This window comes from Ovis aries, chromosome 2, assembly GCF_016772045.2.
Source record: "Ovis aries strain OAR_USU_Benz2616 breed Rambouillet chromosome 2, ARS-UI_Ramb_v3.0, whole genome shotgun sequence".
In the NCBI taxonomy this organism is placed as follows: domain Eukaryota; kingdom Metazoa; phylum Chordata; class Mammalia; order Artiodactyla; family Bovidae; genus Ovis; species Ovis aries.
In genome coordinates, this window is record NC_056055.1 from 42093955 (window position 1) to 42166043 (window position 72089).

At 44.2% G+C, this 72089-nt stretch overlaps 1 protein-coding gene across 1 annotated transcript; it reads left to right on the forward strand.

The window, feature by feature from the left end:
* Positions 1 to 26903: 26903 nt before the first annotated feature.
* NKX3-1 (NK3 homeobox 1) lies at positions 26904 to 32811 on the forward strand. Its single transcript, XM_004004183.6, has 2 exons — positions 26904 to 27303; positions 29872 to 32811. Exons 1-2 carry the CDS (start codon positions 26982 to 26984, stop codon positions 30288 to 30290), a joined length of 741 nt encoding a protein of 246 aa, XP_004004232.3. The 5' UTR covers positions 26904 to 26981; the 3' UTR covers positions 30291 to 32811.
* Positions 32812 to 72089: the final 39278 nt, after the last annotated feature.

Consider the following 72089-nt stretch of genomic DNA (forward strand, 5'->3'; position numbering starts at 1 on the left):
ATTGTAGGTTAGATCATATGTCCAGAAGACTACATATAACATATACACACAACGTAATTACTGCAAAACAAACACAAATGTAAACCCTCCCTAGTCAAGAAATAGGGGATGCCAGCTCCCAGAAGCCCTTCTCGCCAAAGCCCTCCAAGAATTCAGACCTCTTCCCTCCTTCCTTCCCCAAAGGAGATACCAGCTATTCTGACTTCTGTGATAATAATTCATAGGCTTCTCTTTACGGATTTACTCATATGGAAACATCCCTCAACAATATGGTTTAATTTGCCTGGTTATAGATGTTGCATATAGATTCATAGCACATGCATTATTTTGTTTGACTGGGGCAGAGCTGTTTTACAGTGTTGTGTTGGCTTTTATATTCACTATAAAATATATTGGCTTATATATTTTGCATTCTTTGTCTATTCACTATACAAGGAAGTGAATCAGCTCTATGTATATATACATCCCAGCCCTCTAGGACCTCCACCCCACACCGCTAGGTCATCACAGAGAATGGAGCTGAGCTCCCTGCACTGTACGGCAGAGTCCCACTAGCTAGCTATTTTGCACACGGCAGTGTATACGCATCAATCCCAGTCTCTCAGTTCATCCTGCCCCCCTCCACCCTCCCATTCACACATCCATTCTCTATGTCTGCATCTCTGTTTCTGCCCTGCAAATAGGTTCATCTGTACCATTTTTCTAAGAGCTACCTAGACTTCCCAGGTGGCGCTAGTGGTAAGAACCCACCTGCCAATGCAGGAGGCGAAAGAGACAGAGGGTCGGGAAGATCCCCTGGAGGAGGGCATTGCAATCCACTCTGGTATTCTTGCCTCGAGAATCCCACGGACAAAGGAGCCCGGCGGGCTATGGTCCATAGGGTTGCACAGAGTTGGACATGACTGAAGAGAATTAGCACACACGTACCATTTTTCTAGATTTCACCTGAATGCGTTGATATATATTTATTTTCTCTTTCTGACTTACTTCACTCTGTGGGACAGACTCTAGGTCCATCCATTTCTTTTTATAGCCTAGTAACATTCCATTGTATATACATATCACATATTCTTTATCCATTCCTCTGTCGGAGGACATTCAGGTTGCTTCCATGTTCTGGCTATTGCAAATAGTGCTGCAATGAAACACTGGGGGTGCATGTGTCTTTTTGAATTATGGTTTTCTCAGAGTATATGCCCAGTAATGGAATTACTGGGTCATATAGTAGTTCCATTTTTAGTTAGCATGCGTTCTTTAGTTACTTGATCCTTTTTTTCAACTTGATGTTTGTGAGATTTATCTGTGAGGTTGGGTGGAATTTAAGTGTGCTCTTTCTCATTGCTACATTATATCCCCATTGAATGTACGTGCCTCAATATATTATTTACTGAAAATGCAACCAGCTGGTTGCTATAAACACAGGATACTGCTAGCAGTCTTTACTCACAGGTATGGCTGCTGTATTCTCCAGCTGGAATTGGTCCTGGCTTCTAAGAACTGTTATGCTTTACAAAGCAAGGATCCATCTGCATACAGATTTCTGTGTGTGTGTGTGTGTGTGTGTGTGTGTGTGTGTGTGTGTGTGTTCAGTTGTTCAGTAGTGTCTGGCTCTTTGCAGCCCCATGGGCAGCAGCCCGCCAGTCCCTTCTGTTCATGGTATTTTCCAAGCAAGAACACTGGAGTGAGTTGCCATTTCTTTCTCCAGGGGATCTTCCCAACCCAGGGATTGAAGTGGCATCTCTTGAGTCTTTTCCACTGCCAGGTGGATTCTTTACCACTGTGCCACCTGGGAAGCCCTTCTACCTATATAACAACAACATTTAACCTTTTGTATGAGTTCACTGTGTACGCGCCACCTCCATCCAAGGCAGAGCATTTTACTGTTCCCATTTGCAGAGAAAGAGTCCGAGGGTCAGAAAGATGACAGCCACCCTTGAAGTTAGTGACAGAACTGGGACTAGACCCCAGACTCCTCCCCCGGTCCTAGGTTACTTCCACTGAATGCTCAACAAGGAGTTCACGTCCTCACACAAATCAGGTGACTGTTAGGTGACACTGTTTTCTTTATTTCCTGAAAAAAAAAAAAAAAAAAAAGCTTAAAAGGATGTTTTGTAAAGCATCCAGCGGGGTAAATATGAAGAGGGGTGGGATGTGGATGGAGAGACATAACTGCCTTTTTGGCACTTGTGAGCAAGCAATGCTGGCTTTTCAGGTGGTGCTAGTGGTAAAGACCCCACCTGCTGATGCAGGAGAGATAAGAGATGCAGGTTCAATTCCTAGGTCAGGAAGATCCCCTGGAGGAAGAAATAGCAACCCACTCCAGTATTCTTGCCTTGGAAATCCCATTTTCCAACTCCCCTGTTTCCAAATCCTTCTGGAAACAGAGGAGCCCGGTGGGCTACAGGCCATGGGGTCGCAAAGAATCAGGTAAAACTGATGTGACTGAGTACGAAAAAAAAAAAAACAACACAAGATGCCAGAGAGGTGGGAGGTGGATGGACAGATATAACTGCCTTTTCAGGCACTTGTGAGCAGACAGAATATTTGAGTGCTCTGACTGTGGCACCCCCTTGCCTACATTTGTCTGCATTTCCCTCAGACTCTGTGCCCCCAGAGAGGCTGATTCGTGTTTTCAGGGGCCAGCTCCTGAGAACAGAGAGAATTCAGACTGACTGTTTCTCCTCATTCCCACCTCCCCCCACCTGGGAAGAGAAAGCTCCGTGGGAAGTCCCTCTGCCTTCGTTTTTCTCTGTTTAGACTCTGGCAAGCCCTCCCGACCCCCCACCCCAGTCATCCTGATAGAAGAATGTGGTCTTAGTGACACAGTCCAGATTCCACTGGAGGAAAAGCTGATATACCCGCAGTTCGGCTACAGACCTCAGAGCGCTTTCTGACTTAGCCCCTCTGGGGCCGTCCTCATAAGCTGGTCAGGCCTGCTTCCCTCCCATGCAGACATCAGTAGCTTTTGCTTTCTCCCGTCACAGGCCCAGCTTAATTGCCTGAAACCCTAGGGCCCAGGAAATTGGAATCCGAAATTAGGACTTCAGTGGGCCAAAGGTGAGCCTTTCTTTCTTTCTTTTTTTCATTTACTTAAATCAGAGGATAATTACTTTACAATATTGTGATGGTTTTTGCCATGCATCAAATGTGAATCGGCCATAAGCATACACGTGCAGGGCAGCAAAGGAGACAGAGACATAAAGAACAGACTTTTGGACTCAGTGGGAGAAGGAGAGGGTAGGATGATTTGAGAGCCTTTCTTGTGGTGGCCTCTGTTTCCTGTCCTTCGCTGGGCCCTCTGGCACCTACCCTGGAGATTCTCTATAGCTCAGATCTCCCAGGACCTGCTCCTAGAGCATCTTGGACCTCCCTATCATAATGCATTTACTCTCTGTCTGTTGTCCCATCTAAACAATCAGCCTCAGGTCTGCCTCAGACCCTCGTGTGCTTCTAGTACACCCTGTGCCTGTCATGGAGAAGGGGCTCAATACTGTTTGTTGATTGAACAAATGAGGGAATGGTTGCTGTCTGGCTTCCTTGCATGGCCCCACAAAGTCTGCATTAAAGAGTTGGGCTCTGACCTGGCTCCTTGGGAACTGGAAGAAAGTCCCCCTATATGTGGGTAGAAATCTGACTCCTGGTAGGGATCATCTAATCTCTGACATCAGGGACCCTAAGAATTTGTCAGCCAGGGGATATGGCCATGGTGAAAAAGAATCCCTCTGTTTAATTCTGGCCACTCTCCTGTAGGTCAGCTTAAAGTATTAAGGAAGATTAGGGGGTTCCCTGGTGACTCGGATAGTAAAGAATCTGCAGCAATGTGGGAGATGCAGGTTCGATCACTGTTCGATCACGCCAGGGAAGATCCCCTGGAGAAGGGAAAAGCTATGTACTCCAGTATTCTTGCCTGGAGAATCCCATGGACAGAGGAGCCTGGAGGGCTACAGTCCATGGGGTTGCAAAGAGTCAGACACAACTGAGCAACTAACACTAACAAGGAAGATTAGGTCGAACATTGTGGGGGGACGTACAACCAGTGTCATTTTCAAAATATATACAAAATCAGAGGAATTCAAGGATGCAGAAAACAGAGTCCATATCTTCAAGATTATAAAACTATGGGTAAGACAAGTACTTATTCAGCCAAATATACTATAGGAAAAACTAGAAAAAGTACATTATGAACATATAAATCATTCAGTTCACTGAACACGCTGTAGAGGCTTCTAGATACCATCCAATATCTGTTGCCTCCTTTGTTCTTTAGTAATAGAACCCCAGAGTTTTAGTTAAGTACAAAACCTTTTAGCTAAAGATGATATTTCCCAGAGTCCTTTGTAGCTAGGGGTTACCAAGTAGCTAAGTTCCGGTTAAAGGGATGTAGGGCTTAGTGGCTCAGCAGTAAAGAATCCACCTGCAATGCAGGAGACTTGCTGGAGATAAACTTTTAATCCCTGGATCAGGAGGATCCCCTGAGTAGGAAATGACAATCCACTCCAGCATTCTTGCCTGGGAAATCCCAAGGACAGAGGAGCCTGGTGGGCTATGGTCTGCGAGGTTGCCAAGAACTGGACATGACTGAGTAAGTAAACGACGACAAAAGAGGTATGAGCAGAAGTGATGTGTGCAGCATTTGAAGACGTAGCCTTAAGTGGAAGGGACCTTCCCTCCACTTGCTTTTTCTTCCGCCTCCTGGCTGGAATACGGATGAAATGGGGGGAGCAGTAGCAGCTATCTTAGAGTATGACACAGCAACAAGATGGAAGAGGCCTGGGTCCCCACTAGGAAATCACCTTATCAGCTTGGATCTGCTCATACCCCATCTATTATATGAGAGAAAAATAAACATTTGTCTCATGTAACCCACTGTTATTTTGCCCTTTGTTATAGCAGCTGAATGCATATTTTAACTGATAGAAGACACAAGGAGGTAATTGGAAGGTTGGCTGATAGTAATGCAGTAAATGTTTAGCGGAGAAATAAATCGAGGCAAAAGAAGGTACCCTGAAAGAGACAGAACTTGAGACAAGCCCCACATTTGGAAGGCTGGAGGAAAACCATGGGAATCTATGTAGACAGATGTAGAGAGGGCTATGGGTGCTAAGATGCATGAGAGCCAAGGACTCTGAGATGACATTGAAGGCTGGACATGTCTACAGTCACGGTGTTTGGCTTATCTGAATGTTACCTACCATTTCTCCCAAATCCCACACCTACAGCTGCAGCTCCACCCTCCATCCTGAATTCCAGATCAAAATTACCCAGTACCCCCTGGACACCTCCATTTGAATGTTTCCCAGACAGCTCAACCAAAAAACAAACCCACCTCTCTCTACCTTTCTCCCACCAAACCTGTTCCATTTTCCTGAGTGGGTTTAAGAAACTTATCCAAACCACCACCACTAAAGATAGAGGTAGAAGTTTGAGCCTCCAGAGTTCATTTACTTTCCATTGTATTCTGTTGCTATTTCACACATATTCAGTTCAGTTCAGTCACTCAGTCATCTCCGACTCTGCAACCCCATGAACCACAGCACGCCAAGCCTCCCTGTCCATCACCAACTCCCGGAGTTTACCCAAACCCATGTCCATTAAGTCGATGATGCCATCCAACCACCTCATCCTTTGTCATTCCTTTTCTTCCTGCCCTCAATCCCTCCCAGCATCAGGGTCTTTTCAAATGAGTCAGCTCTTTGCATCAGGTGGCCAAAGTATTGGAGTTTCAGCTTCAACATTAGTCCTTCCAATGAACACCCAGGACTGATCTCCTTTAGAATGGACTGGTTGGCTCTCCATGCAGTCCAAGGGACTCTCAAGAGTCTTCTCCAACACCACAATTGAAAAGCATCAATTCTTCTGTGCTCAGCTTTCTTTATAGTCCAACTCTCACATCCATACATGACTACTAGAAAAACCATAGCCTTGACTAGATGGATGTTTGTTGACAAAGTAATGCCTCTGCTTTTTAATATGTTGTCTAGGTTGGTCATAACTTTCCTTCCAAGGAGTAAGCGTCTTTTAACTTCATGGCTGCAGTCACCATCTGCAGTGATTTTGGAGCCCAGAAAAATAAAGTCAGCCACTGTTTCTACTGTTTCCCCATCTATTTCCCATGAAGTGAAGGGACTGGATGTCATGATCTTAGTTTTCTGAATGTTGAGCTATAAGCCAACTTGTTCACTCTCCTGTTTCACTTTCATCAAGAGGCTCTTTAGTTCTTCTTCACTCTCTGCCAAAAGGGTGATATCATCTGCATATCTGAGATTATTGATATTTCTCCCGGCAATCATGATTTCAGCTTGTGCTTCTTCCAGCCCAGCGTTTCTCATGATGTACTCTGCATAGAAGTTAAATAAGCAGGGTGACAATGTGCAGCCTTGACACACTCCTTTTCCTATTTGGAACCAGTCTGTTGTTCCATGTCCAGTTCTAACTGTTGCTTCCTGACCTGCATACAGATTTCTCAAGAGGCAGGTCAGGTGGTCTGTATTCCCATCTCTTTCAGAATTTTCCACAGTTTATTGTGATCCACACAGTCAAAGGCTTTGGCATAGTCAATAAAGCAGAAATAGATGTTTTTCTGGAACTCTCTTGCTTTTTCGATGATCCAGCGGATGTTGGCAATTTGATCTCTGGTTCCTCTGCCTTTTCTAAAACCAGCTTGAACATCTGGAAGTTCATGGTTCACATATTGCTGAAGCCTGGCTTGGAGAATTTTGAGCATTACTTAAGTAGCGTGTGAGATGAGTGCAATTCTGCTGTAGTTTAAACATTCTTTGGCATTGCCTTTCTTTGGGACTGGAATGAAAACTGACCTTTTCCTGTCCTGTGGCCACTGCTGAGTTTTCCAACTTTGCTGGCATATTGAGTACAGCACTTTCACAGCATCATCTTTCAGGATTTGAAACAGCTCAACTGGAATTCCATCGCCTCCACTAGCTTTGTTTGTAGTGATGCTTTCTAAAGCCCACTGGACTTCACATTCCAGGATGTCTGGCTCTAGGTGAGTGATCACACCATCCTGATTATCTGGGACGTGAAGATCTTTCTCGTATAGTTCTTCTGTGTATTGTTGCCACCTCTTCTTAATATCTTCTGCTTCTGTTAGGTCCATACCATTTTTGTCCTTTATTGAGCCCATCTTTACAGGAAATGTTCCCTTGGTATCTCTAATTTTCTTGAAGAGATCTCTACTCTTTCCATTCTATTGTTTCCCTCCATTTCTTTGCATTGATCTCTGAGGAAGGCTTTCTTTTCTCTCCTTGCTTTTCTTTGGAACTCTGCATTCAAATGGGTATATCTTTCCTTTTTTCCTTTACTTTTCACTTCTCTTCTTCTCACAGCTATTTGTAAGGCCTCCTCAGACAGCCATTTTGCTTTTTTGCATTTCTTTTTCTTGGGGATGGTCTTGATTTCTGTCTCCCGTACAATGTCACGAACCTCCATCCATAGCTCATCAGGTACTCTGTCTATCAGATCTAGTCCCTTAAATCTATTTCTCACTTTCACTGTATAATCATAAGGGATTTGATTTAGGTCATACCTGAATGGTCTAGTGGTTTTCCCACTTTCTTCAATTTAAGCCTGAATTTTAAGTCAATTTTTACCGTCTTGTCTAACTCAGTGAAACTAAGCCATGCCATGTGGGGCCACCCAAGACAGATGGGTTATGGTGGAGAGGTCTGACAGAATGTGGTCCACTGGAGAAGGGAATGACAAACCGCGTCAGTATTCTTGCCTTGAGATCCCCATGAACAGTATGAAAAAGCAAAAGATAGGACACTGAAAGATGAACTCCCCAGGTCAGTAGGTGTCCAATATGCTACTGGAGATCAGTGGAGAAATAACTCCAGAAAGAATGAAGGAATGGAACCAAAGCAAAAACAATACCCAGCTGTGGATGTGACTGGTGATGGAAGCAAGGTCTGATGCTGTAAAGAGCAATATTGCATAGGAACCTGGAATGTCAGGTCCATGAATCAAGGCAAATTGGAAGTGGTCAAACAGGAGGTGGCAAGAGTGAACATTGACATTCTAGGAATCAGCAAACTAAAATGGACTGGAATTGGTGAATTTAACTCCGATGACCATTATATTTACTACTGCGGGCAGGAATCCCTTAGAAGAAATGGAGTAGCCATCATAGTCAACAAAAGAGTCCAAAATGCAGTACTTGGATCCAGTCTCAAAAACGACAGAATGATCTCCGTTTGTTCCCAAGGCAAAGCATTCAGTATCATGGTAATCCAAACCAATACCCCGACCAGTAACACTGAAGAAGCTGAAGCTGAACAGTTCTATGAAGACCTACAAGACCTTTTAGAACTAACACCCCCAAAATATGTCCTTTTCATTATAGGGGACTGGAATGCTAAAATAGAAAGTCAAGAAACACCTGGAGTAACAGGCAAATTTGGCCATGGAGTACAGAATCAATCAGGACAAAGGCTAACAGAATTTTGCCAAGAGAATGCACTGGTCATAGCAAACACCCTCTTTCAACAACACAAGAGAAGACTCTACACATGGACATCACCAGATGGCCAACACCGAAATCAGATTGATTATATTCTTTGCAGCCAAAGATGGAGAAGCTCTATACAGTCAGCAAAAACAAGACTGGGAGCTGATTGTGGCTCAGATCATGAACTCCTTATTGCCAAATTCAGACTTAAGTTGAAGAAAGTGGGGAAAGCCACTAGACTATTTCATACACATTACAGACTGCTTACTGTTATTCAACTAGCTAAACATACAGCTATGTTTGCTAGCAATTGAGCATCCAACACATGCTTTCTGGCTGTGATTCTTTTTTTTTAATCTTAAAATTTTTATTTTGTTTTGGGGTATAGCCAATTAACAATGTTGTGATGGTTTCAGGGGCTCAACCATACATACACATGTGTCCATTCTCCCTCAAATTCCTCTCCTACCCGGGCTGCTGTGCTTCTTTCTAATCCTCATATTGCATCCCAGCCTCAGAGATGTGCTAAGAGGGAAAAGGTCTGGCCTGAGAAGCCCATTCAGATGTGTGGGATGTAACTCGATGGACATGAGTTTGAGTAAGCTCTGGGAATTGGTGATGAACAGGGAAGCCTGTCACGCTTAGTGAGATATTCCCATGGCATCCTGCTGTCTGCTAGGGACATCTGCATTTAGAATCAATCCTATAGACATATTACATAAAACATTACATGTAACCCAAGTGAAGGACAGGGAACCCTGGCACACTGCAATCCATGGGGTCACAAAGAGTTGGATGCAACATAGTGACTGAACAACAACAAAAATCCAAGAACATTAGTGTAGGAGGTAACAGCATAAATTGGCTTCCTTGGTGGCTCAGACAGTAAAGAATCTGCCTGCAATGCAGGAGACCTGGGTTCGATCCCTGTGTTGGGAAGATCCCTTGCAAGAGGGCATGGTGATTCACTCCAGCATTCTTGCCTGAAGAATCCCCATGGATAGAGGAGCCTGCCAGGCTATAGTCCATAGAGTCGCAAAGAGTTGGACACAACTGAGTGAGATGGAGAAACAAAGGAAACAGTGACAGACTTTATTTTCTTGCGCTCCAAAATTACTGCAGATGGTGACTGCAGCCATGAAAAAAAAGACGCTTGCTCCTTGGAAGAAAAGCTACGACCAACCTAGACAGCATATTGAAAAGCAGAGACAATACTTTGCCAACAAAGGTCCGTCTAGTCAAAGCTATGGTTTTTCCAGTAGTCATATATGGATGTGAGATTTGGACTATAAAGAAAGCTGAGCTCCAAAAAACTGAAGCTTTTGAACTGTGGTGTTGAAGAAGACTTTTGAGAGCCCCTTGGACTGCAAGGAAATCCAACCAGTCCCTCCTAAAGGAAATCAGTCCTGAATATTCATTGGAAGGACTGATGTTGAAACTGAAACTCCAATACTTTGGCCATCTGATGTGAAGAACTGCCTCATTGGAAAAGACCCTGATGCTGGGAAAGATTGAAGGCGGGAGAAGGGGACGACAGAAGATGAGATGATAGGATGGCATCACTGACTCGATGGACATGAGTTTGAGTATGCTCTGGGAATTGGTGATGGACAGGGAAGCCTGTCATGCTGCTGTTCATGGGGTCACAAAGAGTCGGACATGACTGAGGGACTGAACTGAACTGAACTGAACTGAGCGACTAAGCACAGCACACAATAGCACCCATGAAGTAACCCTCTGCCTGTGATGGCAGCACTTAAACTGCCCACTAGGGGACACTATTGCCTCCAGTTTCCCCGCTATGGGGGGCTGGGGAGGGGAAGGGAATTCCCCAAATTCCTTGGGCCTCCACCCAAGGCTTTTGCTTCCAAGGCAGCGTTTCAGATTTCTTTTTCAGGTCAACCCCCTTGTCTTCCGGTTTGGATGTTAACAGTTGCGAGTGGACAGAAGGAGACAGTGAATCAAAGATTAAGGGCTCCATAGACACCAGCTGTTGGCCGTGGTTTCAACGTAACAAAGATGCATAACATTATGATAGCATTATGATACTTGTGGCTACAAGATCTGTGGGGTGCTTTCCAGGGCTCAGATATCCTCCGTATAAACGGCCTCATTTATTAGTCATATGCGGAAGTATTATTCTCACACAAAGGAAACCAGGGAAAGTGAGGGAATTACCCAAGGTCATAGAGTTTGTAATTTGAGTCTGAATATAAACCGACTGATTCTATTTACAACTGCCCAGCGAACTTGGGTATCTATAATAAAATACAACTGTCTGGGTGTGGAATACTAGCTCTGAAGGGCTGATAAAGCAAATATCACTAGATTAGCCTGCAACCTTGTCTTCCTTTTTACTTTTTTCCCCAGGCTCCAAACACCCTGGGAGGAAACTAATCTGATTGGCTCTTTTCACATTGAACTGTTTTTTTTTGTTTGTTTGTTTTTAAACACCAAAAACATTTTGTATTGGGGTATAGCTCATTAACAACGTTGTGGTAGTGAGCAGCAAAGGAACTGAGGCATTCATATACATCTAACAAAGTCCTACTGTGTAGCACAGGGAACTCTGCTCGATGTTACATGCCAGCCTGAATGGGAGAGCGGTGCTGGGGTAGAACGGATACATATATACACTGAACTGTTCTTGACTCACAGCAGAGTTTCCTGACTCCCTGAGTTGATGACTGCTTTGAGCATTCATGTATTAAATATACTGGCTCTGTCTTGGCTTTGCCATTGACCCATTCCTTCAGGGAAGGCAAATTACTTGGTTACTTGATCTCTTCCAGCTTCGACTTCATCTTGGGTGAAATGGAGTTAGTTAAACCGGTGGTGATCTGTGACTCTCTGAGTTGTAAGTGATAAGAACCCAACTCATACCAGCCTTAGCAAAAAAAAATGCAAGGCAATTTCTTGACCCCCAGAGCTGAGTAGCAGGAAGGCTTACGGTGAAACTGGCTAAAAGCAGGGATTGGAGTTCATCCAGTCTTTCCCCAGCCACTTGTCATTTCCGTTTCTCTCTACCTGGTCAATTTCTTTATCTTGGACCTGCTGAAATTATGGCCAAGTACACAGTCTGTGGCAGCTCAGAATCACATCCTTACAGCTGCACAGTCAGAGCCAAAATGGCATTTTCTTTCCAACTCCAGGTTGAGAGACCAAGCCAGCTTCTCTTCATCACAGGACATAGTACCACACAAGATAACAAATATAGGAGGGCATTGGGAGGTCTGCCTCAGCAGCAGAATCCCTTCTTCTTGAGGGTTATCCTGCCCCAGGGCAATTCACTTGCCTATAACCATCATTTTGATGGTTCCTTGTGAGAGCAGATCTTACAGGGGAAGGGGATGAATGGCAGTGCAGTATATTTTGTTGGGTTGGGTTGGGTTGGGTTAACCCCCACCCTGGGCCTCAGCCTTGGTGTAAGGAGGTGCTTCCCTGTGTCTGTTGTTTTTCCATCCCTAAGTCGTATCCGATTCATTGTGACCACATGAACTGCAGCACACCAGGCTTCCCTGTCCTTCACCATCTCCCAGAGTTTGCTCAGACTCATGTCTATTGAATCGATGATGCCATCCAACCATCTCATCCTCTGTTGCTCCCTTCTCCTCCTAACCTCAATCTTTCCCAGCATTTTCCAATGAATGGGCTCTTCACATCAGGTGGCCAAAGTATTGGAGCTTCAGTTTCAGCATCTGTCCTTCCAGTGAATATTCAGGATTGATTTCCTTTAGGATTGACTGGTTTGATCTTCTTGCTGCCTAAGAGATGTTCCATAAATCCAAAGAGAGTGATCCAGACTCTCAGAATGATGTGAATGATTTTGCATCCTTTCAGTCTGTCTCTGGGGTTCACAATATCATCCGTGAAGCAACAAATAGAAAACAGGGGACAGTGAAAACATCGTCGTGGCCAAAGACCTGCCACTAATGCCACCTTTATGCTCCTCCATCGCTCTGGGAGAAGTGGATTTTGTCTCTTATCAGCATCTTCCCCATCCATGGGTCTTGTAACCTGCCATCCTCTCATGGAATCCCGTTAATCACAACCCTTTAATAGCAGCATCTCTTATCTGAGAGGTGAAGAAATGAGGCAATACAATGCTTGGGCCCTTCATACGCTCCTAATAGTGTAAGATCCTCCTGATATAAAACTAGCCTAACTACAGAGCAGGCCCAAGGCTCCAGGGTGGGCCAGGCTGTGATGCTGCTATAAGCTTGCTCCTAGGCTGCAGGCAGTAGCAATAAGGCAGTGATGTAGAGGGACCATGAGAGGATCAGAAGAACATGGCTCCCCCCAGAGGATCAAAACTGTCCGAGGCTGATATGCATGAACACCAGCATATCTTACCAGCTTCAGCCATAACTTACTGGCTATAGTGTGAGCACACACCCACTGTCCCCAGGGTGGCTGGACACATCCTGAGGCATCCACACCAGCCTCTGTGTCTTCAGTGTCATCTGCTGACTGTCTTAGTATTGATTTTGTACAAGTGGTGGTAAGGGAACACACAGACCAGGACTTGCTCCATCCCCCACACCCACAGAAATCTACTAAAACACAAATTTGACAGCGTCACTTCTCTCTGCTCCAAACTCTCCAGGGCCCTCAAGCGGCCTGTGGGTATAAACTCTGTGTGGTGGTCGAGGTTGCTACCCTTCCCAAGCAGGCCCTTCCTCCTGTGCTCTACTTAACTCCACTCTTCTTGATGTGCCTGCTCCTTAAAAGGCCCGCCTCCTCCATGAAGCCTTCCATCCTGAAGCTGCCAGTCTTTGAGAGTCAGTTGAATAGGCCCCTTATTGAGTGGTTTTCCAAGTAGCTTCTGAAACACCACAAGGGTTCCCCGGACAGCACTGGGACAGACAGATGGATCTGAGTGTGTTTGGAGGGGAGGGGTCACTGGCCCTTGCCTCTGCTCAGCGGCTCCAGGTTTGCCTTTATCTGTCATATATTTGGCATCCAAGCAAAATTTCATCTGAGAATGATCCTGCTGCCAGGATCTAGGGCCAGTCTGCTTGGTGTGCTTCTTGTTTGGGCACCTGTCAGCTGAGTGACTGCAGACAAGTTAGTCAACCTCCCTGTGCCTTGTTTTCTCCTCTGTAAAGTGGAGGCAGAAGAGTATCTATTCAGGGACTTCCTGGTGGTCCAGTGGCCAAGAATCTGCCGTCCAATGCAGAGGACACGGGTTGGGCTCTTGGTCTGGGAACGAAGATCCCAGGTGCCTCAGAGGACTTGAGCCTGTGCATCACAACTAGAGAACTCCAAGCCACAGTGAAAGGTCCAGAGTGCTGTAGCTAAGACCCAAGACACCCAGGAACAAATAAGTAAATATTTTGAATAAAATAGTGTCTATTCAGAGGATTGTTGTGAGGACTAAGTTAATATAAGGAAAATACAATACTTGGAGGGCTTCCCAGGTGGTACTAGTGGTAGAGAGCCTGCTCCATGCAGGAGACATAAGAGATGAGGGTTCAGGCCCTGGGTTGGGAACATCCCCTGGTGGAGGGCATGGCAACCCACTGCAGTATTCTTGCCTGGAGGATTCCATGGACAAAGGAGCCTGGCGGGCTACAATCCATAGGGTGGCGAAGGGTCAGACACGACTGAAGCCACTTAGCATGCATGCACAGTACTTGGAACAGTACATTTTAAATGTCAGGTAACTTTCAGCTACTATTGTTTTAGTGCCAGGTCAATGATTTCTGTATCATTGAATCTCACTGGTTTAGAAAGATCTTTCATGCCATCCACATGAAATGCTGGGTGGTCCTAACACGGCTAGACATTGGATGGGCCAGTTTCCCCATTCAGTGCTGAGCCCTCATAGGAGGAGGTGGGTAAGTCTGTTTATCAAGATAAGCATCTTACCCGGCCTTCTTCCCCATCCCCAGCCACTCTCTCCACACTTTTTCTCCTTCTTGGAACACAGATGGCACCAGTGGCTTCTATCTGTGTTTGAGGGAGAGAGCCATCAGGAATGCACTCGGCCCACCATGCCTACAGGGGTTAGTTTCTGAGGGGCCTTGAGCCAAGCTCAGCAACAAGAGGTCAGCAGCCTCCACCCCCAGCCTCATCTCTTAGACCACCTGGTTAGCCTGGACTTCTCCTGCTAACCTACTCCCCCACCCTAGCCACCCCCCTGCCTCTTCTACCCAGGTGGATTCCATCCAGAATCTCCAGCGAGAAGCAATGTCATGCTTGAATTGACCCATCAGTTTTTCTACTTATCAATCAGCTACCTGCTGGCACTGCCGAGAGGATCCATGAACAGTTTTTCTTTTTTTTTTAAAGGCCTTATCATCCGTTGGTATGTCATAGAAGTAAAATCCTGGCAAGGACACTTTGGCTGTGCCTGTAACATTTTATTTCTCAAAAAAAATAAAATAAAATAAAAATCTGCCATAAGTTACATGATCGCAATTATCTCTGCATGTTTTGAGCCATTAAAACACCTTATAATAGAAATTACATGTTTTAACAGATAGAAATAAAACTGACCTAAGATTGAGAGACATGGGTTAAAGTTTCCTGACTTGGTCACTAACGTATGATTTTGCATGAGTCATTCTGATTCTTCGAACCTCAGTTTCCACACTTCTAAAATGACTCCCTGTGTCTGTCAACACTCAATTCTGTGAATTTTAAATAGGAATTCAGCACTGGCATCTATATGTTACCACGCGTAAAATAGCTAGTGGTAAGCTTCAGTCTGGCACAGGGAGCTCAGCTCAGGGCTCTGTGATGACCTAGAAGGGTGGGAGGGGGGTGTGGAAGGGAGGCTTAAGAGGGAGGGGACGTATGTATACTGACAGCTGATTCACGTTGTTGTACAGCAGAAACTAACACAACACTGTAAAGCAATTATCCTCCAATCAAAAATAAATAGATAGGAATGCCAGATGCCTCCTGGTCCTGAACATTTCCCTCTCTAGCACGTCCCGCCTCCATACCTTCCAGCTCATTTTCTATCTCCTCTCTTTCCCCTCCCTAAGCCCCTTCAGAGGAAATGGAAACTTGGATAAATATATGAATGGGATGAAAGCCTTTGCCGATGCCTAAAGCATTTCCAGCATCAGGGCACTGCCGGGTGGTCTAGAAGTACTTCCCCATCCTTCCCTCTATGCCTGGGTGGTCATTTCCCTTATGAACTGTGAAAACAGCATGACCGTCTTGCTTGTATTGGGCAAGACTTGTCTCAGGCCAAATATGAACCTCTGGCTGAGTGACTTTTTTCTTGATCAGTGGATCTCCGGCTGTGTTGTCCTGAATGATTTTCAGAAAAATGTCTGTCAGAGACGCCCCATTTGGTAGTTCTGGAAGATGAGAGTTTTTGTTGTGGGATAGTCTCTCGTGTCCCCAGTCCCTGTGCAGTCAAGGGAATCAGTAGAGCCCTCTGGAGAGCCAAGCACAGTCTTAGCCCCCAGCCCCTCACTCTAGAGGGATGTGCACCCACCCCATCCTCAGAAACTGGTTCTGCCCCTTCTCAGATGATGTGTGCATACATGCATATGAAGTCGAGTCTGACTCTTTTGCAGCCCCACGGACTGTAGCCCACCAGGTTTCACTGTCCATGGGATTCTCCAGGCAAGAATGCTGGAGCAGGTTGTCATTTCCTTCTCCAGGGAATCTTTCTGACCCAGGGATCAAACCCAGCTCTCCTGCATCTCCTGCATTGGCTGGTGGATTCTTTACCACTGCATCCCCCTTGGATACCATCATTCTGATGCACCATCTACGATGGCCTGCCCAGTTTTATGGGGAAGGGGGTGCTGAGAGCTGGGAGTGGGAGAGAGTCAGTCTCAAATTTCTTCTGGCAGCCAGAGTGCTGTGAGAAGGTCACAGCCTCCTTCCCTAGACAAACAGCCCCCAGCGCATGTCCCTGTGGGGGCCTTCGTTAAGCTGTCCAGCAGACCAAGTGCAGAGGGATGACGGCCACCCAGTTAGAGCCCATGGAAACTTCTGCAGACCCCCCTCCTCAGCCTTGGGCTCCCCAGAAGCAAGCAGCCATGGAGGGGGCAGGGAGCAGGTGACCAGGGGCACAGTTAGCAAAATACTCTTGGGTTCCTATTGCCCAATAAATCCTCCCTAATGGCTTTTCTTGGTTGATCAGCACTCACGGGAGCAGAGCAAAGCTGAGTCACTCTCTGTTACCGAACTTTCCCTCAGACCCAAATCCCTTTTGCCATACAGAGAAGTCTGCATAGAAAACTGGCAGAAATAGGTACAGAGTTGGAAGAACAGATCTTTAATTTTCCCCCTAAATTTGGCTGGCTTTGTCGAGTCTTATTTGCCCCATGGCATGTGGGATTTTAGTTCCCTGGCCAGGGATCAAACCCACGTCCCCTGCCTTGGAAGGCAGATTCTTAACCACTGGACCATCAGGAAGTACCAATAGACCTTTTCAAAGGGTCTTGGGATGGAGGGAGAGAGAGGTCTTTTGGCAAGGGTGGCGTCTGAGACATGAAAGGGCTTCAAAGTGGAGAGACCGGGCACAGGCACGTGTAAGGTCAGCAGTTCCTGCAAAAGAAGTGGAGTCGATTATGTGGGGCTCCAGCAGCCTCCATGCCCTCTGCGCAGTGCCCTCTACTCCCCATACTGCTCCCAGAGCCCTCAGGCCCTCACTGCTGGCGGTGGTGGGCAGGAGGCAGGTTCTTGGACTGGAAGCAGGTGCACCACTTGTTAGAGCTGTTAGAAATCAGACTCTCAGGGTCCACCCAGACCTAAAGCAGAGTCTGCCTTTGAACAAGATACCTGTATAATCTCTCTACATCCTCAAAGTTTGAGAAGCACAGGTCCAGCATCTCAGGGGTACTATCCACACCCCACACCGCCTCCAAGGCTAGTTTTCCTGGGCCCTGGACTGGCCTCCTTGCCCTTTGTTCTCATGCTACCTCTTTCATATCCTGCAGTTATGCACTCTGCCAACCAACAAGTGGAAAATAAAAGTCTGATTAAATCATGCCTTTGGGTAACTGAGGGTAGCTTAAACTGTCATCGGACTCACAGAGCATCTTCATATTTATACATAAGAATCATCTCTCTCTTTAGTTTGTTTATTGGGCCGTGCTGGGTCTTTGTTGCTGTGCACCAGCCTTCTCTAGTTGCAGTGAGCAGAGGGCTCCTCTTAATTGCGATGCACAGTTTTCTCATTTGGGTGGCATCTCTTGTTGCAGAGCACCAGCTCTAGGCATGCAAGCTCAGTAGTTGTGTCCCACAGGCTTAGTCTCTCTGTGGTATGTGGGATCTTCCAAAACCAGGGATTGAATCAGTGTCTCCTGCATTGGTAGAAGGATGCTTAATCACCAGCAACATCCCCAGGAAAATCATTGTAACCTAAATTCCATAGGGAAAAAATGTACTACTGGAGTGATATCCATGGGGTAGGAAATGCCTTTGAACCGCAGTGGGGCAGTGCCTCTGATCCAAGCTAACTATGTGGAAAGAAAAGAAAGTGAAGTCACTCAGTCGTATCCGAATCTTTGCGACCCCATGGACTGTAGCCTACCACGCTCGTCTGTCCATGGGATTTTCCAGGCAAGAATACTGGAGTGGGTTGCGATTTCCTTCTCCAGGAGACCTTCCTGATCCAGGGATTGATCCCAGGTCTTCCACATTGTAGGCAGACACTTTACCATCTGAGCCACCAGGGAAGTCCACTATGCGGCTGCTGCTGCTGCTGCTAAGTCGCTTCAGTCGTGTCCGACCCTGTGCAACCTCATAGACAGCAGCCCACCAGGCTCCTCCATCCCTGGGATTCTCCAGGCAAGAACACTGGAGTGGGTGCCATTTCCTTCTCTAAGGCAAAGTGAAAAGTGAAAGTGAAGTCGCTCAGTCGTGTCCGACTCTTAGCGGGGTGGTTTAATTCATCCTCTTGTCCATCTTTTTGGTGGCACTATCATGCTCCCCTGGGAGAAGAGAGAGAGAAGCAAGGAAACAGGGCAGACAAAGCCAGGGACTCTGTAAGAAGCCATGGAAGACATCACCGCAACCTGCCCATAGATGTCTATGGATTGTGCTATGTGCCTCTTGCTAAGTCACGTCCGACTCTTTGCAACCCCATGGTGTAGCCCTCCAAGCTCCTCTATCCATGGGATTCTCTCAGCAAGAATACTGGAATGGGGTAATACTTCCTCTTCCAGTGGATCTTCCTGACCCAGGGATCAAACCCACGTTTATTATGTCTCTTGCAATAGCAGGCAAATTCTTTTCCACTAGCGCCACCTGGGAAGCTCTGCTTTGTGCCCAGTGTATGGCTTATGAGGAAGACACTGGCTTTGGAACCTGCACAACCTGGGTTAGCTGTGAGAACCTGAGTGTGTTATCTTCATTCTCTCAGCTTCTATCTACTTATCAGTCAAAAGTGATCCTCAGTGGGTTGCAGTGGAAATGAAATGTCCATAGTGAGCCAGTTCAGTGTAGGCACTCAAAACGTGTGAATTCTCTCACCTCTCCTTGCAGGGAGCAGGACAAGCAGAGCTGACACACAGCCCTGACCTTCAAGAAGGCCAACCACACAAGGGAGAAGCAGAAAATGTTGAAATCTTCCAAGGCCGTAGAGGATCAAATGCTCCAATGAGCAGCAGAGCCAGCAATGGAGTCTGGAGAAGCCTCCAAAGTCTCTGGGTAGAAACAGAACTGGTGAAGATGAACAAGAGACTGTAAATGCACACACAGCAGGCACAGAAGCCTGGAGATAGGACTGGGCAGTTCACCCATGACAGAAGAGTCATTCAAGGCAGGGGACCATGCTGGCGAGGAAGGCAAGGGGGAAAGAAGGCATGGAGGCTGAGGCCTGTGCATGGGAGGCCTTGAAAAACCGAGATGAAGAGTTGGGATATTGGGTTTTGTTTTGGTCATTTTTTGTTTTGTTTTTTAATTGATGGATAATTGTTTTACAATATTGTGTTGGTTTCTGCCATACATCAGCATGAATCAGCCACAGTTTTTTTAACAAAACTTCTGAAGTTTTGCTCCATTTGATTGGATCAGTTTGTTTTAAACAATTTTATTTACCTATTTTTTTTTTAAAAAAGTTTATTTGGCTGCACCTGGACTTAGTTGTGGCATGAGGGATCTTTTGTTGTGGCATGTGGGGTCCAGTTCCCCAACCAGGGATCGAACCCTGACCTGCATTAGGAATGTGGAGTCTTATTCCGGGACAAGGGGAGTCCGGGAATACTGGGTTTTTATGATATAGACACCTCAAGAATGTTTGTTTATTCATCACACTCTCCTCCCCAGTTTTACTAGGGGCTTCCCTGGTGGCTCAGATGGTAAAGAATCTGCCTGCAATGCAGGAGACCCAGGTTTGATTCCTGGGTTGGAAAGATCCCCTGGAGAAGGAAATGGCCACCCACTCTAGTACACTTGCCTGGAGAATTCCATGGATGGAGGAGCCTGGAGGGCTACAGTCCATGGGGTCACAAAGAGTGACCGACTATCTGATCGAGTGATCGACTAACACAGACATATCTAGATTCAGAACTCCTTTTTGTTTGGCAAGTGTGCAGTGTGCCTAGAAAAAGCAAATTTGATTTACTGTGGGGACTTTCCTGGTGATCCAGTGGTTAAGAATCCGCCCTTGAGATGCAGAAGACGCTTTGGTCCCTGGTCAGGGAACTGAGAGCCCATATGCTGCAGAGCAGCTAAGCCTATGCGCTGTAGCTACTGAGTCCATGCACTCTGGAGCCTACATGGAGCCACAAGGAAAGATCCTACATGACACAAGGAAGAGCCCATATGCTGCAACTGAGACCTGATTGGCATAGCCAAATAAACACATAAGTGAATAAACAAAATAAAAGCTTAAAAAAATGGTTTACTGTGCAGGTGGGTCTAGAACCTAACCCTACTAATAGAAACGACCCATTTCTGGGCACTCTCTACATGCCAGCTGCTGAGATTCTTTATTGTGAAAGGCCTCACCTTTCCTTTCAATAATCCTTGGGAAAGTGTTTATCTGTCAATCATGTCCAACTCTTTGTGACCCCATGGACTGGAGCCAGGCTCCTCTGTCCATGGGATTTCCCAGACAAGAATACTGGAGAGGGCTGTATTTCTTCCTCCAGGGGATCTTTTCAATCCAGCGATCAAACCTGGGTCTCCTGTGTTGAAGGCAGCTTCTTTACTGTTTGAGCCACCAGGGAAGACAATTGGTTTTGCACCCATTTTGCATGAGGAAACTGAGGCATGCTCAGAAAGGCTAAGTAACGTGCCCCAGGTCGCACCTCCAGAGCTACTTTACTAGCCACTGTCCTCTTTTCAAAAAAAGCAACTCTGCCTCTCACCTCCCAGAGGGCTTAGGGTTCTAAGACACACTGAATTACCTGAAGCTGCTTCCAAATAATGCTTTTCCCACATAGGCTAGCTAGAAAATCTGGTTTTACTGAAGGGAGGACATGAAGGTGGGGAAACAAACTTCTGGCCTTTTTCAGCTCCTAGAGGCTACCCACATCCCTTAGCTCACACCCCTCTCCCCCCACCCCCGCCTTCCGTTTCAAAGCCAAGCAAAGGCCAGTTGGGTTTTTCTCACTTCCCATCTCTCTAACCTTACTTCAGTGTCACCTCTCCTCCTGATTCTGACTCTCTTGCCTCCTTCATTCACTTATAAAAGCCCTGTGATCACAGGATCACAGATAATCCAGGATAATCTTCCCATCTCAAGGTCAGATGGTTAGCAACCAGAATTCTATCTGCAGCTTAACTCGCCCTTGCCATTTGCAGGTGTTGCAGTCAAGGTGTCTTGGAAGTGGGGTGCTTAGTCTTCTCCAGAACTCTGTTCCATCGAAAGAAGCCTGCGACAGCCCCTTGCGCCTTCCTATGCCTATCATTTTCACTCAGTTTAAGCTGCACTGACATAGCAAGAAGGGGCTTTCCCAGGCAAGAATACTGGAGTGGGTAGCCATTTCCTTCTCCAGGGGATTTGCCTGACCCAGGGACTGAACCCACGTCTCCTGCATTGGCAGGCAGATTCTTTACCACTGCACCACTAGGGAAGTTCCTGGCTCCTTCTTGGGGAATTGATCCCCAGGCTCCTGCATGACAGGTAGGGATACTCATCACTAAACAAAAAAGGAAAACATCTGAAATACTAAACACCAAAGGAACACATGTGAAGTGATGTAAGGGAAAGGGCTGGGGCTGTGTCCGCATCCTGAAGGGACACCTGATATCTGAGGAAGAGGTGATGGAAGAAAGGAGTCCAAGCTCAGTTCTGGCTCTCAGTTTTTTAATTTTAAAAATTATAATCAGTAAAGGAAATGCACTCTGTCCTGATCCTCTTCTCCCAATCTGCTATCTCCATCTCACTGACCAGAGGAAACTGCTCTATTGAAAATTTATATGCTTCCAGAATTTTCTGTATTTTAAAATGCTCAAATGTAAAATATTCTATAGATGATTGGTGACTACCTTTTTTTTTTTTTTTTTACACAATGAGTTCATTTTATAACATTTTTTCAAGTTGAATCTCACTCCGACCAAATTAAAGACACATTCCCAAGTCGGTATGTTGTGTATTTGTAGATTTTTTTTAGGGTAAATCTTGGGCTTTCCTGGCAGCTCAGATGGTAAAGAATCCGGCTGCAGTGCAGGAGACCTGGGATCCATCCCTGTATTGGGAAGATCCCCTGGAGGAGAGCATGGCAACCCACTTCAGTGTCCTTGCCTGGAGAATCCTCATGGACAGAGGAGCCTGCTGGGCTACAGTCTGTGGGGTTGCAAAGAGCTGGACACGACTGAGTGACTAAGCACAGCACAGCACAGCACAGGGTAAATCTCAAAGAATGGACTATCTGTGTCAAGGATACACCCAGTTTTAATTCTGACAGATTTTGTCAAGCTGGCATCCAAATATGCAAAACTGACTTACTCTCCAACAGTATGGGAGCAACTCTTCCTCATACACCCACAAACACTAGACATCATCCGTCTTTCTAATCTCTATTGATCTGATAGGTGGAAAGAAGGTATCTAAACGTGGTTTTGAGTTGTATTTCCAAAATGATGAGTGTGGTTAAACTTTTTTTTTTTCCTGTGCCTGTTTATGTTTTAAATCTTTGAGCCATCTGGGGTTTATTTTGTTATAAGAATAGAACTTTATTTTTTCCAAGTGGCAGTACTGATTATTAAATAACTTACATTTCCCCACACTGATTTGAAATGCCACTTCACTCTAAATTTTAAAAATGAGAAGAGGCCACTCTACCTAAATATCATATCATATGCAAAAAATAAGTCAAATGGATCATGAATTTAAAAGTAAAACCTAAAACTTTTAGACGGTAACACAGGAGTGCATCTTTAGACTTAGGAATAAGCAAGGAGTTCTTAGGCTTTGTTCTTAGACTTACAATAAAAGTCCTTAGGCTTACAATAACAAAATTTGTAAAATAAAAATTCGCCAAAATAAAGAATTTTGTTCTGTGAAATATCCTGTTAAAAAGATGGAAAGACAAGCTATAGACTAGGAAAAAATAATTGCAATCACATATTCAACAAAGGCATATATACAATATGTAGAAAAAAAACTATCAAAATTCAACAACTCCCCCCAAATTTAATTATAACATGTGTAAAGAGTTGAACGGATATCTCACCAAAGAGGAGATATGCAAGGCACAGTATATGAAAAGATTTTCAACATCACTAGCCATTTGGTAAACACAAGTTAAAAATTAATTTGTATAATAGCCCAATGGGCTCTTCAGTTCAGTTCAGTTCAGTTCAGTTCATTTGTGTCCACCTCTTTGTGACCCCATGAATCACAGCATGCCAGGCTTCCCTGTCCATCACCAACTCCCAGAGTTCACTCAAACTCATGTCTATCAAGTCAGTGATGCCATCCAGCCAACTCATCCTCTGTCAGCCAACTCATCCTCTGTCATCCCCTTCTCCTCCTGCCCCCAATCCCTCCCAGCATCAGGGTCTTTTCCAATGAGTCAGCTCTTCCCATGAGGTAGCCAAAGTATTGGAGTTTCAGCTTTACCATCATTCCTTCCAATGGATACCCAGGACTGATCTCCTTTAGAATGAACTGGTTGGATCTCCTTGCAGTCCAAAGGACTCTCAAGAGTCTTCTCCAACACCACAGTTCACAAGCATCAATTTTTTGGCTCTCAGCTTTCTTCACAGTCCAACTCTCACATCCACACATGACCACGGGAAAAACCATAGCCTTGACTAGACACACCTTTGTTGGCAAAGTAATGTCTCTGCTTTTTATTTTATTTTATTTTTTTAAATTTTTATTTTTACTTTATTTTACTTTACAATACTGTATTGGTTTTGCCATACATTGACATGAATCCACCACGAGTGTACATGCGATCCCAAACATGAACACCCCTCCCACCTCCCTCCCCATGTCTCTGCTTTTTAATATGCTATCTAGGTCGGTCATAACTTTCCTTCCAAGGAGTAAGTGTCTTTTAATTTCATGGCTGCAATCACCATATGCAGTGATTTTGGAGCCCCCCAAAATAAAGTCTGACACTGTTTCCACTGTTTCCCCTGTTTCCCCATCTATTTCCCATGAAGTGATGGGATCAGATGCCATGATCTTAGTTTTCTGAATGTTGCTATACACTTATTCAGTTCAGTTCAGTCGCTCAGTCATGTCCCACTCTGTGACCCCATGGACTGCAGCACGCCAGGCCTCCCTGTCTATCACCAACCCCAGAGATTATTCACACTCATGTCCATTGAGTCAGTGATGCCATCAAACCACCTCATCCTCTGTCATTCCCTTCTCCTCCTGCCTTCAATATTTCCCAGCATCAGATTCTTTTCTAATAAGTCCGTTCTTAGGATCAAGTGGCTAAAGTATTGGAGTTTCAGCTTCAGCATCAGTCCTTCCAGTGAATAGTCAGTACTGATTTCCTTTAGCATTGACTGGTTTGATCTCCTTGCAGTCCAAAGGATTCTCAGTCTTCTCCAACACCACAGTTCAAAAGCATCAGTTCTTCAGTGCTCAGCTTTCTTTTTTATTAGAATGGCTAAAATAAGAAATAACACTAACACCAAATGCTGCTGATGAGGATGTGGAGAAAGCGGAACTCTCATACATCGCCGGTGGAAATCTAAAAATGGTACAACCACTCCAGAAGACAGTTTGGCAGTTTTTATGGAACTAAACATGTAATTACCATATGGCCCAGCAATTGCATCCCTGAACATTCATCTGAGAGAAATGAAAAATCATGTTCATACAAAAATCTGTACAGGAATGTCTACAACACTTTCATTCAAAATAGCAAAACAGAGCAAAACAAAAAATCCCTGGACACAAATCACTTGTCTTTCAGTGAGTGGATGATTAACAAACTGGCAGATCCATACAGTAGGATACTATTTAGCAATTTTAAAAAGCATTCACTATTAATACATGCAACAGTCTGAGTGGCCTAGAGGCATCATCCTCAGCTAAAAATCCCCAATTCCACAAGGTCACATGCTGTATGACGTTTGATTCCACTTATAGAATATTCTCCTGGTAGTAAATTATACAGAATAGATTAGTGTTACGAGAGGTGCCTGATGGAGAGAAAGGATTTGGGTACACGAAAACAAAGAGAGCACAGGGAGTACTTCTGTGGGGATGGAACAATTCCATATCCTTTTTTTTACTTTTATCATATAATTAAAGACAAACACCATTTAAAACGCTGAAATGCGGATAATAAAGTCAAAATAGAATTTTGAATATGATACAGAAAAAGACAAAGTGAATATTTAATGTAAAAGGGGATGTACAAGTAATAATGTTGGTAAAATTCTAAATCTCAGTGGCTTTCTGTGTGTGTGTGGTGGTGTTCTTTTGGAAAAAGACAATTTGTATCTTAATTGTGGCTTTACAAGATCTATTCATGTGATAAAATTGCATAGCGCTACACACAGAAGCAGAAACACACACACATGAATGCAGGCTTTTTAAATGGTAAAAATAAAATAAGGTCTGTAGTCTAGTTAATGGTGCGTATCAATGTCAATTTCCCGGTTTTTAATATTATACTACAGTTTTATAATATGTCACCAAGTTAGGAGTGCTGATTTTGAAGCTTCCTGGGAATTTATAACTATTTCAAAAGAAAACATAACAATTTTTAAATGAAAAAATGAGAGAAGGAAACTATCTTTGCCAAAGACCTTCCCATTGTAGAGTGTGGTTCTCTTTAGCAATTGCTTTATCCATGATAACCTGCGTCCTTTCCCTCCTTCCCAGACACACAAGATATGATTTTCTTGAAAAGTTTTCAGTTGAATGAAAGGTGTCTTAGACTAGGACCCACAGAAAAGCTGCTTATATAAAAATAATTCAAAAGAACATCAATATATCCTTTCTCTGGATTCACCAATTAATAGTTTAAACCATTCACTTTATCATATAGAATTTATCTATATCATTGGTTCCGAACCAATTGATGGTAAGGTACATACATTATGGGTCTTTGCCCCTACATACATTAGTGATTATTTCCCAGGAATATTCTCGTATGGAATCACAGTACTGTTAGTAACTTCAGTAAATGTAACACGGATTCAGCACTTTAAGCCATTGGTCTTATTACCACTTTCATCAACTGTCCCAATAAAGTTCAAGAGAGAATCCAGCCAGGGGTCAGGTCCTGCACTTAGCTGTCATGTCTCTTTGACAGCCTTAGATTAGTAGATGTCTCCTTGTCGACAGGCACCCAGAGTTCTCATCTGTAAGGTGGGGAGAAGGAAACTGCCCCATCTACTTCTTTGTGAGTCAAGAAGCACTTTACCCTTTGGACTTCCCTGGTAGCTCAGCTGAAGAATCCGCCTGCAATGCAAGAGACTCCGGTTTGATTCCTAGGTGGGGAAGATTCCCTGGAAAAGGGATAGGCTACTCACTCCAGTATTCGTGGGCTTCCCTGGTGGCTCAGATGGTAAAGAATCCGCCTGCAATGCGGGAGACCTGGGCTGCATCCCTGGGTTGGGAAGATTCCCTGGAAGAGGGCATGGCAACCCACTCCAGCATTCTTCCCTGGAGAAGCCCCGTGGACAGAGGAGCCTGGGGGGCTGCAGTCCCTGGGATCACAAAGAGTCGGACACGACTGCACCACTATGCACGCACGCAAAGGCACTTTACCAATCTCTAAGAGCTAAACAGAGTATTTCTCTTCTGCATCACGATTCCCCAGAAGCAGCTAAACATATTGTGGGTTGGAGCAAAGGAGATCCGCTTTGCTTTTCTCTCCCAGCCTGGTAAAAACGAGCCAGGATCCTGAAGAAGGAACTTGTGAAAGAAATCCGTTTTGGTAAAGACTAGACCGAGACTCTGCGAGGGACTTCCCTTTTCGTTCACCTGGAGCGCCGGGTGGCCAATCAGCTGCGCGGTTCGGGCGCGCGGCCAATGGGAAGGCGGCGCGGCGCGCCCCGAGGGCTATAAGTGCGCCGGGCCGCGGAAAGTGAAAGTGGTGCGGGAGCAGCGGGCGCAGCTCGGACCCTGCGTCTGGGGCCTGAGGGCGGGCGGCGGGGCCAAGACGCTGGGATGCTCCGGACTCCGGAGCCACGGCCCGGGAACGCGGGGGCCGTAGGCTGCAGTCCCCATGCTGTGCCGCCCACCCAGACCAAGCCGCTCACCTCCTTCTTCATCCAGGACATCCTTTGGGACGGCGCTGACCGGCGCGGAGGTCACGCGGGCAGTCCACAGCCGCAGCCTTCGCGTCAGCCTTCTCGCCTCTACCCGAGGAGAGACCCGAAGCCGGAGCCCGAGGGAGGAAGAGGCGGCGCCCGGGCGCCGGAGGGCCAGCAGAGCGACCAGCCCCGCGCCGGGAGCGAGGAGGCCGAGAAACCGGCGGAGACCGAGCCAGGTAAGCCGGCGAGGCTGGAGAGGCCGGGCTGGGCCGGGTTGGGTCCCCCAGGAAGAATGGGCAGGCCCACCGGCTGCAACCGCGTGAGGGCGGGTGCTAGGCGGACCTCCCGGAGCTCCGGCGGCAGGGTTGCGGGGCCCCGCGGCGACAGACGAAGGGGACTTCACGGCCTCCGCCTCGGGCGAGCCTCGGAGCTTAACCCTGAGCCCCGGCATCAGGGCTGCGCAGGATTTAGACATGGACTTGATTCGCCCCGCAAGGTGCCCTGCGCAGCGGGTTCTTGGTGCCCAGAGCTCAAGGGCGAGCAGGCACACAGCTCCCACCACGCTCCAGTCCCAGATGGAAACCCCGACACCTCGAAACCACCTCTCGACCCTTGATCCTCTCCACCCCCAGTTACCTCTCGGCAATCACAATAACTAACATATAACGAGTTATTGGTAAATAATATATTAATATTAATAAGTCAGGGTTATTATAAGTTAAGATGCCCTTTGCTTCCCAGTCCCATGGGCAACAAAACACAATAAGTCTTGGGGACTTCCCTGGGGGTCCAGTTAAGACTTCACCTTCCAACACAGGGGGTACAGGTTCCATCCCTGGTAGAGGGGCTAAGATCACAGTCAAAACATAAAACAGAAACACTATTGTAACAATTCCAATGAAGACTTCAAAAATGGTCCAAATAAGCCCCCTCCCTCCGCCAAGAAAAAAACACAGACTAGTAAGTCAAGGAGCCTCTCTGGTCTCCAGGAGCTATATATATAATCTCATGGGAACATTTAGAGTAGACCTATTCTTTTTCTATCAGTTTTTTAAATTGAGGTAAAATTGGTACATAATATATTATTAGTTTCAGATGTACAACATAATAATTTGATCTTTGTATACCCTACAAGGTAATCACCACAATAAGTCTAGGTATCCACCCTCACCATACAATAGGCACCCTTCCTATGAGGTATGGCAGTGGCTCACTGAAAATCCCACTGGACAGAGGAGCCTGACTACAGTCTGCGGGGTTGCAAAGAGTTCAGACATGACTGTGCGGGGCAAGAGAGAAACAGTTTATTGAGGGAAAGTGAAGTGAAAGTCAATCAGTCGTGTCCGACTCTTTGTGACCCCATGGACTATACAGTCCATGGAATTCTCCAGGCCAGAATACTGGAGTGGATAGCCTTTCCCTTCTCCAGGGGATCTTCCCAACCCAGGGATTGAACCCAGGTCTCCCACATTGCAGGTGGAGTCTTTACTAGCTGAACCACAAGGGAAGCAACTGCTGCTGCTACTGCTAAGTCACTTCAGTCGTGTCTGACTCCGTTGCAGCCCCATAGACGGCAGCCCACCAGGCTCCCCCGACCCTGGGATTCTCCAGGCAAGAACACTGGAGTGGGTTGCCATTTCCTTCTCCAATGCATGAAAGTGAAAAGTGAAAGTGAAGTCGCTCAGTCTTGTCCGACCCTCAGCGACTCCATGGACTGCAGCCTTCCAGGCTCCTCTGTCCATGGGATTTTCCAGGCAAGAGTACTGGAGTGGGATGCCATTGCCTTCAAATGGCAAGGGAAGCAAAAGGGGATTAAAGCCAGAGAATGAACTCTCCTACCACACTAGCCCTCTCATGTCACCCAAATGTTAACTCTGGATGCCCCTCTGATGCCTTGGGAGCCCCACTTTATTGGATTCTTATTTCTCAGTCTTTCTTGCTTCCCGTCTCCCATTCCTCCAGACAGATACAGAATCCCTATTTAATTCTACAGGGCAATAGGGCAGGAAGTTCTAGCATTAGCCTCTCCTACTTTGGAGACTTGGTGACTATTAAGAAACTAACACGTAATCTACATGACTGGCCGGCAGCCCCACTCAGGGAGTTCCTTACTCTTAAGCAGTTCTTAGGAGTTAGAACTCTTCAGTTCAGTTCAGTTGCTCAAGTCGTGTCCGACTCTTTGTGACACCATGAACCGCAGCACGCCAGGCCTCCCTGTCCATCACCAACTCCTGGAGTTTACCCAAACTCATGTCCATTGAGTTGGTGATGCCATCCAACCATCTCATCCTCTGTCGTCCCCTTCTCCTGCCTTCAATCTTTCCCAACATCAAGGTCTTTTCAAATGAGTCAGCTCTTTGCATCAGGTGGCCAAATATTGGAGTTTCAGCTTCAACAGCAGTCCTTCCAATGAACACCCAGGACTGATTTCCTTTAGGATGGACTGGTTGGATCTCCTTGCAGTCCAAGGGACTCTCAAGAGTCTTCTCCAACACCACAGTTCAAAAGCATCAGTTCTTCGGTGCTCAGTTTTCTTTATAGTCCCACTCTCACATCCATACGTGATTACTGGAAAAACCATAGCCTTGACTAGACGGATCTTTGTTGACCAAGTAATGTCCCTGCTTTTTAATATGCTGTCTAGGTTGGTCATAAGAACTAAGGAGTTCCTTAGTGCAATGTATCCAAACTGACAGTGGGCTGTTTGTTCACTCAGAAGAGATGAGGGTAGATAGAATTCTGTTCTCTTTGCTGCTACCATGTAACATTTTCCTTCCCCTCCCTGTCTCCCCTCTCCTTTCCAGATGGGCACTTAGAGACTTATCTGCTGGACTGTGAAAACCCTCCCAGCGCCTTACAGAGCCTACCCCCAGCCACCAAACAGCCTCAGAAGCGCTCCCGGGCTGCCTTCTCTCACACTCAGGTCATTGAGTTGGAGAGGAAATTCAGCCATCAGAAGTATCTGTCGGCCCCCGAAAGGGCTCACCTGGCCAAGAACCTCAAGCTCACGGAGACCCAAGTGAAAATATGGTTCCAGAACAGACGCTATAAGACCAAGCGGAAGCAGCTCACCTCGGACCTGGGCACCCTGGAGAAGCACTCTTCCTTGCCAGCTCTCAAAGAGGAGGGCTTCTCACAGGGCTCCCTCATCTCCGTGCACAATACCTACCCTTACTACCCCTACATTTACTGCCTGGGTGGCTGGAGCCCAGCTTTCTGGTAATACCAGCTCTGACATCCATGCTAGATTAAGAACTGTCTTCTCTAGGTGGCCCCTCTGAAAGGCGGAAGGGCCCCGGGGTCAGGAAGGACTGGGCAGTGAGAGACAGACAGACCAGAACACATGGAGGTTTGTGTGGAAATCCCAGATTCTTCACTGGTGGGCCAATGAAAGATCTGGGACAGGGAATGATTTCATATCCAAACTGTTCCCCCAACACAGAAGAGGGGATCATTTTTGCTTTTAGACCCCTGCTTGAAGTGGGGAGGGCTAGAGCCAAGTGTTCTTTCTAGTACTTGGGGTGACTTTTCAGGGTCTGTCCACATCACTTCTGAGGATTCTGTTCCTCCAACTCCATCCTCTTGGGTAACTGAGCATCCACTCGGAAAGAGCCCACCTGAAGGGGGAGGGGGAGGACAGCTCAGGAGGTCACCTACTGAAATAAACTGAAGGTCAAAAGCCTCTCACTGGCCTTGGACTACAACCAAGGTTTCTCTTTGTCTCTGGGACAGATGGAAACAGAGGACCTCACAGAGAAACTTTTCGTGCCCAGCACAAGTTGGCACAGGATATGGAGATGGGGAGGAGGAGATGAAAATAGAAGCTTCTGATAATTCCTTTTAAAATAATATGCCAGCTTAAGTATTTACAGAGTGTCCCATGCAGAACAAGAAGCACTCACTGTGGCCTTAAGACAAGCTGCATAAACCAACCTCTATTGCAGGAGGTGAGCCCAGGCCAGGAGAATCTCTGCATATCCAAGACAGTGGTCTAAGGAAGAGTCCTTAGCAAAAGGTAAAAAAAAAAAAAAATTCCTCTTCTGGACCTTTTGCTCTGGGCCTGAGAATTTAGAATAAGAAGGTTCCTGGAGTTTTCGGGCTGTAATTCATACTACAGTGTGACAGATCACATAATTCTTTAAGTTCCTTCCTTCCCTCCTGCTTTTATTTTTTGTTCCTTTTCCATGGCAGTCACCCACTGAAGCACTTCTTTTCAGTCCCAACTTTTATGACTGCACCTAACATACACCTTCCTTATTTAGCCTTGAGATCAGGTCTCCCCCCCCCCCCCCCCCCCGCAACCAAAGCTTTATCTCTTCCTGGGTTTAAAAAAGAAAAGTGGTGGAGCAGATTCTGAATTGGCTAAAAGACATGCATTTTTTTTTTAAACCCTAACAATTCTTATGTCTTTTCTTTAAAAATATACAGCATTAAATCTCAAATCTATTTAAAGACGTGACAGCTCCAGAAGGTCACTGCTGCTTTTATAGGACTTTCTGGTGGCTCTGTTGTTACAGTTCAAAGTCAAAACCCTCGGATCCCTGCAGGCAAAGGAAGTAAAAGGTATTGAGCTTTCACACGTAAGGAGGAACACAGCAGAGTGAAGGGTCAGGTGCCATGGAGCTGTCTGGTGGGAATCCAGGGCTGAGGGGAGGGGTGTGCAGGTAGGGGGCGTGGGCCTTAGGAAGCCCCGCCCTTGAGCAAGCTGATGGGGCTAATGGCACTTTGCTGGAAGAGGCTAAGAGAAAAAGGAAACCATTTTCAGAACACATTATAGTGGCTTCCATCACCAAGCCAATGAAACTGTCCAGATGTTTCAGGAACTGTGTTTAATGCTTATCAAAAAAGTGGAGGTTCCCCCCAAGTGAGTTACCTGGTGACCTCGGAGAGAATGAGAAGAGGGCACAGGAAAATTCTGGCCATGCTTCTGTTTTTATTCTGTTATCTCAGGTGACCTGGGAGAGGGGAGACATCAGCATGAAAAAAAAAAGCCAGTTACTAATGAGGTACCCCAAGCCCTGGAAATCTCTTGATCCCGCTACTTAATTCTGTTCAGGGAGAAACCTTTCAGTTTCCTCCTATTAAAAAAGTCCAATTTACTGTTTGTGGCAAAACTACCAAAGTTGATGGAAGGTTGGCTCATTTCACCCCACTTTCTGTCTTTTGAGCTCCACATTGAAGTACTGTCCAATGCCACGTGTTGCCTGCACAGAAATGGAGGCACAGAGGCAGGGCTTTCTCCTACTTACATGTCTTAAACGTTCAGTGCTCACTGTCTGGTCAGGACCCTTTCTCTGCCTCCCTCTGCATTGAATTATTTCAGCCCCCAAACCTGCAAGTGTTAAACATTTTACTGTGATGTACATTGTGTTGCAAAAAGAAAAAAAAAAAGTCTTTGTTTAAAATGGTTTGGTTTGGTGAATCCGTCTTGTTCCCCCCCCCCCCCCCCCACCCCACCCCCTGGTAGTCACTCAGCCGTAGCCAAACTGGTAGAACAACATTTGAAGAGCTAATGTATCCATTCCTGATGAGTACACTGGAGGGTGCACCCCAGACCCAGACCTGTGTCTATCCTATTTAATAAATCGGTTTAGGTTTTCCATGTGTATAACGAGCTCTGCTCCAATCTTAATACACAAATCTGTGAGTCGAACTTTAGCCAAATACCCCAATCAAACTTTATTTTTCTATGTATTTTTTGTAACACCTGAGTGTTTTTAAAATAAAGTACTGTGTCATTTTTAGACATATCTCTGTGATTTTCTGCTTCCTAAAGACTGCATGCTACTGAGTTTTTCTGGTTACCAAGTTCTCCCATCCTCTGCCTGCCTGACTAATCTATGGAGAGAAACTAATGGAAATTAGTAGCTTAGTGAATAGCAGAGGATGATCGTTCTTTTATAAATGTTCTGCCCTCTGTTACGGGCTTTCCTGATGGCTCACTGGCAAAGAATCCACCTGCCAATGCAGGAGATGCAGGTTTGATCCCTGGGTTGGGAGGATCCTCTGGAGGAGGAAATGGCAACCCACTCCAGTATTCTTGCCTGGGAAATCCCATGGACAGAGGAGCCTGGGGGGCTACAGTTCATGGGGTCGCAAAAGAGTTGGACACAGTTAAGCAGCTAAACAGCAACAACAACAACACTCTGTTATTGGTTAATCACCTGGAGGGGAAAGAAATGTCTGTGTGATTTTAATAATCACCTCCTTTAGCCCAGGGATACATTTGGAAACATTGAGAATGTTGAGTATTTACTTTTATTTCTTGAAGACCCTGAAGGGAACATGGGAACCACTTCCAAAGAAGCAACACTTCTTTTGAAACTCATTGGCGTATATATGCTCCGTATGTATCTGATCAGCCTCACCGATTCAATGGACATGAGTTCAGCACACTTGGGGAAACAGTAAAGGACAGGGAAGCCTGGCATGCTGCAGTCCATGGGGTCGCAAAAAGCTGAACGAGACTAAGTGACTGGACAAACAGCAGCAAATGTATAAAGTAGTTAACTAGTGAGAACCTACTGTATAGCACAGGGCACTCTACTCAGTGCTCTGGTGACCTAAATGGAAATCCAGAAAGGAGGGGATGTGTGTATACGTATATCTGGGTCACTTTGCTGTACACCTGAAACTAACCCAACATTTTTTGGGGGTGGGGGCTGTGCTGGGTCTTTGTTGGTCCTCAGGCTTTTCTCTAGTTGCAGCAAGTAAGGGCTGCTCTCTAGTTACGGTGCTTGAGGCTCTCAGTGTGCTGGTTTCTCTTGTTGCAGAGCACGGGCTCTCAGGCAAGCAGGCTTCAGCAGTTGCAGCACATGGGCTCAGCAGTTGTGGCTCCCGGGTTGTAGAGTACACGGGTTCAGTAGTTGCGGTGCACGGGCTTAGTTGCTCCGCAGCCTGTGGGATCTTCCCACATCAGGGATCGAACCAGTGTCTCCTAAAGGGGATTTTTTTTTACCACCAAGCCACCAGGGAAGTCCCTAACACAACATTTTAAACCAACTATATTCCAGTTTAAAGAAAATGTTTTAAATTTCACATAAAAATGAACACATGGAGTTTTAACCCAAGACAGAAAAATAAAACTTCCCCTTTCTACACTCACTAGCCCCTTAGACTGACTGCTTCCCTGGCCCCTTGGCCTCTGTATCTCCCTGAAAATGTCATTTTCATTCAGGGCACAGGCAGGCAACATCTTGGAACTGGAATCACAAGTATTGAAAATAGGTTTAAAATAAAATATATCAATAATGCATCTTTTATCCACCTGCACTTAAATCTTCATTAAGTCCCACAAGCAGAGAGTCTTATGCACCTGAGTACCTGAGAGAATTCTTTCCTCCCACCTCCTTCAAGGAAATAACAGCTTAAAGAGTAAGGTGCCTGCTCCAGGCAAAACATATTATAATTCCAAAGTTTGCTCTAATCCTTTAAGTACATTGTACACACAGGTGGGGCCTCCCATTGCCTGTTCATATCATGAGATTTAACTCTCTGTATAAATCCACAGCCATCCTCCCCTCTCCTGAAAGGCTCTCAAATTACAAGAACTCTTGCAGTAAATGAACAGATATGGATTATATTTTAACCATTAAAAGTAATCCAGGAAATTAGAGAAAAATCTCTCCCCTCTAAAGTTCCCCACCTCCCCTTGCTTGTCACTTTCCTAACTTTCCTTCAAAACTCTGCTAACCCTGCACCCATCTTCCAGCATCTCACCTTAGCGAGTCTGTGGAATTTGGAAATCCTTTTCAATCTGTCTCTCAAGTATTTTATGTACAGATTTTTAGAGTCACTGGAACTTTGTCACTGGAGGTCCCACTGGTCCTCCCCAGGCCTCCGTAGGAAAGCCATCGCCTCCAGTGCGTGCGTGCTCAGTCCTTCATTTGTGTCCGACTCTTTTCGATTCCACGGACTATAGCCCGCCAGGCTCCCCTGTCCATGGGATTCTCCAGGCAAGAATTCTGGAGAGGGTTGCCATGCCCTCCTCCAGGGGATCTTCCCGACCCAGGAGTCGAACCCACATCTCTTGCATCTCCTGCATTGGAAGGCAGATTACCACTCAGCCACCTGGGAAGCCCTATAGCTTCCAGAAAGGGAAAGATATCAAAGATATACATCTAAAAATTTTTTTCCTTCTAACTACAAAACAAGTCATTTTTCTGGGGTGATGTTAATACCATGTGTCTTTTTTTAGTACCTTTTAAAATTTCTTAATTGGAGAATAATTGCTTTATGATGTTGTGTTGGTTTCTTCTGTACAACAGGAATCAGCTACATATATACGTATAACCCCTCCCTCTGAAGCCTCCTTCCCACCCCTCTAGGTCGTCACAGAGCACCAAGCTGAGCTCCATGTGCTATACAGCAGCTTCCACTAGCGATCGACTTTACACATGTAAGCAATACCACACCTCCTAAAGCTGACCTCCGAGGGAATGGTGGCCATGGAGAGAAAGTCACTTAGTTTGAGTGCCCTGGGTGGGAGAGCTGCAGGCAGTAGTTTTATTGAGGCAAGCGCAGGAAATTCTCCTGCCTGTGAGGAAGTGAGTATGACATGGTTGAGGAGTCAGAGAAGCTGACCCCTAAGGCAGGTTATGACTGAGTCCTCACCTGATGCTTTAAGAAGCCCCAATTCCCGCGTGTCCCAGGTGAAGAAAAGGATGGGCTCTCATATCCCAGCATCAGCCACCTCCTGAAAGTGGCAGTAACCTTGGGCAATCCAGTGCCTTTCCGGGTGAGGTGCTGGCCCCTGAGGAATAAGCTGTGGGTCATCACCACTGATATTCCTGGCAGCTGTTGGGAAGCGTCTCCCCTGTATTGCAGCCTGGAGCACCACAGGATTCACTGTAAGACATCTGACCCAGGCCTTAGTCACTCTCAGAGCCACAGTTACTACCATCTTTGCAGTGAGGAAATAGGAGTCGAGAGGGTGAGACTAGGCTCAGAGCACCAGGCTCTGCTTGGAGACACCCAGACTCTGCCCCACCCACAGCCATCACCAATGTGTCACCAGGGCTGGTTTGTCAAAGCCAAGAGTTATTTACTGTCCAAGAAAAGGGTCAGGAATGACAGTCCTGGAACGTGAGGAGCTCCGAGTTTAGCCATAGACTTGGCCTTCATGCAAACTTTCCCAGACAGTCTAGCTTGTCAAAAGTCAGCAAGGGAAAGCAAAACCCTGGTCTCCCATTGTGTGTCCTTCTCTGACCTGTACAAAGGCTCCAGACACAGCCTGGACTTATTTCCTGAGCTTACTTGGAGCCTGATGCAAGGTTTAGGTGAGATCCAGGATACAGATCTGGGTTGGGAGCCCTGTGCAGCCCCTTCTAACTGGACCATCTTCACCTGTTTCCAGCCAATTCAGTGATGGGCACAGTCCTTGACACGGAGGGGTTGGGGCAGAGAGGAAGGGGTGACAGCCAGAGGAAAGTTCTATTTTCTCCTTGGAGCGATCAAAGGATAGTCATGGATTGTTTTAAGCCTAAAAATCCATGTTGCTGTTGCTGCTGCTGCTGCTAAGTCGCTTCAGTCGTGTCCGACTCTGTGCGACCCCATAGATGGCAGCCCACCAGGCTCCCCTGTCCCTGTAAACAACAAATGCTGGAGAGGGTGTGGAGAAAAGGGAACTCCCTTGCACTGTCGGCGGGAATGCAAACTGGCACAGTCGCTATGGAGAACAGTGTAGAGATTCCTTTAAAACCTAGGGCTAAAATGACCCTATGACACAACCACTCCAGTACTGGGCATGTGCCCTGAGGAAATCATAGTTGAAAAAGACACATGTGCCCCAATGTTCATTGCAGCACTTTTGAGTCTCACAGGTGCCAGGACAAGAGAGAGCTACCTGGAGAAGCCAGCCAGGAAGGGAGGAGTTAGGGGTGGGGCTTGATCGGTTTTGTTTTGTTTGCTTATGCTTTTTACAGAGAACAGATGTTCCATTTTTCTTACACTCTTCTCAAGCCTCCTCCTCTTAAAACTTCTGACATCTTCACAAGGCTCTCTGGGGACTTCCCTGGTAATTCAGTAGTTAAGACTCTGAGCTTTCACTGCAGGGGGCACATGTTCGATCCTCGACTGGGCAAGTTCCATGTGCCCCACAGTGCAGCCAAAAAGAAAGAAAAAAAACCCTTGAGAGAGTTAAGACCCCTACATATGAACAAGTTCCATTCTGAGACCAAGTTTGTGAATCCAATTTATTTCTAAGTCCAACAAAGTTAGCTTAGGTACCCAATGAACACAATGGGCTCTATAGTACAGTACTGTAATAGATTTTCATAATACTTTTCAAACAAATAATGCATTAAAACATACACACAAAATAAAGAAAACGCAGTTAATCATACAGCACTATACCTTGAAAACTACAGTAATACCAGATATGCCACCACTGCTTTTACACTTGCTTCCAGATATCCTGGGCTTGAAATAAAGACACTATATGCCTATACTCTACATCGTATTGTAAGTACGAAATACACAAAAGCACAGTCACTTGTCTACACGTGACAGTGTACAGCAGACACTCGAACTAACTTAGGTGACTGGACATGCTGATGTGTGTGTTTGCATCTTTGAAATTTTACAACTTGAAGATTCATATATACGGGACTTACAGTAATCCAGGACAACCCAGATCATCCTATTTAATCCCTTGCCCAAAACTGAAAGGATCCAGGACTTCTCTAGGGGTCCAGTGGTTAAGAATTTGCCTGCCAGTGCAGGGGACATGGGTTCAAGCCCTCACCAAGAAGATCCCACATGCCATAGAGCAACAAAACCCATGCACCGCAACTACTGATCCCGAGCTCTAGAACCCACGAGCCGCAACTACTGAGCCCACATGCCCCGGAGCCTGTGCTCCACAGCGAGAGAAGCCACTGCAGTGAGGAGCCTACACACTCCCACTAGAGAGTAGCCTCAGCTCGCCACAGCTAGAGAAAATCCACACAGCAATGGAGACACAGGGCAGCCAAAGTCAACTGTAGAAAATCCTGAAAGGACTCAAATTTTCTGGATGTTTGGCTAACCTGGTAATCCAGAAGCATTTATTACCCCCTCTCCAACTCAGAAGAGACTGACAACACACTCTGACCAGCCTGGAAGACAGGAAAGACTACTCTTCCCCCCACTCCTGTGGAGTAGCTTTCACCTGGAAATACCTAGTTTGTGCACCACCGGGAACAGTGGGTGTCATTTAACATCTGTCAGTTACTGTCATGCTTCCGTGAGAACACATTTTTCAGGACTAAGCCCTGTCTTAACACTGACATAATTTTTACACCTCCTCCTGCCAAATCAGTAACATTAAACTTTTAACAAAAGTGTGTGTGTGCAGAGATGGATAAGGTGGATAAGATTCACAGGGTGAGGAAGGCACGATGCCTTGTGACAGCGCAATTAAAAAGAACTTTTTATATTGGATTATAGTTGATTAGTGAGCTTCTCTGGTAGCTCAGCTGGTAAAGAATTCACCTGCAATTCAGGAGACCCCAGTTCGATTCCCGGGTTGGGAAGTTCCCCTGGAGAAGGGATAGGCTACCCACTCCAGTATTCTTGGGCTTCCCTGATGGTTCAGACGGTAAGGAATCTGCCTGCAGTGCGGGAGGCCTGGGTTCAACCCCTGGGTTGGGAAGATGCCCTGGAGGAGGGCATGACAACCCACCTCAGTAATCCTGCTTGGAGAATCCCCATGGATAGAGGAGCCTGGCGGACTACAGTTCATGGGGCCACAAAGAGTCAGACACAACTAAGTGACACAGATAAGTCGCAACTGAGTGACTGAGCACAGCACAGTTGATTAACACGTGTTCGTTTCAGGTGTGCAGCAAAGAGGATCAGTTACACATATACACATTGTTGTTTGTTTATTTGCTCAGTTTTGTTGGACTCTTTGTGATCCCATGGACTGTAGACCCCCAGGCTCCTCTGTCCAAGGGATTTCCCAGGCAAGAATACTGGAGTAGGTTGCCATTTCCCTTCTCCAGGGGATCTTCCCAGCTTAGGGATCAAACTGCATCTCCTGCATTGGCAGGCGGATTCTTTGCCACTGAGCCACCTGGGAAGCCCATCCCTATATCTATTCTTTTTCAAAATCTTTTCCAATTTAGGTTGTTACATAGTATTGAGCAGAGAGTTCCCTGAGCTATACCATAGGTCTTTGTTAGTTGCAAAGACTTGGCGTCGGAACTCCAACTCAAAACTAGAAAAGCTTAAACTTGATCTAAATGACAACTGAAAACAAAAGTGATAGAAACAATTTGGCTCTGCTGAGTTCTTTTATGGAAAATAATGTGGGGAATAGTCACAGCACGAACTTGGAGGATGGGGAAGAAATGTCTCTCTCTCACGGAAAAGTTTGGAATCTCTCCCTCAATCCATGCTGAGAGCTTGTTGATACTGAGATTCTTGACAACCTCCTTGCCCTTCAAGGAAGATCTGACTCATCAGAGGTGAATACATGCTGGTCCCATGCCTGGCACAGTGAGGTGAGGAATGGGTACTGGGAGGCTTGCCACAGCACATGCACACGAGGAGATGCTGATTTAGCTTTAGCAGAGACTCAGTTAGAAGGTCACGTCTCCTTCCTGCGACAAGAACTGACAAAACAAAGATACAAGAGTGAGAAGCTTCTGAATTGAAGAAGGGAGGTTCCTCTGGAGGGTGCAGGCTTTTTTCTTGAGAAGCTCTTTCCCTTCATGAAATGTACAAACTGAAAGAGTGAATTCATGATGGAAGCTTAGGACAACAGTCCCAGGGTCCTTGGCATTGTTGTGCAGCTGCTAAATTGTTTTCGACTCTTTGCGACCTCATGGGCTGCAGCACGCCAGGCTCCCCGTCCTTCACCAGCTCTAGGAGTTTGCTCAAACTCATATCCGTTGAGTCGATGATGCTAAAAATAGCTATTAACAACATTTCTTCGAAATATATATAAATCCTTTTGAAGATTAGACAGGCCTTTTGTCAATATTATGACTCAGGAATGTCTTTGTCAAGAACCTGGTAGCCATCTCTTTGAAACGGAAGTAGAAAGGGTCCAGCACCCCTATCTCCAAGTGTGTGTTGCTGGGTAAGAACCTCCTTCTAAGCTGCAGAACTGCCTCCTGTCATAAAGATAGGAGAAGCTTGTTATTCCTCTTGCAACAGGTAGGAAGTGGAAGGGCATGACCATTAAAAGCAGTTCATGGGGTCAAATGATCTATTTCTCTGGAATTTAAATCTTGCTTATCTGATTAATGGGTAGACAAGACCCTCCATAAATGTGGAAATAGCATCAAGAGATTCCATTGAAAGGAGCTCTTTCAATAGAGAAAGGGAAAAATTGCAGGGCGAGGAGGGATGGTGTAAGTGAGGAAATACACAAGCAAGGTAGGATAGTACAGATGACCAAGTTCTGCAGCCTCCTGCTTCCAGAATCCTGGCTCCAGAAATGCTATTTAGACCTGGACTTAAATCATGTGCCCTGTTACTGGGCTATTGCCTATTTTTGCTCCGAATCAGTTCAAGCGCATGTGTCAAGCAGTGGCAGGGAAGGAGGGATAACAGAGTGGGAGGCCATGGGAAAGGGACTGGGTGGGTAGTTTTCCACAGCCTGCAGAAGCATCTCCGTGTAAATGTAAACACGGCTCCTAACTGACCCCCAAATGCAGAGATGGCTCCCGGTCCTGGCAATTAGGTTTTATTACAGAGATAGATTGGGGATATGTCAACTTTGGCATCAGGAAGGAAAAAGAGCTGGACTGGGATCTGAAGAAAGGTGTTTTCATTACAATCCAAATGGGTTTTATAAAAGCCTGTGTAGGCACACTCCCCAGAGTTGCAGACTGGGCTTTCGTACAAATAGGGGAAGTTTCCCACACAGAGGAACAGAGTGGTAGAGACTGAGGCACACACTGCAACAGGAGGCCATGGGAAAGAACCTAGGAGAGCTAGCTGACCATAAACCCTTAAAACCAGAATGAATTTGATCTTGGATAGCAACCAAAACCATATCCTGCCCTGAATAATGGGGTGAAGCATCCTTCTTTACTCTGTGCTGAGTTGAATGAAGTTAAGCACTGATCAAACAGATGTCTGTTGAATGAAGGTCTGAATGGATGAGCCCAGACCTCACCTGCAGCATTAGGTTTGGTTCTGAGCACCATATTTTGAGGTAAACTGTAGCAAATTCAGAGAAGAACACTTGGGATAAGGCAAGGATTTGAAACAGAGGGGTCAGAGAAGAGAAGAGACATTTTAGACTTTTCCTGTGTTGTCCTAGTGGAGTCATCAAGGTGACATAGTACTCAGAACAGCAACGTCTGAAAAATCATTGGGCTGATGGAGGTTCCCTGTCGCTGGGGGAGGTGACAACTATTTGGTGAGGAGGTCTTAAGGAGGATAGGCATGCATGTTGCAACTTGAAATCTTTGCCAGCCCTCTGGTTCTATAATTCTAGGGAGAGGTGTGCATACGTGCTAAGTTGATCCAGTCATGTCTGACTCTTTGCGACCCCACGGACTGTAGCCTGCCAGGCTCCTCTGTCCATGGGATTCTCTAGGCAAGAATGCTGGAGTGGGTTGCCATGCCCTCCTCCAGGGGATTTTCCCAATCAGGGATTTAACTCGTGTCTCTTAAGTCTCCTGCATTGGCTGATAGATTCTTTACCACTAGTGCCAACTGGGAAGCCCCATAGGAAGAGGTATTGGGTTCTAACCCATTAATCATCTACAAACTGTGAGATGCAGGGAAATTTCCACATCTCTTCAGAGTTTCAGCTATTCCTTTGTCAAGTGGATCAATTAACCCTTATGGTGGTGAACTGAATCAATTCAGCTTTCCAGGTCCCATATCTGATTTATAAGGGAAACCAACAAGTTTGTAATTTCAGGAGCAATGGAGGCCTGATGATCAATTGATACCTGCTGATTAATATCTGAAATCTCATCCTTAAGAGATTCATTCTTGAACCCTAAGAGTTCCATCTCCAGCTAAAACATAAATAATCTTAGGAAAAGAAGTGAATTAAACTTCAATCATTTATTCCCTGATATTAATGTTTATTTTTTAAAATACACTGACTTGTTTAATAATTCAAATTTAATACCAAGCCAAACTTAAAGAACCCAAAACGTAGCTCTAGAACCTTCTTCACTCTTCCTAGAGTCAACCTATTATTCAAAACTTACAATGCATGCCCCTCACTCATTAGGGTAGCTGGTGGGATCTATGTGCATGCATGCTAAGTTGATTCAGTCGTGTCTGTCTCTTTGTGACCCTAAGGAGTGTAGCCTGCCAGGTTCCTCTGTCCATGGGGATTCTCCAGGCAAGAATGCTGGAGTGGGTTGTCGTGCCCTCCTCCAGGGGATCTTCCTGACCCAGGGATCAAAGCCCACATATCTCATGTCTCCTGCATTGGCAGGTGGGTTCTTTATCACTACTGTTACCTGGGAAGCCCGGTGGGATCTATAGCAGCTTCTAAAACCAAATTATCTTCAGGGAACCACTCAGAAGTCTGGAATAAGTTTATTCATTTCAATAGAGACAGCTTGTGATACTGAAAATGGATCACTATAAAAGAGAGGGGAAAGAATGCTGAAGGTTTAAAAAGAAAAAAAAAATTCTATTTCTAAATTGCATCTAAGTTTAGTCCTGACCATACTGATTGCTTTATTGCTCTGTCTTATGTTTAGGGCTTAAATGATTGCATTCTTTTCATAGAAGCCTTTTGACTTTAGACCTCAGAGCCTGTATATTGTTGCCTGGGAAATGGATGTCTAGAAAGGGGTAACAGTAAAACGACAGAGGGATGATGATTTCCCTCCATGGTACCACTCTTGTTTCCTTCCCTCACTCAGAAATCAGTTACTCAGCGAACACAGAGAGCAAAAATATCTTTGTATTTATTTTTATTTTAATTTTTAACCAAAAAATGTCATAATTCTAAGCTCTTTACCTAAATCAATAATTGATTGGGTTTCTCTCAGTGCAGCATAGCATAGTAAAAACAACATGGATTTTAGCTTTAGGACTGACCTGGAACACTGGTTGTACCTTTATATTAGCTATCTCACCTTTGGCAAGTTATTTGACCTTGTTGAGACTCAGATTCTTCATCTTTAAATGGGGGCAACAATGCCTTTTTACAGGGTTATTCTAAGCATTAGATGAGATAACTCAGCATATATTAGGTCATCAAGAATTGTTAGCTCAGGGACTTCCCTGGTGGTCTTGTGGTTAAGACTTTGCCTTCCAGTTCAGGGATGTGAGTTCAAACCCTTGGGAAATTAAAATCCCACATGCCCCAAAAAACTAAAATATAAAACAGAAAAGATATTATAACAAATTCAATAAAGACTAAAAATAGATTTGTCAGCCACTTTCTTCTTTTGAGAAAATTGTCCAAATTTTAATCAAATGTATAAATAAAATCTGCATACTATAATTATATGCAATGGTCACTTAACATATCTTACATATGCTTTTCCAGGAAGTGACACAGCAAATACTATCTGCCTTTTCATTTTTGTGGCCCTTTAAAAAAATAATTTTTAAAATTTATTTACTTTATTTTTGGCTGTGCTGGGTCTTCATTGCTGCTCAGGCTTTCTCTAGCTACAGTGCACAGGCTTCTCCTTGCAGTGGTTTCTCTTGTTAGGGAGCACATGGGCTTAGTTTCTCCATGACATGTGGGATCTTTCCAGATCGGGGATCAAACATGTGTCCCCTGCACTGGCAGGCGGTGGCTCAGATGGTAAAGAATCCACCTGTAATGCAGGAGACCTGGGTTTGATCCCTGGGTTGAGAAGATCCACAGGAGAAGGGAACAGCTACCCACTCCAATATTTTTGTCTGGAGAATCCCATGGACAGAGAAGCCTGGCAGGCTATAGTCCATGGGGCCCGTGGAGTCCATGGAGTCAGACACGACTGAGTGACTTTCACTTCAATGTATAAGCACTGTATTATTGGACATTGGAGTTATAGGTAGAGAGATTGAAAGATAGATAGATATGCAGATAGGCAGATAAGATTTCAAAACAGGCATGGGGAGAAGCAGACCAAAGTTACCACGAAGGGAACTGAAGATGATTCTCCAACATGTAGTAATTTCTCCTGGGCTGAGCTGTAACTCTATGGGATTCCAAATGGGGTCTTTCCCACAGGAGAGAGACTATGTTCCCTGAGTTTACATCATTCGAGGTGAAGGTCTAGTGCCCAGGGCTGCTTGCTTCCATGTCCAAAGCTGGACTGCACAAATACAGACAAAGAAAATAAATCAACAAAAATAGCTAAGAGGCATTTCTAAACATATCCAGCTGCAAAAATTTATGGCTATTAGCTCTTGGAAAAGGTCATTTCAGATAAGACAACTATTTATACAGAAAACAAAAGTGAAACATATATTGATTGGTTTTCAGTTGACTATCTTCAGTCCTGGGAGACACAGTAAGTGGGAAAAACCCTACCTAACTACTTCACTGTCTGCCGGCATCTCATTCACCAATGTCCTCCAAAATCTGGACTCAGAGAGGGGCGTACTTCTGAAAAAAAAAAGTTCAGTGTTTTATGATCATGTAGATCATTTTTTTCTCCAGTACTATTTTATTTATGTACTTTTTTATTGGCAGATAATTGCTTTACAATGTTGTGGTGATCTCTGTGATACATCAATGCAAATCAGTCATAATCATATATATATGTATGTATATCCCTTCTCTCTTGAGCCTTCCCTCCCTTCCCATCCTCCAATATTATTTTATGAAATAGAGGCAAGAATCTAAAGACATAAACATTCTTGATTTGGTCACGTTCTCTTCCAAGACAAAGTTAGGATCTTTAAGTACTATGGGTAGGTGGTCCACTGTAGAAATTCCTGTAGCAGAGAAAAAAAGACTTTCTCTTCAAATTGATCCAGTAAACCTACCGCTCAAAAGTTGTGTGACTGTGGGAAAACTAGCCATTCCCTCTACCTTAACTTCTTCATCTGGTAAGATAGCCCCTAACTTTTCTTCCAGCTCCGTCAGTCTACATTCAGTGACTTCTCTTCCATTTTTGAAGCTCTTAGGCCTTTCCTACTACCGTATGTTTGAATGCATTAAAATGTAAAAATTAAGCTTGCACATAACGTGTCATGGACTTCTCTGGTGGCTCAAATGGTGAGGAATCTGCCTGCAATGCAGGAGACCTGGGTTTGATCCCTGGGTCAGGAAGATCCCCTGGAGAAGGGAATGGCAACCCACTGCAGTATTCTTGCCCAGAGAATTCCATGGACAGAGGAGTGTGGCAGACTGGGCCTATAGTTCAGGGACCTGTAGTTCAGAGTCAGACACGACTGAGCCACTAACACTTTCATGTTTAACTTTCATAAGATGTCATACAAGCAGATTCTCAGTAATTCGTCACAATGTCCAGTTTAATGTAGGTTGAGTTAAATTTATACAATCCAAAGAAAAGATTCCCTTTACATGATTGTTGATGGAGTCAAAGAAAAAATACTATTAGAGTAGTTTGAGAATTATAAAGGAGCCTTACTGTAATATGTATAATGCTGATGCTAGCTTAGCTGGGGTCTCCTGGCCCCTTGAGAGCCGCATGCTGCTGCTACTGCTAAGTCGCTTCAGTTGTGTCCGACTCTGTGCTACCCCATAGACGGCAGCCCACCAGGCTCCTCCGTCCCTGGGATTCTCCAGGCTAGAACACTGGAGTGGGTCGCCATTTCCTTCTCCAATGCATGAAAGTGAAAATTGAAAGTGAAGTCACTCAGTCGTGTCCGACTCTTAGCGACCCCATGGACTGCAGCCCACCAGGCTCCTCCGTCCATGGGATATTCCAGGCAAGAGTACTGGAGTGGGGTACCATTGCCTTATAAGCTTAGCTTAAACTTCCATTCCTGTCCCATCAAAATCCTAACATTCAGTAAGATGGTTACCAATTTCTAGGTGGATTCATCTTATTTTCAATTTCTACATTTGCTATCTCTGTTCCTCACTGCAGAAGCAAAACTTAAATTTTTGAATTCCTAAAACAAAATAGAGCTTTTCACTCAAAGTATTCATAAGTGTGGTCAACTTCACTAAAAATGAGGTGATGAGAGACAAACATAGGTGTTACACCATAGCAACATGAAGATTTTCAAATTACCCCATGGACTACACAGTCCATAGAATTCTCCAGGCCAATATACTGGAATGGGTAGCCATTCCCTTCTCCAGGGGTTCTTCCCAACCCAGGGATCAAACCCAGGTCTCCTGCATTGCAGGTGGATTTTTTACCAGCTGAGCCACCAGGGAAGCTCAAGAATACTAGAGTGGGTAGCATAGCCCTTCTTCAGCAGATCTTCCCTTCCCGGGAATTGAATCAGGGTCTCCTGCATTGCAAATGGGTTCTTTGCCAGCTGAGCTACAGGGAAGCCCAATTTAACACTGAAAGTCCCTAATCTTAAATTGTGGAATTTCTACTACTTGTTTCATCGACTGTGCACCTCCTTTAAGCTGCTAATTCCTTTTTCCTTTCTCTTTCCCTCTTTCTGGACCGTCTCCCTGAGAACAGAGAGAGTTCTCTCCCTGTTTCAATCTCAGAACATTGTCACCACTTCTGTTGTCTCATGCCTTCATATATTTTCCCAAACAACGCACATTTTTCTCTAAGAATAATTCTTGTGCCTTGTACTAATAATAATTCATTTGCATTACATACAAAATTTATAGTGTTGAGAAAGTCTCAGAAGGAAAATTTAAGACAACTTAAAAAAACAAAGAATCTTTTCAAGCAATATTAGAGTGGCTTTAGCTGTACCCTGGGGTAGACAAATAGTGAACGATTGACTTAGAACTTGTGATTATTTAAGGCTCTGAGCTAGGATGCAAAGAGTCAAAGAGGTTTGAAACACAACAGGAAGGCAAAATACCCAGAACAGCCGACACGATACTGATCAAGAACAAAGTTGAAGGATTGACTCTACTTGACCTCAAGACTTACTGGTGGTGATGATGTAGTCCTTAAGTAATGTCCAGCTCTTTTGACCCCATGGACTACAGCCTGCCAGGCTCCACTGTCCATGAGATTTCCCAGGCAAGAATAATGGAGTGGGTTGCCACTTCCTTCTCCAGGGGATCCTCTCAATACACAGAAGGAACCTGAGACTTTTGCATCTTCTGCACTGCAGATGGATTCTTTACCGCTGAACCGCCAGGGAAGCCTCGCAATAGACCCCCACAAATATAACCAACTAATCTTTGACAAAGAAGCATCAGAGGAAATTCAGTGCAGAAAGAATAGTCTTTCAATAATGATGCTGCAACAATTAGACATCCATATGCAAAACAAAATGAGAGCATCTAGGCACAGACTTAGACTTTTCACAAAAAATTAACTCAAAATTGATCATAGACCTAAATATAAAATGCGATACTAACAACTTCCAAAGAAACATAGGAGAAAAACTATGTGACCTTGGGTTTGCAATGAGATTTTATTTTATTTTTCTAAGAATGATTCCTTTGCTTTATTTTCTTTATCTTTATAATTTATTTTTTGGCCATGCTGGGTTCTTTTTTCATTGTGTGGGCTTTTCTCTAGGGCATTGGATGGGGGCTACTCTTTGCTGTGGGCCATGGGCTTCTCATTGCAGTGGCTTCTCTTGTTGCAGAGCATGGACTCTAGGCACTCAGCCTTCAGTAGTCGTGGTTCCCAGGCTCTAGAGCTGGGGACTCAGGTTCAGTAGTTTTGGCACCTGGGCCTAGTTGCTCCACAGCATGTGAGATCTTCCCAGATCAGGGATCAAACCTGTGTCTTCACCATTGGCAGGGAGATTCTTTACCACTGAGCCACCAGGGAAACCCAAATATCAATTTTATTGTTGTCATTCTAAGATTCTCTAATGGATTTGCTTTCATTCATTGAGCAAGCATAGATTAAATATCTTCTACTGGTTGGGTGCTGTGTTAGACATTTAATCTGCATTCATTCATCCATGACATTTTACCAGGTTTGAGGCAGCAGGTGTAGCCCACGGCCATGAAACAGCACAAATCTAAGTGGAGCACAAGGAAAAGGACCCGCACTTTGCCCTTGTTACTGTGATTCCAACCAGCTGTGCCAGCCAGGCAGACCCAGCTGGAAGTACTTCAGCTATATACAGTCTTTGGAGGGTTCTTACAGCACTCTGGGTGTTTGGGAAAGAAAACCAAGCAATCATCTCTGGTTTGGTCCTTAAACCAAGAAAAAACAGCAAAAAAAGGTAGGAGCCATGGGCTCCCAGGAAATGTTACAGTTATAAGGCCCCAGCACCTCCCACAGACTCAGAGATGCCCACTACCTCATCAGAGCAAAGTAGCAAAGAACAGACAATGCAATCTGTCATCCCTGGCAAAGGACCTTGGCAGGGCTGTGCTCCACTTTCAACACACTTGTGCCTCCTTTGAAAAAGTGCAGCGCCTGTTAAGAGCTCTAAGCTCCCACGTACCCAGATCCTTTTAATGCTGGACTGTTCTCCAGCTGGATGGGACAGCAACAGAGTAACAAACACAGCTGCTAACCTCAGCTCTTCAGGGCAGCAAGGGTTCCAGCTGACAGATCAATCCAGCAACTGCTACTGTTCTGCTGTTTTCAAGCCAGCTCCTGCTGCAGATGGTCAAGCAGAAGGGCTCTTTGCTGCCCTCTTCTCCCCCTAAAAAGTAATTTCCCAGGACAGGGAACCTCCCCTGGGCACTGGGAAAGAAGCATGATGGACTCTCTCCATAGTTCGCATCTGATTTCCTCTGCTCTTGCTTTCAGAACACAGCATCTGAAAGGGGAAACCAAGTGATGCTGATCCTGTCTGGGAGATTTTACCTCAAATATTTTCATGGCGCTACATGCCCAAGGTCTAAATTGAATAGGAGCCCATGTCTAAAAGGAAAAGAGGAGAGTAGAGGATGAGATGGTTGAATGACATCACTGACTCAATGGGCCTGAATTTGAGCAAACTCCAGGAGATGGCAAAGGACAGGGAGGCCTGGTGTGCTGCAGTCCATGCGGTCAGAAAGGGTCAGATATGACTGAGCGACTGAATAAAAACAACCATGGGTACTTAGATTTGAGGTTTATATATGTATATATATACACAGGAAAGGGAGACTTGAGAAACAGATTTGGAGGTTTATGGTTTGCTTGGGGAAATACAAATATTCTGAGAGCTCTTACTTTCCCTTCAGAGCAAATGCCAACATGAAGTCCTCAGATGCAGAAGAACCAGGAAAACAAAGCTACATGCTCTAGGAGGAAAGGGTTGACTCCTCCACTCTTTGTCAACTTCTTCTTGGTAAGGTCAGTACAAGGAGAAATCAGCTATTGAATATAAGGTAACAGTCTATAAAACTGGTCTTCCAAACTAACTCTCTGTTAGTATCAGAATGTTATTTATAATCTTCCTTCCAGACTTGAAATGCACCAGCCAAAGCAATGTTGCCACTGTGAGTGCTTTGTGGGGATGGTTTCTTTGTAGTAATATTGCCACATACTAAGAGTGGAGGAGGCCCCATAGGAGTTTCATAGAAGAACTCTGTCCTGGAGTGGAGTCTGGGGTGTTCCATCCGGCTCCATCAGTTCAGTTCAGTTCAGTCTCTCAATCGTGTCCGACTCTGTAACCCCATGAATCATAGCACGCCAAGCCTCCCTGTCCATCACCAGCTCCCGGAGTTCACTCAAACTCATGTCCATCAAGTCGGTGATGCCATCCAGCCATCTCATCCTCTGTCATCCCCTCCTCCTCCTGCCCCCAATCCCTCCCAACATCAGAGTCTTTTCCAATGAGTCAACTCTTCGCATGAGGTGGCCAAAGTATTGGAGTTTCAGCTTCAGCATCAGTCCTTCCAATGAACACTCAGGGCTGATCTCCTTTAGGATGGACTGGGTGGTCCATCCTAAAGAGATGGACTTGCAGTCCAAGGGACTCTCAAGAGTCTTCTCCAACACCACAGTTCAAAAGCATCAATTCTTCGGTGCTCAGCTTTCTTCACAGTCCAACTCTCACATCCATACATGACCACTGGAAAAATCATAGCCTTGGCTAGACGGACTTTTATTGGCAAAGTAATATCTCTGCTTTTTAATATACTATCTAGGTTGGTCATAACTTTCCTTTCAAGGAGTAAGTGTCTTTTAATTTCATGGCTGCAGTCACCATCTGCAGTGATTTTGGAGCCCCCAAAAATAAAGTCTGACACTGTTTCCACTGTTTCCCCATCTGTTTGCCATGAAGTGATGGGACCAGATGCCATGATCTTAGTTTTCTGAATGTTGAGCTTTAAGCCAATATTTTCACTCTCCTCTTTCACTTTCATCGAGAGACTTTTTAGTTCCTCTTCACTTTCTGCCATAAGGGTGGTGTCATCTGCATATCTGAGGTTATTGATATTTGTCCTGGAAATCTTGATTCCAGCTTGTGTTTCTTCCAGCCCAGCATTTTTCATGATGTACTCTGCATAGAAGTTAAATAAGGAGGGTGACAATATACAGCCTTGACATACTCCTTTTCCTATTTGGAACCAGTCTGTTGTTCCATGTCCAGTTCTAACTGTTGCTTCCTGACCTGCATATAGGTTTCTCAAGAGGCAGGTCAGGTGGTCTGTATTCCCATCTCTTTCAGAATTGTCCACAGTTTATTGTGATCCACACAGTCAAAGGCTTTGGCATAGTCAATAAAGCAGAAATAGATGTTTTTCTGGAACTCTCTTGCTTCTTCAATGATCCAGCAGATGTTGGCAATTTGATCTCTGGTTCCTCTGCCTTTTCTAAAACCAGCTTGAACTACTTATACTCCCTTATCATTAAGTTCTTCAGCCAACACCCTTTCCCCTTACGTAGGTTTTAACTCCAACCCAAGTACCTATGGAACTTTTCATCTACACCAACAGAAAACAAATTCTTGGGCTCTGCTCTTCTGAAATTTTAAAGAATTGATGTGAATACTGAGTACCTAGCTTTTAAAGACATTAATCCCAAAGTAGCCTGATACTAATAATTAGAATTTAGAATATCATTTTATATTATTTGTCTTCATATAAATTACTCTTTTCAGCCTCCCAGTTTCTATGAAAAAGTCACTTCCCACGTGGAGCTAGTGGTAAAGAACCTGCCTGGCAATGCAAGACTTATAACAGATGAAGGTTTGATCCCTAGGTCAGGAAGATCCCCTGGAGGAGGAAATGACAACCCACTCCAGTATTCTTCCCTGGAGAATCCCATGGACAGAGGAGCCTGGTGGGCTATGGTCCATGGGCTTGCAAAGAGTCAGACACAACTGAAGCAACTGAGCATGCATGCATATACTTAATGAGATGTTATTATCATCATCATTATTATCATTCTTATTACTATTTAACAGAGAAAGAAACTGAGGCTTAGTGGAGCTGAGACTTGACTAGAATTACACAGCAAATCAAGGTTGAGGCCAAGCCTGAAATTCTGAGTTTCTGACTCTGAGTATATCAAGGAACTATATCCAGAAAACCCACCCTGTGCCTTTGTGAAAATGATACCAAAGCTTTATAACAGAATGACCTTTGCTCCTTTTCCAAAATATCTGCTTTCTTAACTAAGTATATTCCAAGCTGATGACCATGTGTTAGGGATGCTGTACAGGAGATTCCTGCACTGGACAGAATACAGCTTAAGCAATTAGGTCGCTTCTAACTATAGGACTCTGCAACACCATGTAAACTGACAAGCAGCACAGAGTAGAACACTGAGCACTCCCCATTATTAGGAATACATCTGGTTATTTGAGAAGTGGTTCTGAATTTGTTTCGGCTCAGAGGATAAAGCGTCTGCCTGCAATGCAGGAGACCTGGGTTCGATCCCTGGGTCAGGAAGATCCCCTGGAGAAGGAAATGGCAACCCACTCCAGTACTCTTGCCTGGAAAATCCCATGGACAGAGAAACCTGGTAGACTACAGTCCATGGGATCTCAAAGAGTCGGACACAACTGAACGACTTCACTTCACTTCTTCTGAATTTGTGGTTACAGGATTTGAGATATACAGCAGCATTTCAAAACAACCAAGAATCCACTGTTGTGCACCAACCCGTCTGTACACTGAAGAAATAATGTTTCCTGACTGTGTGGATGCCATTGCTATTACTGGGCTTCCCTGGTGGTTCAGAAGATAAAGAATTTGCCTGCAATGCAAGAGACTTGGGTTTGATCCCTGGGTGGGGAAAATCCCCCAGAGAAGGGAATGGGCGATTCACTCCAGTATTCTTACCTGGAGAATTCCATGGACTGAGGAGCTTGTCAGGCTACACTGTGAACCAATCAGTCTGTACACTGAAGAAATAATTTTTCTTGATCATGTAGATATCATTGTTATTAATAATACAAATTTATTAAAAATTTGAGTGAAAAACAAAAAATCACATGAACATCTTAATAAATGCAGAAAAGGCATTTTTAAAAAATCAACACCGTTTCATGATAAAAACACTGAACAACTAGGAATAGAAGGGAACTTCTCAACCTGATAAGAGGCATGAGCAAAAAACACAGAGCTAAGACCACACTTATGGTGAAAGAGTGAATGCTTTTCCATTAAGATCAAGAATAAGACAATGATATCTGTTCTCACTACTTCTATTCAACATTGCATTGGGGGTCCCACACAGGACAACAAGGTTAAAAAAAAGAAATAAAAATTGTCCAGTTTGGAAAATAAATATTAATATAACTATCTCTATTGTGAATAATATTATCTTATATATAGAAAAGTCTAAGGGATATACTAAAAAGTATTAAAACTAATAAATTCAACAATGTTGCAGGAAACAAAATCAATATATAAAAATCAATTGTATTTCTATATACTTACAATGAACAATCCAAAAAATAAAATTTCAGAGACAATTCCATTACAATAACATCAAAAAGAATTAAAATACTAAGGAATAAATTTGACAAAGGAAGTGCAAATTTATACTCTGAAAACTTTAAAACATTGTTGAAAGAAATTAAAGGAAATTCAAATAAATAGAGAAACATCCTGTGTTCACAGATTAGAAGATTTAACATTGTTAGGATGGCAATGCTTCCCAAATTAATCTACAGATTTAATGCAATCCCTATAAGAATCCTATCTGACTCTTTGCAGAAAATGGCAGGCTGATTCCAAAATTCATATGGAATTGCGAGGGACCATCAAGAGCCAAAACAGTCTTGAAAAAAAGAACAAAGTAGGAAGACTCACACTTTTCAATTTCAAAACTCACTACAAAGCAATGTAATCAAGACAATATGGTACTGGCATGAAAATAGCCACACAGACCAATAGAACGGAATTGAGAGTCCAGAAATCATTCCATACATCTCTGCTCCACTGATTTTTGACAAGGGTGCCAAGACCATTCAATGAGCAAAGAACAGTCTTTTCAACAATTGGTGCTGGACAACTGAATAGCTGCATGCAAAAGAATGAAATCAGACCCTTCATCATAAACATAAATAACACAAAATGGAGCAAAAATATAATGTAAGAACTAAAACTATAAATTCTTAAAAGAAAACATAAGGGGAAGTCTTCATGACCTTGCATTTAGCATGGAGTCCTTAGATATGGCACACGAAAAACAAGCAACAAAGAAAAAGGAAGATACATTGGGCCTCATCACAAATAAAAGCTTTTGTGCTTCACAGGACAACATCAAGAAGGTGAAAGGCAATTCACTCGATAGGAAGAAATATGTGAAAATCATATATAAAAGACTTATCCAGATGATTAAAGAATTCTTATGATTCAGCAATAAAAAGATGAAACCCTAATTTTTTAAGTAGCAAAAGATCTATTAACAAATAGACTTGTCAATGGAAGGTAAAAAAACAGACAATAAATGACCTCCTTAGTCATCAGGAGAATATAAAACGAAACTACAATGGAATCTCTTCATATCCCCTCTGTGTATGTTAGTTAGTTGCTCAGTCTTGTCCAACTCTTTGTGCTCCCATGGACTATAACCCCCCAGGCGCCTCTGTCCATGGGATTTCCCAGGCAAGAATACTGAAGTGGATCACCGTTTCCTCCTCCAGGGAATCTTCCCAACCCAGGGGTCAGCCTGCATCTCCTGCGTCTCCTGCATTTGCAGGTGGAGTCTTTACCACTGAGCTACCTGGGAGGCCCTCAGATAATAATAAATGTTGACCAAAATGTGGAGAAACCAGAACCCTCACTCACTGCTGGTGGGAAACTAAAATGGTGCAGACACTTAATATATTGATCTGACAGTTCCTCAAATGATTAAACGCAACATTACCATATGATCCAACAATTCTATTCCTAGCTGTATACCCAAGAGAAATGAAAGCAAATGTCCAAACAAAAACTGTCACAAACGTTTAGAGAAGTATTGTTAATAATAGACAAAATATGGAAACAACCCAAATGTCAATCAGCTGATGGAAGTAAAAACAAAGTGTGACATGTCCATCAATGGGCCATCATTATACAACCATAAAAAGGAAAGGAAGTACTGATATATGCTATAACATGGATGAATATTAAAGACATTATGTTAATTGAAAGAAACCAATCACAAACTATCTGTTATATTATTCTACTCACATGAAATATTGAGAACAGGAAAACCTATAGAGACAAAAAATAGGTTAGTGGTTGCCCAGGCCTGGGGAAAACAATGGGGAGATGAAAGGGTGATGACTAAAGGGTATGGGATTTCTTTTTGAGGTGATGAAAATGTTCTAAAGTTGACTGTGGTTACAGTTACACATATCTGTGAATATAATAAAAAGACACTGAATTTTTTTTTAAGATTTTTTTTGATATGGACCTTTTTAAAAGTCTTTATTGAATTTTTTTACCATATTGCATCTGTTTTTTTATGTTTTGTTTTTTTGACCATGAGGTTTGTGGGATCTTAGCTCCCCAACCTGGAGAAGGCAATGGCACCCCACTCCAGTACTCTTGCCTGGAAAATCCCATGGACAGAGGAGCCTGGTGGGCTGCAGTCCATGGGGTCGCTAAGAGTTGGACAAGACTGAGTGACTTCACTTTCACTTTCCACTTTCATGCATTGGAGAAGGAAATGGCAACCCACTCCAGTGTTCTTGCCTGGAGAATCCCAGGGACAGGAGAGCCTGGTGGGCTGCCGTCTATGGGGTCGCACAGAGTCGGACACGACTGAAGCAACTTAGCAGCAGCAGCAGCAACTCCCCAACCAGGCCTGGAACCCACATGCTCTGCATTGGAAAGTGAAGTCTTAACCACTGGACCACCAGGAAAGTCCCTAAATTTTATACTTTAAATTGGCAAATCATATAGTGTGTGAATTATGTCTCAGTAAAGCTGTTAAAAAAGAAACAAACTTGAGTAGCCTTTGTTTTATGTGTTTTCTCAATTGATAGATTTTAAAATATACCCATCATCATATGAGGATCCATCCATGGAATTTTTAAATATTGAAAGGGCATTTTTCCCTAACAAGTCATAAAATACTTGATAAATATAACTTTATCACATTTAAAACATCTGCTGATCAAAAGACTTTATCAAGAAATGAAAAGACAAGCTACACACTGGCAGACAATATTTGCAATACATATATCTCACAAAGGCCACATACCTAAAATATATAGACTTCACAACTTACATCAGAAGGCAACTCAATTTAAAATAGGCAAAAATGTGAACAGACAGTTCACAAAGATGTTAAGCAAATGGCCAACAAACTCATGAAAAGATGCTCAACATTACTTGTTGTCATCAGATAAATGCAAATTGAAACCTCTGCAACCCCACTAGTGTTGGTGAGGATGTGGAGTAACAAGAATTCTCTTGGTGAGAATGTAAAATGGTACAATTACTGTGGAAAATTGGGTGGTTTCTTATAAAGTGGGCTTCCCTGGTTGCTCAGAGGTTAAAGCATCTGCCTGCAAAGTGGGAGACCTGGGTTCAGTCCCTGGATCGGGAAGATCCTCTGGAGAAGGAAATGGCAACCCACTCCAGTATTCTTGCCTGGAGAATCCCATGGATGGAGGAGCCTGATGGGCTATAGTCCACGGGGTCGCAAAGAGTCGGACACGACTGAGCGACTTCACTCACTTATCATAATACAGCAATTCCACTCTTAGGTATCTAGACAAAATACATGAAAATATATGTTTAACCCAAAGACTTGTACATCAAAGTTCATAGCAGCTTTATTCATAATAGGAAATAAAGAAGAAAAACCCAGAAGTCCAAAAATAGAAAAATGGATAAACAAAATGTGGTACAGCCACACAATGGAGAGTACTCAGCCTTAGACAGGAAAGAATTACTGTTGCTTCATGTAACAACATGGATGAATCTCAAAAGCATCACACCAAGCAAAAGAAATCAGACACAAAAGAGTACTTGCTATATATCAACTTCTAGAAAAGGTAAGTCTAAACCATTAAATGACAAAAATCAGACCATTTCTTGTCTGAGGCTAGAGGTGATGGTCGAGTGGCTAGGAAGGAGCACACGGGAACTTCATGAGGCTTTAGAAAGGTCTATATTGTAGCAGTCTGGTTACATGAGTGGATTAATTGTCAATACTCACTGAACTGCAGGAGACCCAGGTTCAATCCTTGGCTTGGGAATATCCCCTGGAGAAGGAAATGGCTACCCACTCTAGTATTCTTACCTGGAGAATTCTATAGACAGAAGAACCTGGTGGGCTACAGTTCATGGGGTCACGAAGAATTGGACGTGACTGAGCGAAGATGCATCACTGAACTGTAAATTTTAAATTGGTACATTTAATGGGGAGGGATGGATGAATAAGTGGAGCCAGAAGATTTTTAGGCCAATGAAGCTACTCTGTATGCTGCTATAATGGTAGATACATGTCATTATACATTTGCCCAAACCAATAGAACGTCCATCACCAAGAAAGAAAAGAGAAAGAGAAGTCACTGAGTTGTGTCCAGCTCTTTGCGACCCTATGGACTGTAGCCTACCAGGCTCCTCTGTCCATGGGATTTTCCAGGCAAGAGTACTGGAGTGGGTTGACATTTCCTTCTCCAGGGGATCTTCCCGACCCAAGGATCAAACCCAGGTCTCCCACATTACAGGCAGACACTTTACTTTCTGAGCCACCAGGGAAACCCTTACCAAGAGTTGAACCTAACGTAAAGTATGGACATTGAGTAACAGTGATATGTCAATAGAGGTTCATTGATTGTAACAGATGCACAGTGTGGTGGGGGATGTTCACAGTGGAAGAGGCTGTGCATAAGTATGGACATGGGGTATATAAAAAATCTGTGTACTTCGCACGCAATTTTGCTGTGAACTTAAAACTGCTCTGAAAACTAGTCTACTAAAATTTTTAATGGATACTTCTTATTGTATACAAAGTATAATTCAATACAGTTGACCATTTGAACAGCTTGCACAGTTAATAGGAATCCACCTGCCAATGTAGGGGACACAAGTTTGATCCCTGGTCCAAAAAGATTCCATGTGTCAAAGATTAACTAAACCTTAACTATATACCTTAACTATTGAGCCTCTGCTCTAAAGCCTGCATGCCTAGAGCCCATTCTCCACAAGAGAAGCCACTGCAATGAAAAGTCTGCCCATTGCAATGAAGAGTAGCACCTGCTTGCGAAACTAGAGAAATACCATGTAGAGTGATGAAAATCCAGCACAGTCAAAAATAGATAATTAATAAAATGCAACTGAGTAAATTTAAAAAGTAAATAAAGCATTTTTTTTTTACTCCACAATATTGATTTTCATTATTTTAGACCAGGAGTCGACAACGTACATGGACCATGGGGCAAATCTAGCCTGCCATCTATATGTACATGATCTTTATGCTAAGAATGGTTTAACCAGTTTTAGATAGCTGAAAAACAGCAAAAGAAGAACACAGTATAATTACATATAAAATGTACGCGAAGTTCAAATATTAAGGTTTTACTGGAACAAAGCCACATTGACTGCTTTCTCTCTTCAAATTGAGTTATTTGATGAGTTGCAAGACACCATATGCTCAGAAAACCCAAAATATTTACTGTCCAGTCCATTCCAGAGAGAACTCTGCTGATTCCTGTCTAAACAATCACCTGCTCTCAATAATACCATCCCTTTGCTGGGTTCAAGGAGGCAAGGATTATTCATGGTTGCCCTTTTGAAAAAATAACAACGGTGCAACATTTAGTGAGAAAAGCAACCAATTTAACAAAATGAATGTGCTGAGGGCTTGCCTATTGGAACTTATGGGTGTTCTTGAGAGTTCTTTTACCCTTGGGAGAAACAGTGGTCAGGCTTTAAGCTGAATTCCATTAACAAAACTTTCTCCCCACTGCCTACTGCAAAGTCCACCAGATGGGGCAGCCAACTACACATAGAATACAAACTTGTGGTTACCCAAGGCAAAAGGTGTTTGTGTTCCCTGGGTGGGAAGAAGGACCACAGAAGTTAACGTGGTCCCTCTTAGGCACACAGTTCCTAACCACTCTCCTTTTCTTTCAGACCACTGTTCTCTTGGCTCTGAGAGCACTTCGGAAACACAACAAGCCACAAGACTTCATACAGGTCTTCTGGATCAGCTCATACCTTCAGAAGGGACTCTGTCTTTCCCCATCTGCTCTGCTGTCTCCATGTACAAGCAGCAAGAGCCAGAACTTGCTTTCTTTCCTCTTAACCCCATTCCACCTTGACCTGAGTCGCCAGGGCCTGAGCCTGCCCCAAGAGGCTTCAAAAGTCAGAAGAAAGTTGTGTCATGTTGCTCTCTGATTCTTTGCTTCCATGATAATCTTATTTAAGGGAAATCATGTTAAATAAACTTCCAGAGAAATTTAAAGGGGAAAAATAATCAAAACACACAGCCTGAGTCTCTGGAAAAGACTGAGAGAAGACTGAGCAATAACTTTACCTCTTTGATATATTCATGTGGTTGCCCATTCATTACCTACACTGGAATCTGAGATTTTTTCTTTCTTTCTTTTGTTATGCCCAAGTCGAGAAATCTCCCAATGACCACCAGGGAGCCAATATCCGATGCAAAAGCAAGAGAGTTATTACCAAGCTCGTTACCGACACAGAGGCTAAGGAGAAGAGCCCCGAACTTTGGGTTACATTGCTTATATAGGGTATTCTCGTGCGAAAAATTCAAAAAACGGGAGTTTCCGAGTTGGGAGACGTCAAATTGGTTACCTTCTGTGGAAGGGTTAGGTGTGGGTTCTGATTGGTTTTCTTATTTCCACGGTAAATCATTACTTCCAAGGTAAATCACAAATGTAACTCATTACTTCCAAGGTAAATCACTAATGTAACTCATTATTTCCAAGGTAAATCACAAATTCTTGAACTTAAAGTCAGGAGGTTTAACCTAAGGGCTGACTGGCTCGCGCACAGTGGGGCAAGTTTAGGCAATATCCAAAGTCTAAGTCTGTTTGCCCGGAACCTTTACAAAATGGAGTTCTTTTACAAGATGGAATAGCTTAGGCTCTTCACTTTCTTACGGTGACTATCTCACTTCAGAAGCAAACTCTGTGTATCAAGCACGAGGGCACTGATTCAATTTTTCCCCAGGTTTATGTCTCTAAATGTACCCAGTTTTACAGCCAAAGAAATGCTGCCTGCTCCAGCCAACAATATTAAAACCAGAAGCCTCTACCCTGAAAGTTTCTTCTGAGCAGATGACCCATCTCCTCCCCCTAAGGATATCTGCCTCCTGTGAACCCGCACGAAGAACAATTCAGGGAGGTGAGTGGATCATTTCCTTTGGCAAAGGACGAAAAAGGACAAAAGGCCAAACATCTTTGTATGCGTTCTGATGAAAAGGTGACTTAATACTGTATTTGCCTAATAAAATCTTTCTCCAAGGGAATGTATTGAGATAGAGTGTCTTATTTGCCCGGCAGACCTGGGACATTGAAAGCATAAGCCACGGTACATACAAACCCTTTTTCAAAGGAACACGGGAAAGGAAGACTTTAACAAGAATGAAGACAAGCCCAAACAGAGAAATTACTAGGAATAGTACGCTTTTGTTTAAAACCATGAGTTGGAACCTATAAGCTGCATAACAACTGCTCTGATTATTTCCTTAGAGACACCTCCTTCCCAGAGCTGCATTTCCAATAAGAGAAGATGAGGAGGGGACCCAGGAAGCCCTACCAGAGAGGCTGATCATCAGAGAAAGTCCTACCTTCCTCTGGTAAAGTTAGGTCAAGCTACCCAGCAGGCTTTTGCCAGTGGAAGCACTGATATGCATAAACCACTGCCGTCCCTTTACTTTCTTCTAACACACTAGAGTACAGGTGTTCAGGTCAGCCATGCATGAATCTCTAAATGAACTAGCTCACTAAAGCAGCTGCTCCCAGAGAACGTTTTGGTTGCTGTCTCCTTGGGGTCAAAATCAGTTCAGACCTTTATGTCTCTGGTTCTGCCATCACTTGGGGCGCACTCTGGCGGGCGTATCAGATTAAAGACAGTCAGCCTCAGAAAGTGGGAAGTGCTCTGGCCCAGAAGACCTAGATCATCAGAGTTCAGAGTTCACTTCCCTCACCATGCAGGGTCCTGCTCTTTTCACGTGAATCAGAAAGAGGGCAATAAAATCTTCATTGACAATCAAGAAATTAGTCTATGCACATAGAAAACAAACTTACGGTTACCCAAGGGAAAAGCTGTGTGCTTGGTCACATCTGACTCTCTGCGGCCCCGTGGACTGTAGCCCGTCAGGCTTCTCTGACCATGGAATTTCCCAGGCAAGAACACTGGAGCGAGTTGTCATCTCCTACTCCAGGGGATCTTCCCGACCCAAGGATTGAACCTTTGTCTCCTGTGCCTCTTGCTTTGGCAGGCAGATTCTTTTACCACTGGTGCCACGTGGAAAGCCCAAGGGAAAAGGGGAGGGGGATAAATATAGGAACTGGGGTTAACAGATGTACACCATTATAATAAAATAGATAAACAACAAGGATGTACTGTATACACAGGAAACTATATTCAAAATACTGTAATAACCAATAATGTAAAAGAATTTGAAAAAGAATATGAATATGTGTGTATATGTATATAACTGAATCACTTCTCTATTCAATGAAAACATTGTGAATCAACTAAACTTCAATTAAAAAAAAAGAATTAGTCTTTGCAAACCTATTATGACCCAGAATCGAAATAGTGAAGGGGCAAACTTAGCTTTGGGCTCCCTTCTCTTTTTCAATCACTCAGTTGTGTCCAACTCTTTGTGACCCCACGGACTGCAGCATGTCAAGCTTCCCTGTTCTTCACTATCTGCAGGAGTTTGCTCAGATTCAGGTCCACTGAGTGAGTGATGCCATCCAACTATCTCCCCCTCTGTTACCCCCTTCTCCTCCTGGCCTCAATCTTTTCCAGCATCAGGGTCTTTTCCAATGAGTCTGCTGGGGAAATTAGATACCATAAGGAAAAATTGAAATTCGACCTCTATCTCACACAATTCACAAAAATCAATTCCATGTAGGTTCAAGACTTGAATGTGAAGGACAAAACTATAACACTTTCAGAGACCTATGTAAGAAAGTATATTTATGATGTAGGGATAGGAAAGGATTTCTTAAACAAGAAACAAAGCTACAAACTAGAAAAGACTACAGTAAAATTAAGAGCTTAAATTAATTAAAGGATATCATTAAAATTACAAATTGAGAAAAGATATTATATATAGTACATATATATAAAGAATAGTTAAAGAATTTCTACATACTATGGAAAACATAAATCATCCCAAAAATGGGCAAAAGATTCAAACAGACATGTCATAGAAGAGAAAAGCCAAGTAGCCAATAAACATGAGAAAATAATCAGTGAGAAATGAAAATTTAAACTGTGATAAGAGATTTCTCACTTACTAGACTAGCAAAAATTTTAAATTCTTTCAACATCAAGTTTCTACAAAGATGTGAGCAACCAGAACACTGGGAGCTGGGCAAATTGGTACAGTTACTTTGAAAATCAATCTGACATTCTCAGTAATGCTAAAGATGTACAAACCATATGACTCAGCAATTTTACTCCTAGGTCTGTTATGCTAGAGAAACTCTTGCACACAAGCTCTGGGGACACAGATGAAAGAAAGACAGAGTAGCATTTCTGCAATAGCAAGAAAAAAACAGTGGAAAGCTCACAAGTCTTCATCAACAGTATTATTATTAAAACATTATGGCATTGTCTTATAGTGAAGTACTTTGTAGCAGAGAAGGGAGTGAAGTACAGTTATATGCCAAAACAAAGTTGAACTTTAAGAACATAATGTTAACCAAGAAAAGCAAGTAAATTTCAGTTATACAAGATGGATGAGTTCTAGAGATCTGCTGTGCAACCTTTGCTTGTGGTTAATCATATTGTATCTCATATTTAAAATCTGTTAAGAGACTAGGTTTCATGTCAGTGTTCTTACCATAATTTTAGAAAATAGAGAAATTAACATTAATGAGAAAAGTAAAAAAAAAAAAAAAGAAGGCCTATGGCAGTTTGTAATGATATGAATAAAAAAGTGAAAGTGTTAGTTGCTCAGACATGTCTGACTCTTTTCGACCCCTTGGACCCTAGCCTGCCAGGCTCCTTTGTCCATGGAATTCTCCAGGCAAGAATACTGGAGTGGGTTGCCATTTCCTTCTCCAGGGGATCTTCCTGACCCAGGGATCAAACCTGGGTGTCCTGCATTGCAGGCAGATTCTTTACCATCTGAGCCATCAATAATAAGTATATATAATATATATACACCAAATAAATACAAATCTGAACAAAATGTTGTTTATAGATGCTAACATATTTGGTGAAACTATGAAGGCAAGCAAAGGAATGATAAGGTGAAAATGTCAGGATTCCCCTCTGAGTGGTAAGAAGACAGGAAACGGTGCAGGGAGGTGCACAGAAAGATTTCAAAGGTAAAGGTTATGTCATTTTTTAAATTGAGCTGAGTAATGTATACACATGTATTCATGATACCTATTATTTTGCATCTACTTTTTGCTCAATTACAGAAATTTTAAAAATAAAGGTGAATTCAATTAACAAATATATAGTGAGTCACTAAGATGTCTCAGACGTGTTCTAGATGTTTAAGATACATCAGTGAATAAACAAAGTCTACTAGCCTTGGACAGGGCAATGGCGATGGTACAAACAGTAAACAATAAGCACTATATATAAGTAAACCATACAGCATATTCAAAGATAGTTGTCACTATGAAAAAAAAAAGAGAGAGAGAGACTGTTGAGCAAGATAAATGAGAACGTTGGGTTTTGATGGGCAGTTTTGCCAAGAAACCATCTTGGAGAAGAGTGATCCAGATAAGAGAAAGAACCAAATGAGGCTTTAAGCAGGAAAATGTCTAGCAGTCTGTGGAACAACTAGGAGGCTTCTGTGGCTGACTTAAAGTGACAAAGAGGGAAAACAGCAGAGCACAGTGATCAGGGGGATACTGGATGGCAGTCAGGATGGGGGTGAGGTGTAAATAATGGCTACAGATTATGTGGGGGGTTTGAGTCAAAGGGGCTTCCCAGGTGGCTCAACGGTAAAGATTCCACCTGCCAGTGCAGGAGACTGGGGTTTGATCCCTGGGTCGAGAAGAAACCCTGGAGAAGGAAACGGCAACCCACTCCAGTATTCTTGCCTGGGAAATCCCATGGACAGAGAAGCCTGGGGAGCTGCAGTCCATGGGGCTACAAAAGAGTTGGACACGACTTAGCAACTAAGCACACACCTACTTGTAGGGGAAAAGGGGCGAAGGGAGGACATGGGGTCGCAAAGAGTCAGACATGACTTAGCGACTAAACCTCTACCACCGCAGAAGTTGGCAGCTCTCAGTGACTTTTTTACAAATGGGGTCTATATAAGTCATGATCCCGGCAGGAAGCCAGTGGAACTCTCAGAATGGGTAATTTTGAAGGTTAGTAAAGGAGTAGAAGTAGCTTGGGGTGGCTCTCTCCAAGGAGAAGTCTAAAAAGGACATGGAGGGAGCAAGTACAGGAAGCTGAGGGAGCTAGATGGAGAAGCTCTCCAACAGAGCGAAGCTTTGGTAAAGGGATGAGGCCACCTGGCAGAGAGGGCCCTAGGAAAGCTGCACCTCAACATATTACACATTCATTCCACTGTCTTTTAATATGCAATACTTTTTTTCTAAGTTCATAAATTTAACAGGAAAAAAAAAGCAAAAGCCACCAAACTTCATAGATTCTTACAATTTAAAAACTAAAAGTAATCATCCACGTTATGTAGTTCTGTTGCTTCACTGAAGATCCCCTGGAGTATGCAGTGGCAACCCATTTCAGTATTCTTGTCTGGAGGATCCAATGGATAGAGGAGCCTGGTGGGCTACAGTCCATGGGGTTGCAAAGAGTCAGGCACGACTGAGCAACTAACTCGTGCCAGTGAAAGTCACTCACTCCTGTCTGACTCTTTACGACCCCATAGACTGTACAGTCCATGGAATTCTCCTGGCCAGAATACTGGAGTGCGGAGCCTATCCTTTCTCCAACAGATCTTCCTGACCTAGGAATCGAATGGGGGTCTCCTACATCGCAGGCGGATTCTTTACCAACTGAGCTATCGGGGAAGACTAACACACACACATAGATTTAACCGAGAAAAATCAAAGAATAGAATAGAAACCTTCAAATTGCTAGCCTGGAAATCTTTGTATCCTACTTTGTTGCTTCTTTTATCTGCTACTTAGAGAAACTAGAATTTTCTGTCCTTGGCGGAAAGTTTCCTTTCCGGAGATGTGTGAATGGGTATGTGCATGCGCAGTGACTTCAGTCGCGTCCAGCTCTTTGCACCCCTGTAGTCTGTAGCCCCCAGGCTCCTCTGTCCATGGGATTCTCCAGGCAAGAATATTAGAGTGGGTTGCCATCCCCTCCTCCAGGGGATCTTCCCTACCCAGGAATCAAACTTGTGTCTCCTGCATCTCTTGCATTGCAGGCAGATTCTTTGCCGCTAAGCCTTCAGGGAAGCCAGATATGTGAATAGCCAGTGCCAAACGCTTTGAATAAAGCCCAGGGCAACTGAGATTATTTTCGCTAGGGTACCTCTCCTAACTGGTTCCTTGTTTCTCCTCACCTGACCTTAAGAGCCTATAAAGAAAAGAATTTGGCCACACTGGTAGACAAATATTTTTGACTTCTCCCCAATAATTAGGACAGGACAAGGCAACGTGGGCAGAGGCGTGACTAGGACAACTTTTCCGAGTCCGGCACTGCGCTGGATCCGGCCATCCAAGGTAAACAGACGGCTTAGTGAAATTTCAGGTCCGTGGCTCTCTGCTTTTATGTCCAATCCCCTATAAAGAAAGAGTTATAGCTGATGAGAAACAAAAGACTTGAGCAAACCAGATAATAATCACATATGAAAATAGGCACAGGAGTTTGATTGTTTAGATCCTGGATTAATACATGCCATCAGGTATAAAACTTCAAATGCAAGGACTCCAGCAGAAGCAGTGAATGGGGAACAACGATATGGCCCCTGCTTAGGGCTCTAGGCTGAGTAAGCGAGCATTGGAGAGTGAGGAACCCTTAAAGGGCCAAACTCTGCTTAAGTAGGAGAAGGAATCAGTTCACTCCCACGTGTCATTCTGGCAGTCTCCTATGCAAGAATAAGAGCTAGAAGGTATGACTTGGTGAACTCGCTGAGTAGTGCCATTAAGGAGAGGGAGTAGCAGACTATCCCCGATGCACCATGAGCAGGGCTGTCTTAGCGGTAGTCTAGGAGACAGCTGCGTATGAGGTTTCAGGACGGCCCTGTACAGTTGGGCAGCTTGTGTACTGTTCAAAGGTACTGTTCAAAAGAGTGCAGGGGCTGAAATCCAAACTACTTATCACTAGCCAGTTCACATGGGAGAAGGATTCTTTTCGCAAAAGCCCTTGCAGGCTGCTCAGAAAATGGTACATCTTTCTAATTCATGCAAAGGTATTGTGTAGACTACTTGCTTTCTATGAAAGCAAGATCTCAAGGTCTGCCTTTGAACTACTCAATCAGAATCTTTCTGTTATCAGTATCCCAAGTAATCTGTATGCACCTTGGAGTCTGGAAGCCTAGAAACACTTTCAGGAGAAGGAGATGCTCAGGACAGCACTTTATTCAGGGAAAAGGTATGGGTGGCACTTCAGTTCTCTAGATTCCAGCCCTTTACTGGCTTTTCCAGGCTAATAACCTTTTATTTCTTTAAGATGATTTGATGTGGATCATTATAAAAGTCGTTGTCTGATTTTTTACAATATTGCTTCTGTTTTCTATATTTTGGTCTTTTGGCCCCAAGAAATATGGGATCTTCACTCCCAACCAGGGATTGAACCTGCATCTCCTGAATTGGAAGGTGAAGTCTTAAATTACTAGACAGGCAGGGAAGTCTCAGACTCATAAATTTTATTATCTCTGGTCTATTTTATCATAGTAGCACAGCACAAGAACCCATGGCCTGAATCCCTCATTAATTTTAGAGTTTTAAGGCTTCTAGAATCCTCAAGACTTGTGGCACATTTTTAAAGATTTTGTGTTCACTTCTGAATGAGGATCCTGGGATTTCATGCGACCCCCAGCAGTGAAGTTGCCCCTGCTTGATCCTACTCAGAGCTCCAGTCCTTGGACTCCAGCTAGACCCTAGGTCTAGGAATGCTGGAGAAGCTTTGAGTGCGTGTGTGTTTACCTGTGGATGTCCCAGAGCACAGGCATCCGCAGAGAGTGGGCATGCAGGGCAGACAGAATCTCACTGCCTGAAATCTTACTCTTCCACTTAACTTTTTATTTAGAGTTTTAAGCTCCCTCTAAGGGCCTCAGCCACCGTCTTAGCCTGCTCCCCCAATTTTCTTTGCACTCTTCACCTGTGCAAACAGATTGTCCTTCTAAACTTGGAGAGCCTTTCAACTTTAATTGTTCCATTGTTGATACAACTTCTCTCTCTCTTTTAAATCACCTTTCTTACTGCTCACTGCCTGATGATGCCCAGCGATGAGAATAGAAAATCATGAGGCAAAAGAATCAAAGTGAGAATTTAGAGTCAAAAAGCCTGGTTACTATGCATCCATTTGAAGTAATAGAGCATCTCACATTTGAGCTTACCACTGGAAAAATCTGTTAAGTTTTTCTACTTAGAATTTTCTTATTATCTCTTTCCTTTATTTTTTTTCTGTCTCTGTCTCTCCTCTTCCTCCCTCCACTTCTCCCCAACCCACCAGAAAATGAAAAGAAAGTGTTAGGCACTCAGTTATCTCTGACTCTTCGCAACACCATGGACTGTAGCCCACCAGGCTCCTCTGTCCCTGGAATTCTCCAGTCAAGAATACTGGAGTGGGTTGCCATTCCCTTCTCCAGGGAATCTTCCCAACCCAGGTATTGAATCCGGGTCTCCTGCATTACAGGCAGATTCCTTACCATCTGAGCCACCAGAGAAGGACCCCTTTTGTCTTCTCTAAGCTGATTATAATTTTTCAAGCTCTCCTTTGTGAGTCCCAGGAAAGAGAGAAAGACAATGGCAGCAGGTGGCCACAGCAGGCTTTCGCAGTAGGAGAGCCTCTTCCTGAGCCAGGGCTCCTCCGTCTGCCCTCCTACAGCTCAGAGCAGGACGGCCTCCGTCCCGTGCACCCCTGAGTCTGGAGACTGGGGACCTGTATCTAGTACTTGTGCACGCTCAGGAGGCCACTGACTACTGTTTCTGCTCACACCCACCTCCTTTCTTCTACAGTCCTCACCTCTAGCCATTTGCAGGGTAGGTGGAGGATGCTGAAGGAGTTCCCACTGGATACTTATTCAGTTCAGTTCAGTTGCTCAGTCGTGTCCGACTCTTTGCGACCCCATGAACCGCAGCACACCAGGCCTCCCTGTCCATCACCAACCCCCGGAGTTTACCCAAACCCATGTCCATCAAGTCGGTGATGCCATCCAGCCATCTCATCCTCTGTCATTCCCTTCTCCTCCTGCTCTCAATCTTTCCCAGCATCAGGGTCTTTTCCAATGAGTCAGCTCTTCACATCTGGTGACCAAAATATTGGAGTTTCAGCTTCAACATCAGTCCTTCCAATGAACACCCAGGACTGATCTCCTTTAGGATGGACTGGGTGGATCTTGCAGTCCAAAGGACTCTCGAGTCTTCTCTAGAACCGCAGTTCAAATCATCAATTCTTTGGCACTCAGCTTTCTTCACAGTCCAACTCTCACATCCATACATGACCAGAGGAAAAACAAGTCTTGACTAGATGGACCTTTGTTGGCAAAGTAATGTCTCTGCTTTTGAATATGCTGTCTAGGTTGGTCATAACTTTCCTTCCAAGGAGTAAGTGTCTTTTAATTTCATGGCTGCAGTCACCATCTGCAGTGATTTTGGAGCTCCCAAAGAAAGTTTTTCCCTGTTTCCACTGTTTCCCCATCTATTTGCCATGAAGTGATGGGACCAGATGCCATGATCTTTGTTTTCTGAATGTTGAGCTTTAAGTCAACTTTTTCACTCTCCTCTTTCACTTTCATCAAGAGGCTCTTTAGTTCTTCTTCACTTTCTGCCACAAGGGTGGTGTCATCTGCATATCTGAAGTTATTGATATTTCTCCTGGCAATCTTGATTCCAGCTTGTGCTTCCTCCATCCCAGCGTTTCTCATGATGTACTCTGCATAGAAGTTAAATAAGCGGGGTGACAATATACAGTCTTGACGTATTCCTTTTCCTATTTTGATACTTATTATTAAGACAAAAAACAGAGGAGGAGCAGCTACTTCTTAGACTGAGAGGGTAGGGGATGGGGTTAGAAGTCTAAGAAAAGTTGAGGTTTTCCATTGTTATGCTGGAGGGAAAGGGTGGGAGGTGCCCAAGAAAACAGGAGGGTTGGGTGGCTTTGCGACTTTCTTCCAACTGCTGTGCCAGTGGAACAGGGAGACCTAGGGTTTATACATATCTCACTTTCTTTCTCACTTTGCCTTCAGAGTATGGAGAATTATATATATAATTCTATTTATTTCATTTTTGGCTGTGCTGGGTCTTTGTTGCTGCCAGGACTTTTCTCTAAGTGCGGCGAGCCAGGGCTACTCTCTAGCTGCGGTGCATGAACTTCTCATCGTGGTGACTTCCCTTCTTGTAGACCACAGGCTCTTGAGCACTTGGGCCTCAGTAGCTGTGGGACATGGACTCAGTGGTTGCAGCTCCCTGCCTCTAGAGCACAGGCTCAGTAGCTGTGGAACATGGGTTCGGTTGCTTTGCAACGTCCAAGGAGAGGGTTCCACCCCCCTAAAGAGACTCTTGACTCATTAAAAATCAATTTATAGGGAATGAGGGGGAGGGAAGAGACATTTTTCAACAAAAGGCACTTTGGCTGAGCCCAAGCCACATGTCTCGCTACCCCTCTGTGCATCTTAATTCCTGTGGACGTAAAACTAGGATAATGCCAGCTATCCACAGAGATATTGACAGAATCATGTTTGATGATGTATAGGAAAGAATTTTGAATAGTATAAAGTTGCTCTAAGATTAGAAGGTGCCACTGATATCATGTCACTATTTCCAGTGCTTTGTGGAGTTTGAGTAAAAATTATTTACCAGTCAAAGAGATACAGTAAAATTAGGGACACAAGACATACAGAGAATAGTACCAGCCAATAATAGAAGAGAATATATGGGGAGGAATAGATGAGAGGTACAGGGACAAGTGGAAACAGGGGCTTTGAGGATGTAATTCATTAAGGATATACTGGATTAGGGTGGATCCTTAATACAACATGACTGGTGTCCTCATAAGAAGGGCAGAGGGAGATTCAGGCAGGGAAGACCATGTAATCACACACACACACACACACACACACACACACACCCATATACACACACACCCATACACACATACACACACACCCATATACACACACACACACCCATATACACACACCCATACACACACACCCATACACACACACATACCCATACACACACGCACACCCATATACACACACACACACACATACACACACACCCATACACACACACCCATACACACACACATACCCATACACACACGCACACCCATATACACACACATACACACACTCATACACACACTCATACATACCCATACACACGCACATGAGGAGAGAAGGCCATGAGATGACAGAGGCAGAGACTGGAGAGATGCCTCGGAATCCAAGGATGCCCAAGGACTGTCAGCAACACAAGGAGCTAGAAGAGTTAGGGAAACCTCCTCCCCTGCAGATTTCAGAAGGAGCACAGCCCTGCTCGTTGTTTTCACACTTACGGCCTCCAGAACATAACAGAAAAAAAATTCTGTTGTTTTAAGGTCCCCAGTTTGTAGCACTTTGCGCACATGCATGCTAGGTTGCGTCCAACTCTTTGAGACCTCATGGACTGTAGTCTGCCAGGCTCCTCTGTCCATGGGATTTCCCAGGCAAGAATACTGGAGTAGGTTGCCATTTCCTTCTCCAGGGGGTCTTCCTGACCCAGAGATTGAACCTGCATCTCTTGCATTTCCTGCGTTGGCAGGCGGATTCTTTACCACTGCACCACTTGGGAATCTCCACTTTGTTGAATCTGGTCCAACTAGCATGGGATCTGAGCAGGGCCATGGAAACTATGCCTCATTGGCACAGCAGAGAAGGGCAGGCGATTCTCTGGAAGATGTTAGGATCCCCAGAAATGTCAGCGGTGAGCATCACCAGACAAGCTAATCATTTCTGAATACACTATAATATATTGAAATAACATTTGTGTTCCCTCTGAACGATATCAGCAATTTCTAGTGTACTGTTTAGTAATCGATCCTATCACAGCTTTGCTACCTAGTCTATTGGGTTTGGCTGCACAGACTGTTTTTGAATTATGTCTCTTTGCTTATTATCTATTTATTGCCCATGAAGAATTGTGCTGACCCTGTTCTCATTTTCTAAAAATCAGTGTCTGACTTTCATGTTTGTCAATGTTCAGATCTTCAGTTCAATTCAGTCGCTCAGTCGTGTCCGACTCTTTGTGACCCCATGAATCGCAGCACGCCAGGCCTCCCTGTCCATCACCATCTCCCGGAGTTCACTCAGACTCACGTCCATTGAGTCGGTGATGCCATCCAGCCATCTCATCCTCTGTTGTCCCCTTCTCCTCCTGCCCCCAATCCCTTCCAGCATCAGAGTCTTTTCCAATAAGTCAACTCTTCTTAGTGGGACCCAAATTTCCTGGTAAATTTTGGCATTTAGCTTGAGGAGAAGCAGTTCAAAATGACCCACTGAGAAATTCCTAAAGCCTTCTGAGCTCTGTTTGATATTCAGATTTTGCTTCAAGGAAATCCTGTTCTCTTAAGAAGCTGTTCTGGTCGACTGGGCCGGTATCATACCTTGAGAAATGTCTAAGAGCCATATTTACACGTTGAGCTGTCATAGATCCAAAGTAGCCATTAGTAATGATTAGGTAAATAGAACAACTTCAAATGTCCCTAAATACATATTTGCAGGTTAATAGACCATTGGGTGAGGTGTTTCTCTTTTAAGCAAGCCCAGTTCTTTTTTTAAATTAATTTTTATTGGAGTATAGTTGCTTTACAATGTTGTATTAGATTCTACTGTACAGCAAAATGGATTGGCCATACGTAGACATAAGTGATTATATATGTCTGTCTGATTTACTTCATTAGTATGATAATCTCTAGGTCTATTTATGTCACAGCAAATGGCATTATTTCATTCTTTTTTATGACAGTAATATTCCATTATATTTATATACCACATCTTCTTTATCCATTTATCTGGTGGTTATTTAGGTTCTTTACACATCTTGGCTATTGTAAATAGTGCCACCATAAACACTGGGATGCATGTATCTTTTTAAATTAGAATGTTCATCAGTTTTGGATATATGCCCAGGAGTGGGATTGCTGGATCATATGATAACTTTACCTTTAGTTTTTTAAGGAATCTTCATACTGTTCTCCCTGGAGAAGGCACTGGCACCCCACTCCAGTACTCTTGCCTGGAAAATCCTGTGGATGGAGGAGCCTGGCAGGCTGCTGTCCGTGGGGTCGCTAAGAGTCGGACACGGCTGAGCGACTTCCCTTTCACTT

Coding starts and splice junctions, on each gene's coding strand:
- NKX3-1 (XM_004004183.6), top strand. CDS start 26,982: ATGCTCCGGACTCCGGAGCCACGGCCCGGGAACGCGGGGGCCGTAGGC. Junction 27,304..29,871: donor ACCGGCGGAGACCGAGCCAG/GTAAGCCGGCGA, acceptor TCTCCTTTCCAG/ATGGGCACTTAGAGACTTAT.